This window comes from Anabrus simplex, chromosome 8, assembly GCF_040414725.1.
Source record: "Anabrus simplex isolate iqAnaSimp1 chromosome 8, ASM4041472v1, whole genome shotgun sequence".
In the NCBI taxonomy this organism is placed as follows: domain Eukaryota; kingdom Metazoa; phylum Arthropoda; class Insecta; order Orthoptera; family Tettigoniidae; genus Anabrus; species Anabrus simplex.
Window position 1 is genome coordinate 106,988,131 of NC_090272.1, and position 72,089 is coordinate 107,060,219.

Consider the following 72,089-nt stretch of genomic DNA (forward strand, 5'->3'; position numbering starts at 1 on the left):
ACAGACAGACAGACAGACATTACGGAAAAGTAAAGAGTGCATTTCCTTGTTACTGTGGACATGACCGATACAGAAATACCATTCTTTTCAAATTCTGAGCAATGTACAGACAAAACTCTTATTTTATATATATAGATGAGAGACCCTGTAGGCCTGTGTGACCTGTTGCGCGGAGAGGTCACAATGTCGGCAATGGAAACGTTACAGCAGAACTGAACAAAAGTATCTGTTTTTTTTTAACAAACTAAACTACACAGCAGTTTGAACCTTCGCTACTCGATGTCGTGACAACTTTGTACAATTGGTAAGACAATTAATGAAAGCTTGAACTGAGTTGTTCTCAAAATAGTTTTCTTAATAGGAACAGTCAATAACTAATATCTTCTGAAGTACTGCACCTAGAAACAAGACCTATTTTTTGAATAAGTATCTTATGCCAATTTTAGAACCACAGATATCTCAAAAATGGAAAAATCCGACTTTAGATGCCTTTCCGCGCAATGGGTCACATATTATATTGATAATACAAAAGATCTTTGGCATATTTCTCTGGTAGTTGAATACCAACCTATGTCCCTTTAACCCTACTGTTTCCTGTTCACGTATTTGTCACCAACGCATTAGAATAGAAATGCATGACTTTCTAATTAAAAATATAAACACATTATCACTCAAAAATTGGCCATCGCAGAAAATGACTTTGTTTCAAAATCCTGTTTTTTGAAATAGGATAAACATATTCTGTACAGATGGTAGGATTCGAAGCATCACCTCTTTGGCCACCGGCTGTACACTTTTACGAATATCCTCGTGTTTCGAGGTTGTACATAACTAAATATGTATTTGCTAGCCGAGTTTTGTACGGTTGAATGCACATTCACCACATTAACTTCAAGGTGTCCGCCTCCGTAGCATAACGGTTAGTGTTATTAGCTGCCGTCCTCGTGGGCCCAGGTTCGATTCCCGGTACAGGCCGGAGGGCTGGTATGTGGTTAAAATGGTATATGCAGCTCACCTCCATTGGGGGTGTGCCTGAAAAGAGCTGCACTACCTCCGCATAAAGACACGAGTTTCCTTTACTTCAAAGTGTGTCTTTATGTAAGAAACATTTAAACCAAATTATCGATTTAACAAACTATTGATGATGATAAACTGAATCACGTACTTCAGAAATTCAGTCTTACTGGTTGATGTTAAATAAGTTATCACTAAAGACCAAAAAGACGGTATTTGTGATATTTCATAAACCTAGAGCGACCATGTCGATTTCTAACCAGGTGCTAATTGGAAACAATATTATACAGAAAGTAAACAAATTACGTTTTTTGGACTTGACGGTAGATAATGTTAAATTGGAAACAGCATATTTCTGGTTTATGTGATTGGCTTGCTCCAGTTATTGGTGTGTTCAGGCGACTCAAAGGAGTCCTATCATTTTCTGGACAGACATCCTTGTATTATTATTTCATACATTCTCACATAACTTATACAGTATGATTATTATTTGAGGTCACAGGTGTAAAACAAATTTGAAACCACTGAAAGTTCTACAGAATAGGGCCATTAGAAATTTGTTAGGAACACCATATTTAGCACCAACTAAAGTTCTTTATTTAACACTAGGATACTATCTTTGGAATTAGAGATTAACTTCAATGACGATGTTTATATTTATAAAATGTTAACAATAAAATTCATAATAATCTTATCATACAATTTAATAGAGATATACATCAAGAAGACACACGAAAAAATTGGAATATTTATACCTGTCAATCAGGTATAATAACTGTCCGACTCGTTGGCTGAATGGTCAGGGTCCTGGCCTTCGGTTCAGAGGGTCCCGGGTTCGATTCCCGGCCGGGTCGGGGATTTTAACCTTAATTGGTTAATTCCAATGGCCCGGGGGCTGGGTATTTGTGCTGTCCCCAACATCCCTGCAACTCACACACCACACATAACACTATCCTCCACCATAATAACACGCAGTTACCTACACATGGCAGATGCCGCCCACCCTCATCGGAGGGGCTGCCTTACAAGGGCTGCACTCGGCTAGAAATAGCCACACGAAATTAAAAGGCATAATAACTTATGGAACAAAATATACAACATGTATTAAAATATATTTCAACAATTAATGAATATAAACTTAATTTATGGAAATTATTGTTTCAGTCCTACCTGGTCAAAAAAATTATGTAAAAAATATATCTGTAAATTACTACATTAAAACATGTTAGTTGGGCTATAATTGAGTGTGTTTCAATGTTATTCTAGTTTTTGTTCATATTATTATTTGTATGATTGTAGTAGTTTCAATAATTTAAATTCCATTGTAACTAACTGATATCAACACATATTGAATATGTTCGAATTTTTACAGTTTGAACTCAATGCATATATCCAATGTACACAGCCCCTTAAAGTAAGCTTTGATTGTTGGGGCCTTTCATGAATAAATAAATAAATAAATAAATAAATAAATAAATAAATAAATAAATAAATAAATAAATAAATAAATAAATAAAGAGATAAGCAGAAAAGTCATCTTCATACAGGTCATGCAGATCCTTCGAGGGGAGGAAAGGAAAGGCTTCCACTATCGGTAACCTCGGCACTTAATGGGGTAGAGTGGTTAGCTCTACGCTCGGACGCCTCGCCCCCAGAAATTGACCTGCTACTCATTTCTGGTGTAGGCTGAGTGAACCTCAGGGCGATATGCACCTCCGGAAGTGGAAATCCCGTTTCTTAAATTTCTCGACTTCCTGATGGGGAATCGAACCCACGTCCTTCTGAGTGAACCGAGTACGCCTTTACCGCCTCCGCCAGGCAGCCCCTATCTGCGCTGGCCTCTTATCTTAATCATTTCAGTTTTGTTATAGAATGGAAATGGCTCACAGTTTTCACTGCGAATGTCGGTGACAAGAAGAAAGTGACGGGAAATACCTAAGAGAGGAATGAAAACATTTCCGTTTTTTCTTTACCTTTGGCTTCGTGTCGTCCGACTCCTTGACGGAAGCGTTGAGGGCTTCAGTTGAGAGAGAGTCCTGGGTTCGATTCCCGGCCGTGTCGGGGATTTTAATCGCGTCTGATTAATTCTTCTGGCTCGGGGACTGGGTGTTTGTGATTGTCTCAGCACTCTCCTTCTCAAATTCAGACAACACACCACATTACCAACCACCACAGAAGCGCTCAATAGTATTTAGATCCCCACACAGGTTTGGCGTCAGGATGGGCATACGGCTGTAAACCAGGGCCAAATCCACATGTGTGGCATAGTTCGCATCCGTGAGCGCACAGGTGTGCGAAAAGCTATAAAAGAAGAAGAAGAAGAAGAATCGGCTTTACGTCACACCGATTCAGATTGTTCTTATGGCAACGATGGGATAGCAAAGGGCTAGGAGTGATAGAAGTGGAAAGGAAGCGGCCGTGGCCTTAATTAAGGTGTGAAAATATTTCCTACCAGATGCTGCTTACTATACTGTGTCAAATTTACCTCATTGGACAGTACAGCTGAAGATCATTCTTGTTATTAATTATGATGCCTTTATTACCCATAGTCACAAATATATTATACTTCATATAAAAATTAATGCAATAGCCTACAACAACTGGCAGAGTACCAGCTGAACACAAAATTGAAGTCCAGCTCCATGACTAACTGGTTAGCGTGCTGGCCTTCGGTCACAGGGGTCCTGGGTTCGATTAGCGACAGGGTCGGGAATTTTAACCATTATTGGTTAATTCCGCTGGTACGGGGGCTAGGGGTATATGTCGTCTTCGACGTGTTTTCATCCTCATCACGAAGCCCAGGTCGCCTGCGGGCGTCAAGTCGAAAAACCTGCACCTAGTGAACCGAACATACTAAAAGCCATACGCCATTTATTTCACAATATTGTAAGTTAAGGTTGTACGACGTAGTTGTAATGAAAATAATTTTTAATAACTCTGGGTCAGTCTACAATGTGAAAGACAATTCTGGTGACCAATGTGGGAAATACGGAAACTTCCCCACGCTCGCTGATGTTCAATAGACCACACTTCCGTTTGCCTCATACTGACACTTATCAGTTGTTAAGACACACGGTGCAGTCTTTTGACGTAACCTATGCAGGAAACACGCCCATTCCGTTAAATCCTTGTTGTTGTCGTCGTCGTACGTAAAGGACAACTTTTGCCACTTTCTCCGTCGTGACGTACACACAGTACTATTATCTGGAGGAGGTGCGTAAAACTTGTTGCAGAGTGTTCGGATAACGTTTTCCACTTATTTCCAACGTTGAACGGCTAGTGACGTAGTATCCGTTATCAAGAAAAGATGAAAGAAACCAAAATACGCAATTCATTTGAGTAAATTCTCACCAGTTGCAGAGCAGATTCCTGGAGATATTTTGAGCATGCCATGTTTTCATCCTCATCACGACGCGCAGGTCGCTTGCGGGAGTCGTCGGACACTCCCGGCACTTATTCTATTTCTTCTATTTCTCTTCATGATCCTATCTCCTATGTTTATCACTTGTTTATTCCTCTCCATTTGGTAATATCCCTTGCAGATCCTGGCCACGCATCATACTGGGTCAGAAACAATTTCTTTCTGACTTCATATATCCCCCTGAAAACCCCTGTGGGTGGGGCTGTAGAATAACACCCACGGTATCTCCTGCCTACTGTAAGAGGCGACTAAAAAGGCCTCAGGGGCATTTAACTTTGGAGCGTGGGTTGGCGACCACGGGGCCCTTATCTGAATCATGGCATTTGTTCCACTTATGACAGGCTCCTCACTTTATCTATCTATCTATCCAACCCCACTTGATCAACTCTTGTTCTTTTCCGACCCCGACGCTATTAGAACATTCCAGGGCTAGGGAGCCTTTCATTTTCACGCCATTCGAGGCCCTTGTCTTCCTTTAGACGATGTCGTTAATTTTCAAAGTGTCGGATTCCTTCCATTTTTCTCTCTGATTAGCCTTATATAGAGGATGGTTGCCTAGTTGTACCTCATCTTAAAACAATAATCACCGCCACCACCACTTTTCCCTAAACCGATCAAACCTGTACTGCACTTTTATCCAAGCTTAGGTCTTTTTGTTCGAACTGGTTTATGTCCGGCTCCATGGCTAAATGGTTAGCGTGCTGATCCTTGGTCCAGTGGGTCCCAGGCTCGATTCCCAGCCGGGTCGGGGATTTTAACCTTCATTGGTTAATTCCAACGGCTCAGGGGCTGGGTTTGTCTGCCGTTTTCATAATTATAATTCATCATAGACCCGCAGGTCACTTTTAAGGCGTCAGCTCGAAAGATCTGCACCGGGCCTCTTCGGAGGACACACGCCATTATTATTATTATTATTATTATTATTATTATTATTATTATTATTATTATTATTATTATTATTATTATTATTATTTGCTTTACGACACACATAGGTCTTTTGGCGACCTATAGGGAAAGGGAAGGCGTAGGAGTGGGAAGGAAGTGGCCGTGGCCTTAACTAATGTAGTGCCCCGGCATTTGCCAGGGTTGTCGACAGTGAGGTTCGAACCCACTATCTCGCGGATGCAAGCTCACAGCTGTGCGCCCCTAAAAGCACGATCAACTCGATTATTATTATTATTATTATTATTATTATTATTATTATTATTATTATTATTATTATTATTATTATTATTATTATTATTACAACTGATTAATGTTTCTGTTCTCGCCGAGGAGCTGCATCACTTCGTTGTAAAATACAGATGTGTATCTGAAGCTATCAAGAGATGCGAACGATTTCAGAAATTTTCATGAAGTAGAATTCGTTGCTGCTTGAGCACAACCCCGTATTTCACAATGCTTAAGATTTGCCACGCCTCCCAGCCACATATGGATATGCAGTCCATCAGAGCAATTTTCGTTGTGTGCATTTTCCTATGCTTGTGTGTGAAGGAAAATGAACCTTAATGCATAAATACGTCTTGAAAACGAACATTCCTTCATTGCTGCACGATATGGTTAATTTTTCCTTTACACACCATCATACGAAAATGAACACAACAAAAATTTGTCTGATGGACTGCATATGCAAATATGGCTTGGAGGCCTAGCAAGTCTTAAGGAAAGTAATGGATAGGAAAAGCGTCGTGAGATAGGAGGCTCTACTCGCGCATCGCCGATTATGCAATAAGTAAACTGTCAAAATCTGCATAACTGGATTTGAAATCTGCAAACTGGAAGACAGCCAGACAGATTATTGATGACTGATTGATTTACTGAGTGTGTTTAAGTGTTTAATATAATGAAAATGATTTAGAAAATCTCATGAAATGAGGTAAAATTGTGTATCCCCCTTAAAACTGAAGTACTTAACCAATCTGTGCCATTTCATTCTTAAAATATTGTGTAATCACAATTAAAATTAACCTATGGCAAAGGCGAAGAAATTGAGAAAATTTAACAGTTATGATCCAGATTAGGCAAATGTGTAGGTCGTCAATTTGTGTAAAAAGTTTATGTTAATTTTCTTACACTTTTCCTGTAATTTCTCGCTTTTCTCCAACATGAAAATGTATAGAACTCTTTCTTTTTTCTTTCTTTCTTTGTTGTTGGTAAACATAGTATCCTCGGGTCTGAACGAGACATTGACCCGTTGGGACCCATTCCCCCTATCGCGTCTATTTTACGTTCCAAGACTTTTACTGCCCGTATCCACCTTTATCTTTTTTGTCTTTTCTCTTTGCCTGTGTTAACGAGTGTTACAATGAAACTGTTATAAAGTAAGGTAGTCAATATTTGACATAAACATAAATACTATGAAACCTAACTACCAAAAATGTGCTCGTAATTTCGTCCCCCACCATATTTTTGAAAAGTACAATTAATTATAATATATTTTTTTCCTTTCTAACCTTACCAAACACTTTACCTATAATGAATTACTTGGAGGGCATTTATGAAAAATGTTTTCTTGGTATTCTTTTTAGTATAATCTTTCTGCGTTGCTTATGGGATATTCATCATCATCATCATCATCATCTGTTTACCCTCCAGGTTCGGTTTTTCCCTCGGACTTAGCGAGGGATCCCACCTCTACCGCCTCAAGGGCAGTGTCCTGGAGCTTCAGACTTTTAGTCGGGGGATACAACTGGGTAGTATGACCAGTACCTCGCCCAGGCGGTCTCACCCGCTATGCTGAACAGGGGCCTTGTGGAGGGATGGGAGATTGGAAGGGATAGGCAAGGAAGAGGGAAGGAAGCGGCCGTGGCCTTAAGTTAGGTACCATCCCGGCATTCGCCTGGAGGAGAAGTGGGAAACCACGGAAAACCACTTCCAGGATGGCTGAGGTGGGAATCGAACCCACCTCTACTCAGTTGACCTCCCGAGGCTGAGTGGACCCCGTTCCAGCCCTCGTACCACTTTTCAAATTTCGTGGCAGAGCCAGGAATCGAACCCGGGCCTCCGGGGGTGGCAGCTAATCACGCTAATTATGGGATATTAAACATTTTATTTGCACTCTTAAAACCCATTATCTTGTTCCTCACTGCCTTAATAACCTTTTCCATAGTCTCCTCATCGCACTGCGTTTTTTATCTGAAAATAATAATCAGCTTCATAAATAAGTAAATAAATAAATAAATAAATAAATAAATGAAGGGGGACGAAATTACGAACATTTCCTAATTTATTATAATGGCCGCTAAACTGTAACCGTACAACAGGGTTACAGACTCCATTCTGTATTTATTATTATTATTATTATTATTATTATTATTATTAACCCGATTCATTAGATTTTATATATTCTGTTTCTCATCAATTAGACTGTAATAATTAGGTATCACGTATATTATTGTATTTCATCATAGGTTAAGTGAATATGTTTGTAATTATTCTATATTGTAGTAAGTGAGATTTGTTGGTTTCATATTGTCATGCTGTGGCTTGTAACTTTGGCTAGATGAGCTGGCATAGTATTTTGCAATCGAGGCTATGTTTAACTGGGAATGTTGTGTACAAGGAGATTTCCCGGTGACGCATTCGGTATAGTCATTCTTGGTCCGCTTGGGTACGCTTAGACAGCGCGTGACTGATGACATCAGTGCGTGGACACGTGATTGCGACCAAGTGTCGGTATTCGCTAGCTACTGTATGTTGAAGTGGAAGGGATGAACAGTGAGTGGGGAGATGAGTCGTCATCGCGAGGTGATATAAAGTCAAGGCGACGGTGGGGAGAGGTATTCTGTTCTTACTCAGTTCATAAGCAGTTGATATCGTGCAGATCATATGTTACAGTCAGAGGTATCAAATGGAAGAAGTGGTCTTAGTGTGATGGTAAGAGCTAAGAGTTGTGTTTTCAAGAGGTCCAGTAATAATCGAGGAGGTCTACAAGTGGTGGTTGTATCCGAGCAGAGACGGGTACTATGCTGATAAAGAAACATCATCTTCTTGTGAGGATGGACTTCACAAGGTGCTTCAAGAATATTTTACAATTTCTTATAATATATTGAGTGGACGTAATTACATTGGAGCTCCCTACACGCGTACATGGTATGTAGGCCAACTCCTTGTTATATAAGATAACAGCAGACGGCTCCCGACTTCAGCTCACAGGTTTTCCCAAGAATTTCAAGTTCAACAGCGGTGTATGCAGACAACAGGTAATTAAAGCATCAGACATGTTATGCATTCATAACATGAAGAAGAGTGTAATCAGCGGCGATATCACATCTCACTTCAAGTTCATGCCAATAGTTTTTTTTTTTGTTTAGATTAAATTTTCCTTTTATTAGTACCGCAAATCTCACGAGATATTTCTTTTGTTAAATTAAAAGACGTCAATGATTGTTCATTGTGACGTAAATTATAGTCATAAACTCAGTTTTATTTTAATTATAATAAGTGATTCCAGTTCCATGTACAATCCTCAATTGTGGAAATGTAACAGTAATTTAATATTTTCCTGATCCATATCCCTGTATATTGCCAGATATGTGAGTTTATCACCTCACGCCTTGAGATAATTGATATAAGAGGTATGCTCTACCGAATTTTGTTGTTTTTCTTAAAAAAGCAACTGGCGCTCAAACAAATGTTATGTATATTGTGTGAAGGAGATGTAAGTATAAGAGTAGTGGTCAGAGTAGCAACAACGTGTCGCCAGCAACGTGGGACTCGAAAGGTTCAGAAAAAGTGTTTCTGAATGGCAATATACATGGATCAGTTCTTTTAATAAATACGCACATGTTAAATTCACCGAGTAATGTTAGGAAGGTCATTTTGTTGAAGTTTGTATTTAAGGGGTAATGTCAGAGGAAGTGCAAGGGGAAATAGCTTTGAGATCGCGAAAAATTAGTAGGAAACCGAAGATGGACAAGGATAGCAATATGCAGTCAGGTGATGAGGCTGAGGTTATTGTGTCCAAGGAAATCCAAGGTGGTAACATAAATAGGAAGTTGGTGACTAAGGTGGGACCTACTGAAAGTCAGAAAATAGTACAAACTGAGGAAAACGCTGTCACGCAAGATCAAAGTAAAGGGGTGATTGACCTGGGTTTATTTAATTTGCTGATGTCCAAAATGACTGAGCAGAATAATATCATTAGTGAGAAAATTGAATCTCAGAATAATATTATGAGTGAGAAAATTGAATCTCAGAATAATATTATGAGTGAGAAAATTGAAACGGTCATTAGTGAGAAAATTGAATCTCAGAATAATATTATGAGTGAGAAAATTGAAGCGGTCATTAGTGAAAAAATTGAAGCTCAGAGTAATGCCATAAATAGTATTAATAAGAAGATTGATGATGTTAGTAATAAGATAGATCATAAGGTGTTAGAAATAAGTAAGCAAATTAATAATTTAGAAAGTAAGGTAAATAGGGAGTGTAGTGACATCAGAGCTGAGATGGAATTGGGTCGGAGCAATCTCCATGCGGAAATAGAGCAAATTAGTGAGACATGCATCAAACAGATTGATGAATTAGGCGCCAAGATCGAGTCTAATAAAGGAGAAATCAATGAGTTAGTAGAAGAAAGGTTTGAAAAGATAACCAATACAGTGGGGCAAGAAACTAGGAAATGTATTAGTAGGGTAGAACAGGTGGAAAGAAAACTTGGAGAAGTAGGTGATCTAGAGAGTGAACAAAAATCATTATCACAGAAGGTGAGAGAATCGGAAGAAAAGTTGCAGGAGGAATTAAGAAAAATTCAAGAAAGGGCTGAGGAAACAGTGGAAGAAAAATTTCTGAGTTGCCAGAGAGTACTCCAGAAAGAAGTGCGTAATAGTAAGAATGTACGTGAGATAATTGTAAATAATGGTTTAATCACTAGAGATCATGATTTACCTAAGTTTTCTGGGAAAGAGTTCAACCCGATGGAATTTATGAGAGTAGTGGAGAAGAAATTTGCTGTTCAATTAAGAGACAATATTATTAGCTGGGAAACTGTATTGGAGATCTTATCTAATGCTTTCGTAGGAGAGACTAAGTCTTGGTTTCAAGTATATAAAAGCTCGATGTCTAGTCTAACTGAATTTAAGGAGAAATTCATGGCTAAATTTTGGAGTGAAGGTGTTCAGAGTAGAGAGAGAGAGAGAGTAATGTTTGGCAGGTATAATTCTAACGAGGGTGTTAGAATGACTGAATACTTTTTGGCTCATATTTTGGTGTGGAGAAATTTAGAATGTATTGGACCTGAGGCTGATATAGTTAGACTTATGGCTAAGCACTATCCCGATAGAATAAGAGAAGCTGTTTGTATGCAAAGAGTGGAGACTATTAAGGAAATGGAGATTTTGTTGGAAAGTTTTGATGCTTTAGGTAGTAGCTTGAATAATAGTAGAACACTAAATAGGAATGTAGAAGGAAGGAGTAACCAATCTAATAATCAGGACAGGACTATGAATAATCGTAACTACAGAAGAGAATATCAGGAGAGACCTAATAATAATTTCCACAGGGAGAGAAATTATCAAAATAGTTCGGAAAATTTCAGGACTGGGAGGCGTGATTATGGTAATCAACCAGAAGCTGGGAGGCGGGAGAATACAGGCCATAATAATAATAATAATGACGCTAGAGGAAATAGGCAACAGGGGAGGCCGACTGAGGTGTGTAACCAACAAGTCGTAACCGAACCAACTACTTTAAACGCGCAACGGACTGTATAAACAGGTCACTGAGACAGTCCGTAAATGGTGAGTTCACGTATAAGGTAGATAAGTATGTTAATGTCGATCAGCCTATAGTTGTAAGTGAACATGATTGTGACCTAAGTAGCAATAATTCAAATGTTTTAAGTGACGACTTAATCGTAGATAATAAATTTTATAAGTGTAATTTAAATTTAGATATAAGGCAAGATTTGTTAAGTGATCTTATATTATGTAATGAGGATAATTTAAGTAGTGTTACTGTTACACCGACGATTGAACTGCTGATATGGGGCAGAAAAGTTAAGATTTTGTTGGACTCTGGTAGTGAGAAGTCATGTGTAAATTCCAAGCTGTATGAGGAAGTTTTAAGAGAGAAGTATGAGGTAGCGGAAATTCCGGTGAGGAATACGTTCATCGTAACAGCTGTTGGAAACAAGTCTCAAAGAGTGAATAAACAAATAGCTGTCCCCATTAGCATAAGTGGAGAATGTATTTTCCAACCATGCTTAGTAGTGCCTAATTTAGTTTATGCCGTTATTTTAGGTACCGACAGGTTAACGTGTCATAAGGCTAAATTAAATTTTGATCTGTGTAATGTCAATCTTATTTGGGGAAAGAGTAGCAGGGAAGTCAGTTTACCATATGATGTTTTGTCAGAAATTAGTGCGAATAAAGTGTGTTCTAGTACGGAAGGATCTTGTGATATTCCTAATATGAGGAAAAATATTGATGTCTGCCATGTGTCTATACAGAGAGATTCTAGAGATGAATTGTATGAGACAGTGGAGAAATGTAATTTAGCGGAAAGTCAGAAGGACGAATTGTGTGAATTATTGATATCACATAGTGATGTTTTTAGCGATCGGCCTGGTAGAACACATCTTTACGAACACAAATTTAATGTTATTGATAACTCAACTTTTGTAGGACCGAAATATCCCATTCCGTTAAAATACGCTAGCGCTGTTGAAGAGCAGATTGACATTATGCTAGATTATAATATAATTGAACCATCATGTAGTCCTAATTTAAATCCACTTGTTATTATACCTAAGAAGGATAACACGGTAAGATGGTGCATGATAATTTTTGTAGGATTAAATTGGATGAATTTGAACTTGGTGACAAGGTTTTACTCAGAGTGCCACTCCCGTCATCAGCTGAAGCTGGTCAATATTCTAAGTTTTTCTTGTTATATCAGGGATACTTCACCGTAGTGAAACGGATTGGGAAATGTGCTTATTCATTAGAAGACAAGGAAGGAAATATCGTAGGCACATACAATATAAGAAATCTTAAGAAATATATCATGTGAGTTTGTTGATTAATTCCCATTATTATGTTAATTCACCATATTTTATGAAGCTGGCATTGCGAACAGGACTTCAGTGAAATTAGCGTGTGTTGTGATAATAAGTGAGGCACGGCAGTGCAATAAACTCCAGTGCTTGGAGACAGTGTATATAATGAAATGTCTTCGAGAACTACTTTTGAACACTCAATGAACGTTTGAAACGACAGAAGTGAGAAAGAAATGTAATCTCTGTATGTAAATAATACTGTATAATCAAAGTGAAAATGATAATTGATCAATGTTTTATATGTGTAACAACGAACATCCAGATGGATGATACTATGTACCCAAATTTGTAAAGGGCATTTTTATACATGTATCTATGGTGTACTCGATTTCAGACATGTTATGTAGATATTTCATGAATCAATCGATTCATTTAATCGATTATTTCATGAGGGAGGCGTTCTGTAACCGTACAACAGGGTTACAGACTCCATTCTGTATTTATTATTATTATTATTATTATTATTATTAACCCGATTCATTAGATTTTATATATTCTGTTTCTCATCAATTAGACTGTAATAATTAGGTATCACGTATATTATTGTATTTCATCATAGGTTAAGTGAATATGTTTGTAATTATTCTATATTGTAGTAAGTGAGATTTGTTGGTTTCATATTGTCATGCTGTGGCTTGTAACTTTGGCTAGATGAGCTGGCATAGTATTTTGCAATCGAGGCTATGTTTAACTGGGAATGTTGTGTACAAGGAGATTTCCCGGTGATGCATTCGGTATAGTCATTCTTGGTCCGCTTGGGTACGCTTAGACAGCGCGTGACTGATGACATCAGTGCGTGGACACGTGATTGCGACCAAGTGTCGGTATTCGCTAGCTACTGTATGTTGAAGTGGAAGGGATGAACAGTGAGTGGGGAGATGAGTCGTCATCGCGAGGTGATATAAAGTCAAGGCGACGGTGGGGAGAGGTATTCTGTTCTTACTCAGTTCATAAGCAGTTGATATCGTGCAGATCATATGTTACAGTCAGAGGTATCAAATGGAAGAAGTGGTCTTAGTGTGATGGTAAGAGCTAAGAGTTGTGTTTTCAAGAGGTCCAGTAATAATCGAGGAGGTCTACAAGTGGTGGTTGTATCCGAGCAGAGACGGGTACTATGCTGATAAAGAAACATCATCTTCTTGTGAGGATGGACTTCACAAGGTGCTTCAAGAATATTTTACAATTTCTTATAATATATTGAGTGGACGTAATTACATTGGAGCTCCCTACACGCGTACATGGTATGTAGGCCAACTCCTTGTTATATAAGATAACAGCAGACGGCTCCCGACTTCAGCTCACAGGTTTTCCCAAGAATTTCAAGTTCAACAGCGGTGTATGCAGACAACAGGTAATTAAAGCATCAGACATGTTATGCATTCATAACATGAAGAAGAGTGTAATCAGCGGCGATATCACATCTCACTTCAAGTTCATGCCAATAGTTTTTTTTTTGTTTAGATTAAATTTTCCTTTTATTAGTACCGCAAATCTCACGAGATATTTCTTTTGTTAAATTAAAAGACGTCAATGATTGTTCATTGTGACGTAAATTATAGTCATAAACTCAGTTTTATTTTAATTATAATAAGTGATTCCAGTTCCATGTACAATCCTCAATTGTGGAAATGTAACAGTAATTTAATATTTTCCTGATCCATATCCCTGTATATTGCCAGATATGTGAGTTTATCACCTCACGCCTTGAGATAATTGATATAAGAGGTATGCTCTACCGAATTTTGTTGTTTTTCTTAAAAAAGCAACTGGCGCTCAAACAAATGTTATGTATATTGTGTGAAGGAGATGTAAGTATAAGAGTAGTGGTCAGAGTAGCAACAAAACTAACTCACGCCAACCACCGCACTGTAGCGATTACACGCCAGGAACTACACCACGCAGCTGAAGTGCAGTCCAGTATTTCATACTATATCAGTGCTCATTCTTGGAATAACAGGCTCCTAATTTGAATGCTGCACTAAGTCAGCAGAAACGAAACGTGGTTGACACAACCAACTCTCACAATAAGTCAACGGTAAGAGGCTATGCGTGTGCGCGCGGTTAAACATTAGGTAAGTACCAACCGTGCAAATCGGAAATCCCTAGGGGGTTGACATGGGGTGCGGAGACGGAATTTTGACCTCCTAACTTTACATGCAGATGTCGAGACTGTTCTTGTCTTTTTATGTTTTCGAGCTTATCAAGCTTATCATTGTCTCCTCTTTCTGTTGCTCCCTCTTTCTACACTAACCTGTCATCGTATTTATGCTATTCCGTCATGTTTCTATCTTTCTATGTATTACGTTATCTTTTTGGTCAGTTCCTTAGCTGAATGGTCAGCATAGTGGGCCCCGAGTTCGGTTTCCAGGCGGGCTCGAGATGTTATCTGCTTCTGTTTAAATCATCTAGCTCGGGGTTAGGGAATTTTTGTCGGTCTTAATACACATATTCATTTACATACAACGATCCACAGTACAAGTGAGGAGCTTTAAGAGATCCATGATATAAACCCATATTGACTTGAAAATCAAGTAGCGAAATATTTCAGATTAAGTACTTAAATATTGTATTTAGCAGTCCACCTATTCAACACGTGTTATATACATTTATCTAGTCCATGTTTCTTCCCTTAGCGGACATTATCAGCCAGAGTGCTTAAACAAATGAAGACCACTTTGAAACAAAGGGTCAAGTCCAATTTTAGAGAAAATGAGTTATTGGCAGCACTGGGCATACTTTCGAAGGACTAAAGTTAACTGTCAGAAGTGGGTTTACTAACAGAGATACTTCAATAGAGAGATATGGAGTACACGGGAAGAACGCGTCTAGTCCAGCCAGAACAAGGAAAGAACGAGCCAAGGCCTGTTCACACTGCTAGTGTTTAAAAAAATGTGTTTTGTGATGTATATGAATAACATATTGTGCAATTACTTTTTCTACGAAGCTCCCTTCACTATCCTTTCCACGGTCCCCTTCCCTTTTTGTTTATAGCGCCACATTCCCAAATATCTGAAGACTCCATAATAAAATATGACCTAAATTCGGTTTACTAGTTCAGAAATTACAACAGTCCAGCTCCTAGCTGAATGGTCAACGTCGTAGCCTTCAGTTCAGAGGGTCCCGGGTTCGATTCCTGGTCGGGTCGAGGACTTTAATCCCGTCTGGTTAATTCCCATAGCTCGGGGACCAGGTGTTTATGTTTGCACCGATACTCTCTAATACACACACAACACCTCACGCTACTAACTACCACAGAAACATGCAATAGTGAATATATTCCTCTACGTAGGGTTAGCGTCAGGAAGGCCTTCTGACCGCAAAACAAGGCCAAATCCACAGGTGTGAAACAGTTCACTCAGTAGAAGGTGAAAAGAAGGAGGAATTCCAGAATTACAACAATCTTAATGAAGATTGAACAGAAAGACATACGATAGACAAGCACGAATAATGACTGATAAACATATAGACACAGAGAGTCTAATTTCAATATTAATTATGTATTCAGTACATAGATTGGATAGCAACACTAGCAGAGTGCTGTGTACAATTTTGGACACGATCTGGGAGGTTCTGTAAAAGTTGCGTGGAAGCTATTACGTTTCAAAGTAAAAAGTTGCTCTCCTGAAAATGTAATAAAATGGACTTAGTTCGTTCTTTCCATGTGGTCTTCAAATATACAGTACATCTATCTATCTATCTATCTATCTATCTATCTATATATATATATATATAATAAGAATTTTGTCTGTACATCGCTCAGAATTTGAAAAGAATGGTATTTCTGTATCGATCATGTCCACAGTAACAAGAAAATGCAGTTTTTACTTTTCCGTAATTTCTGCTGTCTGTCTGTCTGTCTGTCTGTCTGTCTGTCTGTCTGTCTGTATGTTTGTATGTATGTATGTATGTATGTATGTATGTATGTATGTATGTATGTATGTATGTATGTATGTATGTATGTATGTATGTATGTAAGTAAGTAAGTAAGTAAGTAAGTAAGTAAGTAAGTAAGTAAGTAAGTAAGTATGTATGCATGTATGTATGTATGTATGTATGTATGTATGTATGTATGTATGTATGTATGTATGTATGTATGTATGTACACGCATCACGAGAAAACGGGTGAAGAGAATTTAATAAAAATCGGCATGTAGAGTCGGGGGGTGAGCCGCTACAATCTAGGCTATAAATTATTTTATTCACGAGGAGTGAAATGGTAGTTTAGGGGAAGGCCTAAAATTGAATTCTCAAATATTTATATTATTAGTGGTCATATCGATAAATACTACATACTACATAACTAGTAGAATTAAATTTCTGATCATTTACGTCTTATGAATTTTTACCGTACTGGCAATGATAACAGAGATATTCATGAATTTGGATTTTTGTTGCTAAGTCCATATCAACGCCGAGCCCCGACAAAATGGGTAAACAGAATTTAAGGAAAATCAGTATATAGAGTCGGGGAATAAAAACTACAGTTTAAGCTATAAACAATGTTATTCACCCTGGGCGAAATGGTAGTTTAGGGGAAGGCACCTAAAATGTAATTTTTAAATATCTATGTTATTGGTCCTATGGAAAAGTAATACACAACAAAAGTTATAGAGAATATAATTTCCGACCATTTATGTTTTATTCAGTTTTACCGTACCGACTATGATAAGAGTGATATTTCAGAACCAGAAGACAATTGATAATGTGACGGCCTACAATATCGAAAGCGCGTAACATAGATCAACAATAACATTACACTGACCGTTGTTTGTTGTAATGTTCTTTGTCTCTTATGCTTACATTCAACTCCGATAGATGGGATTACTGCTGTGTACCGAGTATAACAGCCTAACTGAATATTGGCGGGAAATAGCTGAGGAGTTAGATAACTTTCTTCTTTAGCATGCCAATCCTCTGATACTGCGGGTACGTAACACACTGGTTCATCATAGTATGCCAGCTATTCGATACCTACTCTGACGCGCTGTTTTGAATGAGCAGTGTGCGCACTTAAGTCAGAGGCTCAGTTAGTAGCAGTAGGAGTAGTAGTATGAACTGGTCTGGACTTACAATTTAGCCCTATTGCAAATTACAGTATCAGAATTCACTAAATAACTCAAAATTCAACCTTGAAAAGAGCCGTTTCTTAGGAAAAGCTTCTTCCTCCTCACTTTCATTAAATCTACATTAAATTTATTCCAAATTAGCAGCGAAGATGTGGTTTCTTCTCTGGCTTGGAGGAAAAATTGCCTCCACGTCAGATAGTTCTTTCCCCGTCACTGAAGTGAATTGAGATTTTCCGACTCATCGGGTACTCCCAGGAAGCCGATAAGTAAACGGGCATAGTTTTTGCCCTGGGACTATCCACTATTTGAACACCCCCCCCCCCCCGCCGAAAAAAAGGACGACGATTGTTCACGGATCACGGATGTCTGCGTCTTGGTCATTCCAGCTCTGTAGCTTTGGACTGTTATTTCGGCAGCATAGTACTGTTCGTTAAAAGTGAAAAATGTGTGTTTTTTTATTTGATCGAGTATTTCATAGGAGGCATTGCTCTTAATCGCGCCATTCCTACCGATGTCATTGTAATGACCCATGTTCATTTCAGTTGGTAAAATCACTAAGAGAGTCTTTCTGAGAGTCTATAAAGGCAGGCGGAGAGTGAGTGTCTGCCATTATAATGAAAACTCCCCAACCTGATTGTGACTGACGGTAGGCAAGCTGGCCTACCATTATAATGAAAATTCCCTAACCCAGTCTTGATATGAGAAAAGACGTTGGTGACTTGCCCGTCGTGCTTCTAAGGCAACGTTAAGAGCTATGCAACTTAATACAATCTTGCTCACAAGGTTTACACTACCTAACCTAGAATTCTGTATAAAATTTAGAATTCCGTAGCGAAGCACGGGTACATCAGCTAGTCAGATATAAAATCACATGTTAAAATGGTAAGACACAAGCTAAAATTTACTATGTTACAACAAAAATGTATTAATTTTAATGTATTCTCAACATAATTTGACCACAAGAGGACTTCGAACACCCTGCAGTGTGGGATTGTAAATAAAGGGTACAGATCTCTGCACATGGTTATGAGGGTGTTTAGGGGTTGTAGTAAGGATGTAAAGGAGAGGCCATATAAGTCTTTGGTAAGACCCCAACTAGAGTATGGTTCCAGTGTATGGGACCCTCACCGGGATTACCTGATTCAAGAACTGGAAAAAATTCAAAGAAAAGCAGCTCGATTTGTTCTGGGTGATTTCCGACAAAAGCGTAGCGGTACAAAAATGTTGCAAAGTTTGGGCTGGGAAGAACTGGGAGAAAGGAGACGAGCTGCTCGATTAAGTGGTATGTTCCGAGCTGTCAATGGAGAGATGGCGTGGGAGGACATCAGTAGACGAATAAGTTTGAGTGGTGTCTTTAAAAGTAGGAAAGATCGCAATATGAAGCTAAAGTTGGAATTCAAGAAGACACACTGGGGCAAATATTCGTATATAGGAAGGGGAGTTAGGGATTGGAATAACTTACCAAGGGAAATGTTCAATAATTTTCCAATTTCTTTGCAATAATTTAAGAAAAGGCTAGGAAAACAACAGATAGGGAATCTGCCACCTGGGCGACTGCCCTAAATGCAGATCAGTAGTGATTGATCGATTCTTTACTACCTTCTTCAATGCCCCATACAACGACCTGGATTTTACAAGCGCATTTGAAATATGTTTCTGCAGCTTATATTCAGTATTTGGCATCTTCCTCTCCGAACATCTCATGCTAGATAGAGCGGGCAGCCCTTTTACTTCTGCTTGTCTTATTTGTTCATTGCACTTTCCATTATGTGTTAGTGAAAATGAAAATGAAAATCCACAGTCTCTTTCCAGTCAGTCGACCGGGTCAGGAATGGGTGAATGAAGCCCCATCTAGCGGTGAGGATAGGAATTGTGCCGGCTGCCGAAGCCTGTCGCACTCCTCTGGGGGCAATGATTAATGAATGACAGATGAAATGAAATTGAATTGGAGAGTGTTGCTAGAATGAAATACGACAGTGATAACTGGAGTACCCGAAAAAAAACCTTCCCCGCCTCCGCTTTGTCCAGCACAAATCTCACATGGAGTGACCGTGATTTGAAGCACGGAACCCAGCATTGAGAGCCCGGCGCGCTGCCACCTGAGGCACGGAGGCTCTATTATGTGTTAGTATGATTTCGAAGTATTTTATTGCCTCCTTATAATTCTGCCCCTTCTAACCACCGCTTTTCTATTGTATGTAATTTATTTCCCTTTTTACTCACCATTACTTCTCTTTCCTTCATGTTAATCTACAACTTACATTTTCAGCACTTTTTGTAGTGCTTGATTGCATACCGACTGAAGGCAGAGACAGCAGAATGATGTAGGTTGCAAAAACCAAGCCAGTAATGTCTTTATTGTTAACATATGGGCTTGTCTTATTCTCTTCCCCTTCAGTATTCAAAATATCATTAGTATTGGCGATAGTTTGTACCCCTGGTTCGGTCCAATATTTTAATGTACTGTACCTCTCCTACCATTAAATCTTATTTTACTTTAATCGTGCGTATCGCCTCTGCATACGGTTGTTACATATCATTAATAATTTTACTGTCCGGCTCCATGGCTAAATGGTTAGCGTGCTGGCCTTTGGTCACAGGGGTCCCGGGTTCGATTCCCGGCAGGGTCGGGAATATTAACCTTAATTGGTTAATTTCGCTGGCACGGGGGCTGGGTGTATGTGTCGTCTTCATCATCATTTCATCCTCATCACGACGCGCAGGTCGCCTACGGGGGTCAAATAGAGAGACCTGCATCTGGCGAGCCGAACTTGTCCTCGGACACTCCCGGCACTAAAAGCCATACGCCATTTCATTTCATTTCAATAATTTTACTTGACATGCCTATTCCAACCAGCATCGCAGCGACCACCCATCTGCTAACCAAATCAAATTCTGACTGTAAATATATAGCTGTAATAGGCTATATTCATTTGCATCCTTTTCTCTTTAAAGGTAAATTGTACGTTGTATACTGACAATGTTAAATTTGTCTCATTAGGTACATTTATTTGAAGAACTATGCATGATAATAAAATTCTAGTGGCTGGCAGATCATGATTTATGGCTCTGAAGTTCACTCAGCCTACACCAAAAATGAGTACCAGGTTAATTCCTTGGGGCAAAGGTGGCCGGGCGTAGAGCTAACCACTCTACCTCATCACGTGCTGAGGTTAACAATGGTGGAAGCCTTTACATTCCACTCCTCCAAGGGCCTTCACGGCCTGTACGGAGGTGACTTTGCCTTTCTTTGGTAGATCATGATTTTGTCTTTCAACTGCTATATTTGTAGCTAGATAGTTTGCATAATTAGATTTTTGGAAATATCTTCGTAAGTAAGATATTTTTCAATTTAATTAACTGATAATTACCAATTTTTCAGAAACTAATTATCTTAGGACAATGAAAATTATACGTATTACAACGAAAAAGCATAGCATCATTTATGCATGTTTTTAAAGAACTTAAATAGTTTGATAATTATGAATTCAGTTGAAAAATGTGAATTTAAAAAAATATCTTACGGAATGATTTCTGGAAAACACGTTATGCAAACTATCTTTCCACAAAAATGGCGTTTGGAAGAGACAATCATGCTCTATGAGTCTTAAACTTTTACTTTCTTATCATTCATAGTTCTTCAGATAAATGAACCTAAATGAGAGAAAATTAACATAATCAGTATACAAAGTACAATCTCCCCTTAAAGAGTGCTGTAAGTAGGGCTCAGAAATTGAGGAAAAATCCTTTTTTTTTTTTTTACCTCTCGAGTGTCCGAAGACGAGGTCCGGCATAATAAATGTTCATTTTGGGCCATTGTAGGTCAGAAAATTGTGGGTTTTATTTGATGTTTTTGCCTCTTTTGGCATTTATTTACTTATAGGTCTTTCTTTAGCCATTTTCTAAGTCTTAATGGCCTTTCATGCAACTTCATTTTCTTTGTATTGCCCATTCTCAATTCGAATAATCATTAGATCCATCGCCTCTTAAAACATCTTTTCTCTAGTAATAGAGTCCGGCTCCATGGCTAAATGGTTAGCGTGCTGGCCTTTGGTCACAGGGGTCTCGGGTTCGATTCCCGGCAGGGTCGGGAATTTTAACCATCATTGGTTAATTTCACTGGCACTGGGGCTGGGTGTATGTGTCGTCTTCATCATCATTTCATCCTCATCACGACGCGCAGGTCACCTACGGGTGTCAAATCGAAAGACCTGCACCTGGCGAGCAGAACATGTCCTCGGACACTCCCGGCACTAAAAGCCATACGCCATTTCATTTCTAGTAATAGAGAAAGTGAAATGAAACTAATGCTTGAAAAAATCCAGGCGTATCAAATTAGGTGCAAGATAGGTGAAATACTGAAAGGAGAAAATTTTTATGTGAGAATTTTAGAAGAGGAAGATCTCACTTGCTTCCAGTATGAACCCTTAACATCCGTTGATATGGTGAGAAGTTTCTCGATGTTTTGAAACGTGCTGTCTGAAAACCGACGATGCTTTTCACCTAAGAACCTGGAGATGACTAGAGTGATATACTGCAAATTCAACTGAGGCAGGGTTTCCGGATTCCAATTTCTGTAACCCTAGTGTGGTTAAGCCAAATATGATTACAGTTATACTAATTTCAATTTACTTTGCCAGGACGTCCATTGCAGGTTCGCTGAATTCACAAATTCCTTTTTTTAAAATAGGTTAATCTAAAAATATATGATGTCTGAAAGAAGACGTATTTCACTCATAGACTGTATTTTTTCACTGTATGTTGCATACCACATAATTTTGTATTTTAGAACATTACGTTCCTTCATTAAATACGTAATAAAAACTAAAAAATGAATGAATTTGGATCGCATTTTTGCCGGCATTTAGGTCCTTTTCTGTTGATATTTTTAGATCTTTTTACAGATCTATTTTATGATATACTAACAATTTGTTGGTTATTTTGATCCACCTTTTCAATACAAATTACAGTTTGTGTTGCTAAGTTGTAATGTTACAACACTAATTTACCGGGACATGTTTCGCTTTTATTCACAAGCATCATCAGCCTATACAATTGCCTCAAGGTTTGTCATATTTGGGTCGTTGTTACAAATTTCATTACATTGAATGTAAATCTAATTTCAGTGTTAACAATATTTATAACAAGAATAATATACATATTAAAAATTATGACAATATGATTTGCAATGTTAAAATGGATTAACTCTTAATTCTAAAACACATTGACGTCCAAAACAGTTTCTACAATTTAAAAATTTGGCTAAAAATTGTTTGCAATGTTAAAATAAAATTGATTCAACTATTATTTGGCATTAAAATTTGAATCTTAAATATAAATATTGGATGTTAATATATAGGAGCCATAGTTTCTGAAGTGCGTTGTTTTCTAGAATACAGTAACATTTCAGTATTGAGAATTTTAGTTAAAAATTGTGTTCTCTAAATAATGTTATTTAAAAAGACTGTAATTTTGCATTATGCGTGATTAGTCATGATGATAATCTAGAATTGAAGTCTTGAGTTCGTTGGAAAATGGCTTCTAGATTTGATTAGGCTTGCTGCTGCAGTTTGGCAATTTGATCAGAGGAAATACTGACATATTTAATTCTTGTTTGTAGCGACCAGACTCTCCGTTGGAAGTTGATTGTTTTGATGTAAGTTATGGTTAAAAGGGGCTTCAATCCAAATTTTGAGTATCTGATTATGTTTCTTTCGATTTATGGAATGGAAGAAGCATCCCTTTGTCTGCTGCTACAGAAAGAAACATAATCAGATACTCAAAATTTGGATTGAAGCCCCTTTTAACCATAACTTACATCAAAACAATCAACTTCCAACGGAGAGTCTGGTCGCTACAAACAAGAATTAAATATGTCAGTATTTCCTCTGATCAAATTGCCAAACTGCAGCAGCAAGCCTAATCAAATCTAGAAGCCATTTTCCAACGAACTCAAGACTTCAATTCTAGATTATCATCATGACTAATCACGCATAATGCAAAATTACAGTCTTTTTAAATAACATTATTTAGAGAACACAATTTTTAACTAAAATTCTCAATACTGAAATGTTACTGTATTCTAGAAACCAACGCACTTCAGAAACTATATATTAACATCCAATATTTATATTTATGACTCAAATTTTAATGCCAAATTATAGTTGAATCAATTTTATTTTAACATTGCAAACAATTTTTAGCCAAATTTTTAAATTGTAAGAACTGTTTTGGACGTCAATGTGTTTTAGAATTAAGAGTTAATCCATTTTAACATTGCAAATCATATTGTCATAATTTTTAATGTGTATATTATTCTTGTTTTAAATATTGTTATCACTGAAATTAGATTTACATTCAATGTAATGAAATTTGTAACAACAACCCAAATATGACAAACCTTGAGGCAATTGTATAGGCTGATGATGCTTGTGAATAAAAGCGAAACATGTCCCGGTAAATTAGTGTTGTAACATTACAACTTAGCAACACAAACTGTAATTTGTATTGAAAAGGTGGATCAAAATAACCAACAAATTGTTAGTATATCATAGCATAGTTCAAATCGGGTCTAATAATGAGATTAGTTACATGTAGTAAGGATCTATTTTAGACAATTTATACTTCAGCTTCTGAGCCCTAGTTATAAGCAACTACAGTATTGTAAAATTCAACTATGCTCATAATTATCAAGAATGTAAATAAATGAAATTCAACAGAGTAGGAAGTGAACACTATTTTCGACCTTTTACGACAAAGAAATGACTTCGTTAGTGATGGGCGAGACGCACTGAGAAAGGAGGAGTACAGATGTGGCTTCCTGACATTTGAGGTCTTGCCTCAATCATTCCGGTCTTCGAGTTCTTCGCGTACCATCGCATCCAGCTGAGTAAGTCTTACATTTTCTGCTGTCTAATTGGAAGTCGGCGAAAGGCGTTTCTCTCACGGCCAGCTCTGTTTGCTGCTCCACGGTCAGATCGGACTCCTCACTCTGCATTCACGATTCCCTCGCCCGCCCCCCCCCCCCAACTCCGCCTTCCCCTTAGAGTAAAATATCCAGCGTTGTGATATCAAAGCAGCTCAGGGATAACAGGGATAACAAACTGAGCATGGAATTGCCATAGTAATCATACTCGGAATTACAACACTAAAACTTCGAGATAGCAGGCAGAAACATGGGTGCATATTTCAGTTTTCGAGTTTCCACATTACCAAAATGTATGATACAGCAGCCGTATCCATATTTTGATTTCGGATTTGGAGACGGGAGCTCTATCAGAGATACTGAGCATTAGCAAAGAAACTTCGAAAACTGAAGGAATTAAACCAATATTCAAAGACCCCATAGTTCTAATTCTATGTAAAATGCTCAGCGAATGGTCGAAGAAGGTGTTATAATATACATGAAAAGTGATTTTTCCCATCAATGACAGGTAATACAAGTAGTAAATAAATAAATAAATAAATAAATAAATAAATAAATATTTCATATAAACACAGGTTTAATTTTCTTTAAATAAATAAATTAATAAATATGCTGTACAAACAATGCATATTGCATAATCAGACTTATTTACAATATTTGGATCCGCAATAAAAGCATAGTTTTCTCAATATTCGTATATAAGATACACTTTGGATTGTAATTGATTAGAACATAGACACATTTACAAATAAGTAAATTCAACCAAACGACTAATACTTGCAGTATTATTGCTCTCTATGAAACACTTGTTTTAGGAATGTTCGCCTGAAAAAAAGCGGAACATTAGCAAACAACACATGTTCGTATAATATTCTTGAATCAATACTGCCATAATGTTGTCTACATAATATGAGGAAGCTCATTTCCTCAGCTATTACAGAGACTTTGGTTGAACTTCCTACTCATCCTTCTGAGGTTCTCCATTATTCACCTTGTGAATTATTAACATTATGCAAACAATTCTTTGATAATCCTAAATTAAAGAAGAAATAATCATGTGTTAAACTTGCACAGTTTCAAGTTTCTTAATAATATTTTGACGTATTATCGTTACTAAACTGTAATATTTTGAAAATGCAACTTTCTCTCTATAAATGTCTTTAAAAAGTACTATAAGATGAAAATTATCCTATCCTTTCTTACAAAAAATCTTAAATCTTTTGGAACAACATAGTTTGAATTTGACCACTGATAAAATGTTTGTGCTACAGAATTTATTTTAGTTAGTACAAATATTAGCATTTTAATACCCTTGTGTGTATTGCTCTTAATCTGGTATTTAGAAGCAAGACATGGGTTAAATTCGTTTTGAATATATGTGGATTTCATAAAATCTTATTTCCTTTCCATCTAAAGACAAAATCATTTTGTGGCAACAAAAATTTGGTACCTACATATATTGAACTAATAATTTAATATCTGTGACAGTTATACATAAATATGTCACCGGAATAAGATAAAGCATGAAGCCGATACGAAGGCAAATCATCTTTTCTTTGCTGTCTTAGCGTTATTGCCACTGAGAAATACTTAGCAGGACGATTATTCCACAGTAGATTTCAGAGTAATAACTCAAGTTGCCTTTCCAAATCTCATACGATAGGCTTTCCAGAGAAAGCTCAGAACGATTAATTATAAACTGTCTATAATAGAGTGATAAATAAATATTAATAAATAAAGACTCTTAAGTACATAAATACGAAGAAATGAGCAATATATCTTTGGTGTCGAAGAATATCTTTGGGATTCGTAACTCCGGTCTCTCATCTTAAAACGGTCCAGTTTCACGTCAGCTTCGTTCCAATGTCACTTTCTGTAACAAAGAAGAAAAGAAGCATATTAAGAACGGTGCCCTGCACTTTTAACTTATTTAGTCATGTAGGTGAGGTAACACAAGCAACAATGGAAGTTCAGGGGATCTCCCTCAATAAAAATTAAAAAAAACAACAGAAAATCACTTTATACGTCTTAAAATTCACTTTCTAGTGCATTAATCTTATGAACACCTTTCCACCAGTTCGATTAGAAACGACTTTACCAATGATGTAACTTAAATACACCCAGCAGAAATACTCCTATTTTCAAATTTATAGGTATAGAAACATGCTCACCGAGCTCGATAGCTGCAGTCGCTTAAGTGCGGCCAGTATCCAGTATTCGGGAGATAGTAGGTTCGAACCCCACTGTCGGCAGCCCTGAAAATGGTTTTCCGTGGTTTCCCATTTTCACACCAGGCAAATGCTGGGGCTGTACCTTAATTAAGGCCACGGCCGCTTCCTTCCCATTCCTAGCCCTTTCCTATCCCATCGTCGCCATAAGACCTATCTGTGTCGGGGCGACGTAAAGCAACTAGAAAAAAAAAAACATGCTCAGTCAAATGGCCTGCAATTATTGGAGTACCACGTGAACAAGGTAACGAGCTCGTCAACCGTATTGCTCGGGTTTCATGACCAGACTGATGAATGAATACTGTCAAAACAGATTATTCACTTTCCTTTCAAAATTATGTATTAAAATTTGTCTCCCAAAGTATAATAATGTCATTGGCTTTACGTCCTACTAACTACTTTTACGATTTTCGGAGACGCTGAGGTGCCAGAATTTAGTACCACTGGAGTTCTTTTACGAGCCAGTAAATCTACCGACACAAGACTGACGTATTTGAACACCCGCAAATACCACCGGACTGAGCCAGGATCGAACCTGTCAAGTTGGGGTCAGAAGGCCAGCACCTCAACCGTCTGAGCCACTCAGCCCGGCCCCAAAGAATTCATTATAAAGTAATATACTTTTCCAGCAACGTAAATACTGGCATTTTCTTTCCCTGTACCAAAACAGGCCCAAAATGATTCAGTTGACAATATTTTAAAGGTAATAAAATGTAAATTATTGACGGTTCCAAATAGATAAAACTGGTTGAGTCAAATTGTATGCATATGATAGCGTAAATTGTAAACTTTATTACTGCTTCATAATATAGGCCTACCTTATGAAAAGAAATTGTGTGCAATTTTTTTTTACATAATCTGAAATTTTAGAAAAGTGCATTAACATGTCTTGGTCTTTATTTCTTAATCAATAGGATCAAAAAAATTAAAAGCGATGTTTTTTGTGTGTCTAATTTCGTAAATCACCCTCAAAATAATTAATGTTTGAGTAGGTTTTAATGTCCATTCAACAGCGGCATGAATTAAGAATTAAGAAAATGGAGAGAGAATATCCGATAAGAAACGAGAATTCAGTCTTGAAAGATATATTTACCTTCTCAAGCCGTAAACCGAAAGGTTTAAATGGTCACAAGAGTGAAAAAGATAACTATGTTCGTTGAAAGAGTCGATAGGAAAAGTAATATACAAAAATTTAATAAGTGTAAGGTAGTCGCACGTAGTATGGGAAGGTGTATGAATGAAAATCTGGAGGATATTCTGAATATTTTAACCCACTAAGGCCCAGTATGCCATTTTGAAGACAACGCGTTAATAATAATATTAATAATAAAAAAATAATATAAAAACAAGAAATATTGTGGTCTCAATAAGAGTATTATTTTACCGAATTGCTCGAGTGTGTTCAATTAGTGATAAATACGGTGTTCGTAATTTATTCGTCGACTCATCAGCTGGCTGGTGTCTTCACAATACCCTGATCCATCTTCCATACTTCCAGCACAACAGATCTAGTTCTTGTTCTCATGTTAACGTTCTTTTAAATGACTCTTATTTTCTCACATGAATAATATGTTCCCAAGAGGGCCATTCTGACAAAAATAATGTTGATTTTGATTAGGTAAAATGAATATTACTTCTCTTAGTGTCATTTTTGAGGACGGTTCATATCAGACGAAATTGTATATTATTTCATATTCCTTCATAAAAAATTAAATATATAGTAAAATAATAACCATAAATAATATCAATAATAATAAAATAATAATAAAATAATTGAAGATCCGAGAATTGTAGGTGGATTTTATGGAATGGAGATTTCAGTACACAATGCGACTATAACCCTATTGGTGCTAAATCGTACTAAAGTGTATAAATGGGAAATGTTTATTTAATTTGTGAACTGGCTGCTGGTATTATTTCTCGCAAGTAGTACCTTGGTTTTATTTAAATTGTGTAAAGTTCTTTGTTTGATTACTGGATATGCTTTATTGCATGTGCTTCTTTAAAAAGTAATGTTAAGTAATTAAATTAGTTAGCTTTCAACATAAAGGCGCAAAGTGATTCTTTGTTACATGTGCAAACATATTTTAAGGCAAATTATTCAGGTATATAGGATTTAAGTTTCTATATGTCCGCCTCTGTGATGTAGTGGTTAGTGTGATTAGCTTCCCCCCCCCCCCCCGGAGGCACGGGTTCCCTTCCCGGCTCTGCCACGAAATTTGAAAAGTAATTTGAAAAGTGATACGAGGGCTGGAACGCGGTCCACTCAGCCTCGGGAGGCCAACTGAATATAGGGGTTTTGATTCCCACCTCAGCCATCCTCGAAGTGGTTTTCCGTGATTTCCCACTTCTCCTCCAGGCAAAGGCCAGGATGGTTCCTTAATAAGTTAAGGCCACCGAATAGCAGGTGAGGCCGCCTGGGCGAGTTACTTGTCCTTCTCCCCTGACCCAAAGTCTCACGTTCCAGGACACTGCCCTTGAGATGGTAGAGGTGGGATCCCTCGCTGAGTCTGAGGGAAAAACCAACCCTGGAGGATAAACGGATTAAGAAAGAAAGAAAGAAAGAAAGAAAGAAAGAAAGAAAGAAAGAAAGAAAGAAAGTTCATATATTTGGAATTTTGTACTGAAACAAATTCACAGTTTTGACTGAGTATGAGAAATGGAAAATGTTATTGCCATTTTTGCCTCACTGGATGTTACATCAATAGTTAAGTCAATTGTACGAAATGTTTAAGGATATCTGTAACTTTTCCGTGACTATTAAAAATGTTTCTAAATTATGAAACTTTTTTTTAAACTCGGTCATCTCAAAAGTTCTGTGTTGGTATTTATCAACGTGAGGTCTTCAATTTGGGTTATTATGCAATGTCCTTTCTTGATGGATACAGTACTTTTGCATCCATCTCTTGGCACAGGCCAGAGCAAAGTGTAGCTTCCACTGAAGTCCCAGTCTCATCCATGGCTGAGACAATATGGAAGCTGCTGGGATGTGGGTGGTGCTGATTAATGACATTCAGAGAACAACCAGTGTGTCTGAGTGTCATGAAAGGTGTTGCTCATAGGGTTAGTTGTGCTACAATAGCACTGTCTGGTCCAGTGAGGAAAGCAATGGCTTTTAGTGCCGGGATATCCCAGGACGGGTTCGGCTCGCCAGGTGCAGGTCTTTCTATTTGACTCCCGTAGACGACCTGCGCGTCGTGATGAGGATGAAATGATGATGAAGACAATACATACACCCAGCCCCCGTGCCATTGGAATTAACCAATTAAGGTTAAAATCCCCGACTCGGCCGGGAATCGAACCCGGGACCCTCTGAACCGAAGGCCAGTACGCTGACCGTTCAGCCAACGAGTCGGACTTAATTTATATTCTTAAGAAGGAGAAATGATTATAGAAAAAATGTCCTAGCAATGCTTATTTTAGTTCGAAGTTTCAGTTCAACTTAAAATGGAAGAAAGACCTTGAAACATGAACTGCATTCTTTGTAATTCAGGCCATTGCCACGCAAATGTGACCTAGAGGAAGAGTGTACATACACACACAGAATTGTTATAACCTAAATTCGTCTAAGCTTTACTGCGGAGGACAGTGAGTCTTACGTAAGGCATGGCAATGTGAAGGCTGAGGTCAAAAGCAAATAATTGGACCTTGCAAATTTCCGCAGGATTTTTCTTCCTCATTCAAAGGATACCTTTAAAATTACACTGTCACGTGTGTAGGAAAATAATTTTTTAAAGGATTGAACTATGTGCTTTACCCGATTTAATAAAAATACATTGTTAAAACCTTCGTTGAAATGAAATGAAATGGCGTATGGCTTTTAGTGCCGGGAGTGCCCAAGGACAAGTTCGGCTCGCCAGATGCAGGTCTTTTGATTTGACGTCCGTAGGCGACCCGCGCGTCGTGATGAGGATGAAATGTTGATGAAGACGACACATACACCCAGCCCCAGTGCCAGCGGAATTAACCAATTATGGTTAAAATTCCCGACTCTGCCGGGAATCGAACCCGGGACTCCTGTGGCCAAAGGCCAGCACGCTAACCATTTAGCCATGGAGCCGGACAAAACCTTCGTTTATAACTGGTATTTCAGTTACTCTGCCATTCTCTACAGTTTAATAGGTATTTTAAGGACAGTACATATTATTTAAAAGTCCAGAAAAAATTTCTTCCGATTTCTTATATTTTCGACATTTTCCTGTATATACTGTAGGCCTACTTCTTGTGAAGTAATTCTTATGACAAATTAATTGAAACCTTGTGAGAGCGCTCTCAGAACTAAAATTACTTCATTTTGCTCTAGTTTTTGAAATGCATTACAGATAGCATGCATTTTGATTTGGTGTAATTAAACTGACAAATTATGCGATTGTGTACGGAAATATTTAGAATTTATTAAAATACTACTGAAAACGCAATTAATAGTTCTCATTGACAACATTCCCACTGTCGTCACATGCATATGGAATTCCGTAAGTAAGTGAGTCTAAAACGTCGCTGCAATTCCAACGTGGAATGAATCCAAGTTGGACTTTCCCAAGTTAAACACCTGGTCCTCAAATAGTCAGGGTTGATTAAGAAAATAATACTTTTTATGCATTGGATGGCTAAGTGATAAACACCTTAGAACACCAGGAAAGGTCCAGCATGTTCTCTAAAGAAACTTTCTAAATCTTCGAAGGATGTTAGCAGAAGAAATTGTGTGAATATCATATTCTCAGACGAGATATGGAATACAGTTCGTTGGATTCCGAGAACGTTTGGATCTAATGTTAAAGTGTAGAATGTTGTAATACATGAAAATCAACTCACCTCATTAACAGCGATTTCTTTTAGCCTCAAAGCCACCGGTAATCACCTTGAACCACGTGAACGTTCCTGAAACAAGGAAAAATAAACATGTTAATGTTACTGAATTTGATAACATGAAGAGACCTATTATTATTATTATTATTATTATTATTATTATTATTATTATTATTATTATTATTATTATTATTATTATTATTATTATTATTATTATTATTATCTGCCGCAGAAGAAATATAAACCCAAGTGACATATTTTTGACAAAACAGGGGAACATTAAAATTGCCTAGTTCCTTTGTTTAAATTAACATTTTGAAAATTTATTACAGGTCATTAAATTTTGATTTATATTGTGTAAAACTGGCAATGATTTGCTACAAATCGCGGTAAATAGTGATATGTTGTGTAATAATAATAATAATAATAATAATAATAATAATAATAATAATAATAATAATAATAATAATAATAATAATAATAATAATAATAATGAAAATCCACAGCCTGTTTCCAGTCAATGACCGAGTCAGGGGCGGAATGAATGAAGCCCCCATCTACTGGCGAGGATAGGAATTGCGCCGGCTGCCGAAGCCTGTCGCACTCCTCTGGGGCAAACATTAATGAATGACCGATGAAATGAAATGTTATTGGAGAGTGTTGCTGGAATGAAAGATGACAGGGAAAACCGGTGTACCCGGAGAAAAACCTGTCCCGCCTCCGCTTTGTTCAGCACAAATCTCACATGGAATGACCGGGATTTGAACAACGGAACCCAGCGATGAGAGGCCGGCGCGCTGCCGCCTGAGCCACGGAGGCTATAATAATAATAATAATAATAATAATAATAATAATAATAATAATAATAATAATAATAATAATAATATAATAATAATTTCTGAAATCACTGTAAATACACTGTCGAGCTTCGGAATAGCATGTGCAGCACGTACAGAATGCAAGCGGTAGTATGTGCGTCATAGTCTCTTGTATTTTTGTATAAAAAACGCCTTTGGTATGCTAAATATACCTCACGCTATCCTGAGGCACTATAATTTGCATAAATTAGAATCGACTCAACATTTAAAAAACACAGCCCATAATCCTGACCTTGGTTTCTACTGCTATGAATTCTGGAACGTCCAGCCTTGCAAGTAAAGAATATTTATACTTTAGTTACGAATAAGTAAATGAAAACGATAGGTATTTAAAGGCCACATGCATGTAATGTAATCGTTATCGGAAAATATAATTTGTCTGTCTTTCTTAGTTTCTCGCACATTTGTCTCACTGACACACACATTTGTTTACAAAATCTGCAAAGCAAATTAATTACAGATAAACACATTTGTTTACAAACTTCGCAATTTCTTGCAACTAAATCGTGATCGTAAGAAATTAAATTTCTTTATATTTATTTTCGTTCTCTATTTACCTATACTGGTGAATTATGGAATTCGATAAGGTCATTAAAATGTCAGAGTAAATCAGGGGTTAAAATTTATAATTGATATAAGTGACTTGGCAGAAAATCGTAACAAGGTTTTGATATTTAATTCCAAATCTTTTATAATTCTCAATTGTTCGAAGCATGAAGGAAAACAACACATTTGTCAAATTCAAAGAAAACAAATATGTCCTTAACTGAAATGGATATTATTATAATTATAATAATAATTAAAGCCCGTATTTTTATGCAGTAACAGGTTAGAGTGCAAACTAATTTGGTTAGTAGGATGTGTCGGCCACCCGCTCTTCCACAATGTAGCAAGGGTAACATAAATTATAGCGGTTCTGATGGACGTACCCCTAATGTTTATGCAAATCCCATAGCATAATCGTTGTGTAGGTGGGCTATACTTGCTTCTCGCTTCAGTAAGTTTTCATTCTAACCTATTAATGCATAAAAATCCGGATAATAATAATAATAATAATAATAATAATAATAATAATAATAATAATAATAATAATAAGTTTAGAAGTTGTTGACTTACCGGTCATTGGTTTCAGTGCCTCCTCCAGGTCTCAGCGTGCTGATGGACAGTGATGGAAGTATTGTTGCTACTTTGCTGCTTTCAAATTTGTAGCTGTGGAACCGGCCTCCTTTCTCCACCCCCTCTTCTTCTTCCTCTTCTTCGTTACAGCCATCTTACTAATATATGTATATATTTCTCATTCGTTCCCTTTTTTCGTCTTTCTCTAATCATGTTGACTACACTATACAAAATCTATTGTACAAAAAAATATTGTGCGATTATTGTGTAGTAGCAGGAATGCGAGGAGAACTAGCAGTAGGATATCAAGAACTTCCAATAAAAAAGACTTGAGGCAAGGAACATAGGACAAAATGAAGCTGCAGATGTCGCACATAATTGAAATTAAGACGCTCATTGCCTTTCATTTTCCTCCCCCTGGTCCAGTTTTTCGTCGATCACCTCCACTGTTGTTGCAGTTGCTACTCTTCCACGAAGAAAATGATGAGGAACAAGAATTCGATGAACTTCCGCCGTATTTATTGACTTTCCTGCTCGAATCAGGGCACAGAAATTTGTCAATCACTTGACGGATTGTTGAATGTTTACGTTCCAATGGATTTGGATACATTTTGCTGCTTGTTTAATTTGAAAGCATGCAACTGAATAACTTCTTCTGTTCTCAGTGATGATACTCGTGCACGATGTAAATAGAATAATTAGGTTATGTTTTGACGTCGCGTTGAAAACAAAACACACACTCGAACCGAACACTTAACTGCTCGGTAGACTGCTGTCTGGAGAATGGAGAACAACCACTTGTTCTGTCTTTATATACCAGTTTACTTCCCAATTTAACGAACGCATGCGAAAGATGGGCAGGAGTGGAGAGGACAGAGGAGTGCTTGACGTCATCGACCTTGTGCATGCCGGTTATCCAATGGGCAAGTCGCCTGGCCTTGACGTCATGAAGGATCACATACAACGTGTCTCCGTATCAACCACACGAACGGGAGGTAAAGGGGAGGATTATAATTATGATTGTCTTCTTATTCTCAGCATTTCCGAGCACATGGAATCCCCCAACAAAGCAAGCGTGTTCATGGACAACCGGTAATTTCAAACTAAGCCAGCTTCAAGAAACCAGAAATTGTTAGCCGTGTTTTCATAGCCTGCCGCCCAGAATTCCTGTGATCTGAAGGTATAAATTATTATTATTATTATTATTATTATTATTATTATTATTATTATTATTATTACTATGTCCGGCTCAATGGTTAAATGGTTGGCGTGCTGGCCTCTGGTCACAGGGGCCCCGGGTTCCATTCCCGGCAGGGTCGGGAATTTTAACCATAATTGGTTAATTTCGCTGACACGGGGGCTGGGTGTATGTGTCGTCTTCATAATTTCATCCTCATCACGACACGCAGGTCGCCTACGGGGTCAATTCAAAAGACCTGCACTTGGCGAGCCGAACATGTCCTCGGACACTCCCGGCACTAAAAGCCATACGCCATTTCATTTCATTTAATTTCATTATTATTATTATTATTATTATTATTATTATTATTAGTAGTAGTAGTAGTATTATTATACCGTGCGGTTAGGGGTGCGCAGCTGTGAGCTTGCATCCGGGAGATAGTGGGTTCGAACCCCACTGTCGGCAGCCCTGAAAATGGTTTCCGTGGTTTCACACTTTCACACCATGCAAATGCTGGGACTGTATCTTAATTAAGGCCATTGCTGCTTCCTTCCCACTCCTAGGCCTTTACTTTCCCATCGTCGCCGTAAGACCTATCTGTGTCGGTGCGACGTAAAGGAAATTCTAAAATATTATTATTATTATTATTATTATTATTATTATTATTATTATTATTATTATTATTATTATTATTATTATAATAGCTTCCGTGGCTCAGGTAGCAGCGCACCGGCCTCTCACCGGTGGGTTCCGTGATTCACATCCCGGTCACTCCATGTGAGATTTGTGCTGGACAAAGCGGAGACGGACAGGTTTTTCTCCGGGTACACCGCTTTTCCCTGTCATCATTCACTCCAGCAACACTCTCCAATATCATTTCATTTCATCTGTCATTCATTAATCATTGCCACAGAGGAGTGAAATAGGCTTCGGCAGGCGGCACAATTCCTATCCTCGCCGCTAGATTCCATTCCTGGCCCTGTCGGATGACTGGAAACAGGCTGTGGATTTTCATTTTTCATTATTATTATTATTATTATTATTATTATTATTATTATTATTATTATTATTATTATTATTATTATTATTATTATTATTATTATTATTATATTTATCGATACGGCCACCTGTGGGCCACGTTTACACAATCTTCCTTCTGTTACGCAGACTGATACCCTTCTCTTTGCACTCTCGCCAAAGATTCTTGAGTCTTTGATTTCTTGCTCATTCTTCCACCGAGATGTTCCGTGGCTTCGCATGTTGCTCTTCAGACGCATCCCTCATTCCCGCAACCTTCTTCCTAAATGATGTCCTTTCTTTTATATCCTCCTCCTTGATACCTATCTCTGCCAAGTCGTTGTGCACCTGTGTAAGCCATCCCGGTTGATTTTTCCACTTTTCCTGCAGACGAAGTATCCTGTTGGCCAATCTCTCAGGGTTCATTCTCTTGATATGCCCATAAAACGCCAGTCTCCTTTTCCTCATTATTATTATTATTATTATTATTATTATTATTATTATTATTATTATTATTATTATTATTATTATTATAGGCCCTATACATTGCAATTGGGAGTCATAACAATGGCAACACCTGCTTATATTGTTGTTCGGGTCATCAGTCCGTAGACTGGATTGATGTAGCTATCCAGGCCACACTATTCTGTGCTAACTTTTTTCCTTTCCAAATAACTACTACATTCTGCATCTGTTAGTCGTATTTATACCTTGGCCTCCGTCTACCATTCTCACTTCCCTCAAAGTCCGGCTCCATGGCTAAATTATTAGCGTGCTGGCCTTTGGTCACAGGGGTCTCTGGTTCGATTCCCGGCATGGTCGGGAATTTTAACCATCATTGGTTAATTTCGCTGGCACTGGGGCTGGGTGTATGTGTCGTCTTCATCATCATTTCATCCTTATCACGACGCGCAGGTCGCCTACGGGAGTCTAATCAAAATACCTGCACCTGGCGAGCCGAACATGTCCTCGGACACTCCCGGCACTAAAAGCCATACGCCATTTTTACTTCCCTCAAAAATAACTGAACAGCTTCTGATTGTCACAATATGTGTTCTATTAGAAGAAATTCTGGTCAAATTTCACCAAATTGTTCTCTTCTCATCAACGCGATTCATTATCTCTACATTCGTCATCCGATTTACCCTTTCTACTCTAATATCGCATTGCAAAATATTCTCCTTCTTTCTGAGCTAGTTTTTGCCCATGTCCTCCTCTGTGGTGTATTGGTTAGTGTGATTAGCTGCCACCCCCGGCTCTGCCACGAAATTTGAAAAGTGGTTCGAGGGCTGGAACGGGGTCCACTCAGCATCGGGAGGTCAACTGAGTAGAGGAGGTTCGATTCCCACCTCAGACATCCTCGAAGTGGTTTCACATGGTTTTCCACTTCTCCTCCAGGCGAATGCCGGGATGGTACCTAACTTACGGCCACGGCCGCTTCCTTTTCTCTCCCTTGTGTATCCTTTCCGATCTTCCCCCCCCCCCCCGCCGCCGCATAAGGTCCCTGTTCAGCATCGCAGGTGAGGTCACTGAGGCACTAGTCCTCCAGCCAAGTTGTATCCCCCGACCCAAAATCTCACGCTCCAGGACACTGCCCTTGGGGTGGTAGAGGTGGGACACCTTGCTAAGTCCGAAGGAAAAAACAACCCTGCGGGGTAAACGGATTAATATCAATTTTCGAAGTGAGCAAATTTATTTTTCTGAGAAAGGCCTCCGTTGCTTATGCTAGTCTGTTTTTTATGTCCTCTTTACTTCTGCCATCGTTAGTTACTTTACTACTTCCTAATCTAATATTTCCCACATCACCTAACTGCTATCATCAAGAACAAAAAAAGGAAGTTACATTACAACCGAAGAAGAATACATATTCGGGTCATTGTCCAGATGGACGGTGTCGTGATCTTAGGTTCAGACGGTCACGGGTTTGGTTCCCGACTAGGTTAGAGATCAATCAATCAATCAATCAATCAATCAATCAATCAATCAATCAATCAATCAATCAATCAATCAATCAATCAATCAATCAATCAATCAATCAATCAATCAATCAATCAATCAATCAATCAATCAATCAATCAATCAATCAATCAATCAATCAATCAATCAGTACTGATCTGCATTTAGGGCAGTCGCCCAAGGGGCAGATTCCCTATCTATTGTTTTCTAGCCTTTTCTTAAATTATTGCAAAGAAATTGGAAATTTATTGAACATCTCCATAGGTAAGGTATTCCAATCCCTAACTCCCCTTCCTATAAACGAATATTTGCCCCAATTTGTCCTCTTGAATTCCAACTTTATCTTCATCTTGTGATCTTTCCTACTTTTAAAGACACCACTCAAACTTATTCGTCTACTGATGCCATTCCACGCCATCTCTCCACTGACAGCTCGGAACATACCGCTTAGTCGAGCAGCTCGTCTCCTTTCTCCCAATTCTTCCCAGCCCAAACTTTGCAACATTTTTGTAACGCTACTCTTTTGTCGGAAATCACCCAGAACAAATCGAGCTGCTTTTCTTTGGATTTTTTCCAGTTCTTGAATCAAGTAATCCTGGTGAGGGTCCCATACACTGGAACCATACTCTAGTTGGGGTCTTACCAGAGACTTATATGCCCTCTCCTTTACATCCTTACTACAACCCCTAAATACCCTCATAACCTTGTGTAGAGATCTGTACCCTTTATTTACAATCCCATTTATGTGATTACCCCAATGAAGATCTTTCCTTATATTAACACCTAGATACTTACTATGATCCCCAAGAGGAATGTTCACCCTATCAACGCAGTAATTAAAACTGAGAGGACTTTTCCTATTTGTGAAACTCACATCCTGACTTTTGACCCCATTTATCAACATACCATTGCCAGCTGTCTATCTCACAACATTATGGAGGTCACGTTGCAGTTGCTCACAATCTTGTAACTTATTTATTACTCTATACAGAATAAAATAATCTGCAAAAAGCCTTACCTCTGATTCCACTTCTTTACTCATATCATTTATATACAGGGTGAAGCGTAATTCGCGCACTCGGGCGTCGCAGCGCGACTCCTCACATGCCAGCAATAAAAAAATGTCTCTCACAAAACTTCGTCCTGCGAGTATATCCGGCAGGAAAAGGACGTTGAAGTGTGGCAATCTGGCAACACTGTAACCACATGTAGAGTAACTACCTCTGTCAGCACATATTAGTCGTGATGTACAGTTAGTGCAGTGGGTAGAATTTTTGGTTGGCATGCAGGAGGTCGATGGTTCGATCCTGGGTTGAGGCGCATTTTTTATTTGCTAATTTCCATCTGACATTACCTACTGTAATACAGTAAGACACCGTTTCTGAGGTCATATGTATCCTACATTTACAACAACAACAACAACAACATAATAATAATAATAATAATAATAATAATAATAATAATAATAATAATAATAATAATAATAATAATAATAATAATAATAATAATAATAATAATGCATTGAGATACGTACTAAACAGCATGCGGTTACCAGACGCAATGTTGAAAGGCAGAATTATTGGGACCATGGTGATAACACATACAAATTGTAACCGAGTTTGGACATTATTCGCAGAGCACGTTGCTAGGCCTACTGGTAACGTAAGGCCCTAACGAAATGTAATGGACCTGAACGAGGCAAGAATAATAATAATAATAGTTGGATCGTAGTATGTAAGTGCAAATGGTTTCTAGAGGACCCACTGCAATCGCTGTTGACGATTAAGATGCCAGGTACCATACCACCTGGACTACATTTACGAAATAAAAACATACGCCTCAAACCAGGATCGAACACTCGACCTCCTGCATGCTAACCCTAAACTCTATTCACTGCACCAATTGTACAGTACGACTAACTTCTGCTGACAGAGGTAGTTACCCTACATGTGGTTACAGTGTTGCCAGATTGTTACTTTTCAACGTCGTTTTTCTGCCGGATATACTCGCAAGACGAAATTTTGTAAGAGACATTTTTTTATTGCTGGCATGTGAGGAGTCGCGCTGCGACGCCCGAGTGCGCGAATTACGCTTCACCCTGTATATAAGGAAACGTAAAGGTCCAATAATACTGCCTTGAGGAATTTCCCTCTTAATTATTACAGGGTCAGATAAAGCTTTGCCTACTCTAATTCTCTGAGATCTATTTTATAGAAATATAGCAACCCGTTCAGTCACTCTTTTGTCTAGGCCAATTGCACTCATTTTTGCCAGTAGTCTCCCATGATCCACCCTATCAAATGATTTAGACAGGTCAATCGCGATACAATCCATTTGACCTCCTGAATCCAAGATATCTGCTATATCTTGCTGGAATCCTATAAGCTGAGCTTCAGTGGAATAACCTTTCCTAAAACCGAATTGCCTTCTATCGATCCAGTTATTAATTTCGCAAACATGCCCAATATAATCAGAAAGAATGCCCTCCAAAAGCTTATATGCAACGCATGTCAAACTTACTGGCCTGTAATTTTCAGCTGTATGTCTATCACCCTTTCCTTTATACACAGGGGATATTATAGCAACTCTCCATTCATTTGGTATAGCTCCTTCAACCAAACAATAATCAAATAAGTACTTCAGATATGGTACTATATCCCAACCCCTTATCAATCCCAGTGTCCGGCTCCATGGCTAAATGGTTAGCGTGCTGACCTTTGGTCACAGGGATCCCGGGTTCGATTCCCGGCAGGGTCGAGAATTTTAATCATCATTGGTTAATTTCGCTGGCAAGAGGCCTAGGTGTATGTGTTGTCTTCATCATCATTTCATCCTCATCACGACGCGCAGGTTGCCTACGGGAGTCAATTCGAAAGACCTGCACCTGGCGAGCCGAACATGTCCTCGGACACTCCCGGCACTAAAAGCCATACGCCATTTCATTTTCATTTCATCAATTCCAGCCGCTTTTCTAGTTTTCAACTTTTGTATATTATTGTAAATGACATTGTCATCATATGTAAATTTTAATACTTCTTTAGCATTAATCACCTCCTCTAACTGGACATTATCCTTGTAACCAACAATCTTTACATACTGCTGACTGAATACTTCTGCCTTTTGAAGGAAACAATGTATGAATACAAGGAACAAAATTATACATGATTTATATAAACCTTGTAACATAATTACAGTAGAACCATGTTTGTTCAGCCCCCTTTAGTCCAGATTCCTCGTTAGTCCGGATAAAATTTAGCAAAAATATTAATAAATTGTATTTTATATAATAATGTTACTATTAATTCGCTATGCAGAACAAGTAAATCGTCGCTGTTACAACAATACCTCGTATGTCGCAGTGTTCTTCCTATCCGTTATTCTCCTTAAGACTGGTCCCGACTCCCAACCACATTTGCATATGCAGTCCATCCGAACAATTCTTGTAACTAACGGATATAACACTTAGAACACTAAGATTCTTGTAAGAATGAATAGTTTTATAGTGTTCTGTGTTATATAACGAATATCATACTATACGATCCCTGTAAGAAGAAATACTTTTATTATGTTCTAAGTGTTATATAACGGATATAGCACTTAGAACACTGTAATATACCTGTAGGAACGAATATATTTTTAGTGTTATAAATGTTGTATTTGTGCCCGACAGACTAAAAGGCTTATAGGTTGTATTGTGTGTGTATGAAATATAAAAGTAAATAACGTGTTTATATATCGTATTTAAGTGATTCAAATGCATTATTATATACATTATTGTGCATTGTGTTATCCGCTTATTAATTATGTGCAGTACGATCACCTTAAACTGTGTGTAGGGGGCCGTTCTGAGTAGCTCAGATGGTTAAGGCACTGGCTCTCTGAGCCATCCTGGCTCAGTCCGGAGGTATTTAAAGGTGCTCAAAATACGTTAGCCCCGTGTCGGTAAATTTACCGGGCAAAATCCCGGCACCTTCGAAAGCCTTAAAAGTTGTTAGATGAACAATTGATAGGGACAACCCTAAATTCAGATCAGTGGTGGTTGATTTTGGTATTAATAATTACCTCTAAAGTATTAACATTAAATAAATCTGTCTTCTAAACACAGTAAACAGTACGTTTCTTGATACTACCACAAAAGGGACCCACTACGCAATTTACAATCTTTACCCTCGGAGTACAATATGTTTCACGGACGTAATAAGTCGATAAGATCTCCCCACGCTAGAGTAAAGCCACAATAAAGTTATATTTCAGTTGGTGTGGAGTTAGGTTCGTTGGTTGAATGGCCATCACCGCGGTCTTCGGTTCAGAGGGTCCCGAGTTCAATTCCCGGCCGGACCTACGCTTTTAATAATAAAATGGTTCACTCACTTGGCTCTGGGACTGAGTATTTTTGTTATCCATAACACCCCACGCTAGAGTAAAGCCACAATAAAGTTATATTTCAGTTGGTGTGGAGTTAGGTTCGTTGGTTGAATGGCCATCACCGCGGTCTTCGGTTCAGAGGGTCCCGAGTTCAATTCCCGGCCGGACCTACGCTTTTAATAATAAAATGGTTCACTCACTTGGCTCTGGGACTGAGTATTTTTGTTATCCATAACATCCCTGCAACTCACACACCACACACATCCTCCACTACAATAACACACAGTCTCCCCTACACGCCCACCCTCGCTGGAAGTCCGCCTGTCGGTGGGGGCTGTAGAATAACACCCACGGTATTCTCTGCCTTTCGTAAGAGGCGATTAAAAGGGGCTCAAGGAGCTCTAAACTTTGGAGCGTGAGTTAACGACCACGCGGTCCTTAGCTGAGTGCTGACATTGCTTCCACTTACTTGTGCACCAGGCTCCTCACGTTCTTCTAACCTATCGGACCTCCCTTTGTCAACTCTTGTTCTTCTTCAACCCCGAGAGTGTCAGGTAGCGAGACCTAGGGAGTTTTTCATTTTCACACCCTTCATTGCCCTTGCCTTTCTTTGGCCGATACCTTAATTTTTCGAAGTGTCAAACCTCTTTTTTTCTTCCCTCTGATTAATGTTAATAGAGGATGATTGCCTAGTTGTATTTCATCTTAAAACAATAATCACCACCACCACCACTACCACCACCTTCATGGAGGTCTACCCTGCAAGGGCTGCTTGAGGCTATAGTCGTAATATTGAAATATGCGTTCTGACAGTTCTTTGAGGGAGGTCTGTTTACTGCCTACCTTGGTGGGGAGAAGGGCTATGGTTGCCATGGAAACGTGGGCGGACCTACTGCGGTTGCCATGGAGATAAGCCTAATGGCCGTTTCGTATTGCTTGAAGTTGGTAAACCTCACACTTCCGAGTTACGTACAACAGAACACAGCGGTCTGAACGAACGGGAAAGTGAGCCGGAAGCGAGAGGAAAGACAAAGGAATGCAGGAATTTGGCAACACCATGCAATGGAACGTGCAATGCTCCTTCCTCCAGCCCTATCTGTCAAAACGCTTCTTTTAATATTGCGGGTATAGTAAAAGCCACACTAAATTATTTTCTGACTGCGAATTTAGCCGAGCCCCCACTATATGCGACCGTATTTTATTTCACTCGCTAGGAATATGAACTAGAAATGTTTAAAATGACGAGGAAAGCTATGGTAATGTTTACTCGCTGATTATGCCACAGGGAAGACCATTAGCTGCATACCGATATAGACATTGCCTTTGAAGGAAGTTTTGCAAGTCATGTACATAGTGTTCCTTAACATCTCTTCTAAGAATTTGTGAGTAAACAAATAGCTTCCGGAAGATACGTCACTACACACAGATTGTATATGTAAATACTTTTCGATGTATTTCGTCATATTTTCAGATAAACAATGTCAGGTCTGCTCTTCTGAGTTGTTCAATGTTTAGAAAATCTAATGCTGTTTCTTTACCCATTGAGATACGATTATGTTATTTGAAAGAAGTGCTTGGTAAGAAGCTTCTCTCTTTACATTCTGTCTGTTAGCTCTTCAGGCGGGAGGCTGGTTGGATCCTCAAACACTATCAAGGGTAATGTAACGAGTGAGTTTCATCCTGGATGAAATCATGAGTTGTATTTGGTAAGATTTATTTATTTATTTATTTATTTATTTATTTATTTATTTATTTATTTATTTATTTATTTATTTATTTATTTATTTATTTATTTATTTATTTATTTGTTTATTTAATCAGTTTTTCCGTCCAGAGTTGGTTTATCCCCCGGACTCAGCGAGGGATCCCGCCTGTACCGCCTCATAGGCAGTGTCCTGGAGCGTCAGGCGTTTGGTCGGGGATACAACTTGGGTTGAGGACCAGTACTTCGCCTAGGTGGCCTGCTTTGCTGAACAGGGGCCTTAGGGAAGGAAGTGGCCGTGGCCTTAAATTAGGTACCATCCCGGCATTTACCTGGAGAAGAAGTGGGAAACCACGGAAAACCACTTCGAGCATGGCTGAGATGGGAATCGAACGGCCTCTACTCAGTTGATCTCCCGAGGCTGAGTGGACCCCGTTTATTTCCTCTTACCACGTTTCAAATTTCGTGGCAGAGGCTGGAATCGAACCTGGGCTCCCCGTAGGGATGACATGTAACCACACTAACCACTACACCACAGAGACGGACGGTAAGACTATTTACTGAATGAACAATATGATTAAAATGGCTCCACTTCCGTGGACTTCGGTGGAAGCTACATTTTGCTCTGGCCTATGCCAGCAATCAGGTGCAAAAATACTATACCCATCAAGAAACAGTAATAGGCTTACTATTTACTTTACGGGTTATAAGTGTTTTAAAAAATGTTGTAACTCGAATTACATTGTAGATTCCTTCCTCACATGTAGTGCCATACGGGAGGAAACTTTCCATTCTAATCCTGAGAACAATGTCTCATCTTCAACCCTTTCTCCTTAAATAGAATTAGAATCTCCAACGTTTCTCAGTGTGCTATCCAATGTTTCTAGGACTTCATGAACGCCAGAAAATTAGTAAATACTTTCATCTTACTCAAAATGATAAAACATCTCTGTTGGAAAGAAAGGCGTCTAACTTCAATATACACCAGAAAATAACACTTTAATACGGAGCACGAACCGACAACCGACCTCAGCCAACCATGACGTCACGTCAAACTGTCATTACTAACTTGGTGGGTTTTACTCAAAAGATTTACAATGCATTAGACACAAATAGAAGAACCGATGCAGTATACATGGATCTAGAAAAGGCTTTTGATAAGGTGCTATTTTTTTTGCTAGGGGCTTTACGTCGCACCGACACAGATATTTCTTATGGCGACGGTGGGATAGGAAAGGCCTAGGAGTTGGAAGGAAGCGGCCGTGGCCTTAATTAAGGCACAGCCCCAGCATTTGCCTGGTGTGAAAATGGGAAACCACGGAAAACCATTTTCAGGGCTGCCGATAGTGGGATTCGAACCTACTATCTCCCGGATGCAAGCTCACAGCCGCGCGCCTCTACGCGCACGGCCAACTCGCCCGGTTTGATAAGGTGGACCATAAAAATTCTTTTGACAAAGCTGCATTAGTTTAGAGTTTCTAAACCATTAATTAAACTATTAAGTCCCTATTTAAAATTTAGGCATCAATCTGTTTGTTTCAAAAGTGAAATTTCACATACTTTTGTTAGTACTTCTGGTGTGCCACAAGGGTATAATCTTGGGCCTCTCCTATTTCTCATTACGGTTAATGATTTGCCTGGAATGATTCGTTCCTCTAATTGTTTGTTGTTTGCTGACGACATAAGGTTACACAAGATCATGTATAAAAGCACTGACGTGAATGATTTGCAACAGGATATTAATAAGATTATATTATGGTGTGATAGCAATACATTGTTCCTAAATGTTAAGAAATGTAAAGTCCTAGTATTTACCAGGAAAAAAGGAATATATAAATCCGACATATTATATTGGTGAAACAACACTTGAAATTGTAATGTCTATTAATGATTTAGGAATTATTTTCGACAGCAGATTAACTTTTAATAGTCATATTGCAAAAATAATGAGTCTACCTAACAAGATGCTTGGTTTTATTATTAGAAGTTCTAAATTATTTACTCAACCAGAAGTAATTTTTAATTTGTATAGAAGTTTAGTACGAAGCAAGTTAGAATATTCATCGGTAATCTGGGAGCCCCTTTATAAGGACCAAACACGTCACATTGACACTACAAAATAAATATCTAAGATATATTTATCATAAAACTTTCAATGTATTTTGTCTATTTGACATTTCAACCCAGTATTTTAAAATTTGTTCAATTTCGCGTCTTTGGAAAACAGGAGAACATGAAATTCCTTACAGATATTGAGGAAAAATTTGAATGGAAAAATTGACTGTCAAGAATTACCTTTATCATGTACTACAAGTAACATCATGACAGCAAGTACTATTTCACATCCCAAGATCTAGAAGAGTTCATCATTGTCATTCGCCACTAGTTAAAATATTATCGGTTTATAATCCAATTTGTGCACAAGTTGATTTATTTGCAACGTTAGATTGTTCAATAAGCAAGTAAAGGCTATTTTGTACTAAATCATAATCATCATTAAACTCCTTTTTGCTGGAATGCTAGGTACGCATAAGTTTTTGTTTTTTTGTTTGTGTTCGTTTTCTAACGTGTTTAATAATGTTCTATGGCTGATGTATAGCCTTTATTATTATGTTTTTCATTTGTAGTCTAGTAATAATTTTAAATTGTGTTCTGCTTATTAGTTTTCTTCTTTTCCTTCTTGCCTTTATTGTCACTATTGTTATTATTTTTTGTTTGATATATTTAAAGTTTAAATCCCATATGTCACGAAGGAACGTAATTGGGCTCAGCCTGTGTACCTTCGTACCATCAAATAAATAAATAAATAAATAAATAAATAAATAAATAAATAAATAAATAAATAAATAAATAAATAAATAAATAAATAAATAAATAAATAAATAAATAAATAATTATTATTATTAATAAAAATTATTCTTTAAAGAAGAATTAGAGGCAACATAAAGTCTAGTGTATGGAAACTTTCCGACATAAGAAACAGTGGTTTATGATGGTAAATAGAATGTTGGACAGCTCTACCGCGCCCAGTGCCCACCCCTTATCTGATTCTACCAATTCCCTTGTGTTGATGGGCAGCCTACCCTTACCCCTTGTTCGTGCTCGGCGGATGAGTTACAAAGTCTAACTAGGTCAAGATAGCTAAAAGATCAAGTTATAACAATCTGACAGGCTGCAAACCTTTACTAACATTCGGAATTAATCATATGTCTTCTTTTAATTATATGTCCTGTTGTTTGTAAGGAAATTAATTGAAAGCGATTATTTCAATCCTTTGCATGCAGTGCATATTACTGCGTCTGCTTTTCATTGAGATGAAATTGTTTAAACATTAAGGTTTAAAAATAAACGTATCATTTGAAACAGTTCTACTTCTTCTACTTCCTGGCCTTTTTCCCAGTTTATTTTGGTCGGTACTGGGTATGGATTTGTCCCAGTTTTATGTCCGGGTGCCATTCGTGACACCAACCTTACGTGGAGGGATGTATTCACTTCTGTGATTGTAGCTATATGTGTTGTATATAAGTGAAGAGATGTGTATTAAGACAAATACCCAGTTCCCAAGCCAGAGTAGTCAACCATCTTTCTCTATGTGCCATCAAGACGACGTCGACTCCAGGCATTAATGGAATGCCTCAAGGTGTTAAACTTTCAGATCCACACGCAATTAAAATCAAAGGCCCGGCCGGGAATAGAACCCTAAACCCTATAAACTGAAGGCCAGGACGCTGACCATTTAGCCAAAGAGCCGACGAACAGTTTCATTCCTTTATAATGCTGTAAATACAAGTAAATATATTTTTATTAAGTTTTATTGCCATACTAGCAGAAACTTGAGGCAAATGGAACCTCAACATTAATGCAAGGAAAACAAAAGCCATGACAATGTGTAAATCCAAGAAAACGCCTAAAACACATATCAAAATTGGCCCTGATAAAACTGAGCAAGATAAACAGTTTTGCTAGCTAGGAACCCTAATCACGAGTGACAGTCGGAGCATATCAGAAGTCAAAAAGGATAGTAATGGCAAAGAAGGCCTACTAAGATAAAAAGCATCTGCTGGCCAACAAATATATACAGTAGATACTTAAACTCGGAAGGCCATTGCAAAAACCTTTGTATGGAGCGTGCTTCTGTACGGTTGCGAAAGCTGGACATTAGGAGAGCAGGAAAAGAAAAGACTAGAGGTAAATTAAATGTGGATCAGGAGGAGAATGCAGAGGATAAGTTGGTCTGAAATGAAGAGCAATACTGAAGTCCTGAGGGTGATAGGAGGAAAACGGAGTCAGCTCACTTAAATTGAAAAACGGAAAATGAAATTGATTGGTCACATTCTGTGGCATGAAGAGTTCCTTTGTAAAGCCATTGAAGGACGAATTGCAGGGAATAGAGGAGGAAGACGACCTAGAGTGTAATATTTCAAGAACCTGTTTCAGAGAATGAACTGCAAGACCTACGCCGAGCTGAAAAGACTGGCTCAAGATAGACATCTATGGCTTTAGAACAGGATTTCCCAAACTCTTTGTCTCTGAGGCCTCCTGAGCATGTCCAAGGGCATTTTAGCCACTGAACATAATACTGCATTCAGTAAACAAAAACAGAATTTTGTAATGATACTATGTTTGATTTTATTCCTATAATTTAGGACTAACATTTACTTTCTTTGAAAGTTTAATTTATTTTCATTTACATAAAGATACTTTATACATGCACAGAAGTTATAAAAACAATGTGACACTTGGATAATAATTACTACAGTCTGAATCTAGAAACTTGGTAGAAAAAAAAATAACTTGTTGCGGTTGTTGGATCAATGGGACGGAAGGTGTTTTCCAAAGACCAAGCGTTTTAAAAGCGCAATCATTCGAATCGAATATTAGCCTCTAAATTACCTCTGTTTCCGTACTTCGATTTCATTTGTGTGAGAGAAGAAAAGACACACACACACACACACACACGCGCGCGCGCGTATGCACTTATGAAAGGCATTAAAGTCAGTATATCCGGGAAGGGATTTCTTCTTCTTCTTCTAATCTGTTTACCCTTCAGGGTTGACTTTTCCCTCGGACTCCGCGAGGGATCCCACCACTACCACATCAAGGGCAGAGTGCTGGAGCATGAGACTTTGGTTCGGGGGATACAAGTGGGGAGAACGACCAGTTACTCGCCCAGGCGGCCTCACCTGTTACGCTAAACAGGGGCCTTGTCAGGCGATGGGAAGATGGGTAGGGATAGTCAAGGAAGAGGGAAGGAAGCGCCCGTGGCTTTAAGTTAGGTAACATCCCGGCATTTGCCTGGAAGAGAAGTGGGAAACTATGGAAAACCACTTCGAGCATGGCTGAGGAGGGAATTAAACCCCCCCTCCACTCAGTTGACCTCGCGAGGCTGAGTGGACCCCGTTCCAGCCCTCGTACCACTTTTCAAATTTCGTGGCAGAGCCGGGAATCGAACCCTGGCCTCCGGGAATGGCAGCTAATCACACTAACCACTACACCACAGAGGTGGACTTATATCGGGGGGGGGGGATTTTATGGACACAAAAGTCGATCAGAGACGTGGAGTTGTGATACGTTCATGGAATTTCCTGGAGCTGAACATGCCACTCCATCGAATTCTCCACCCATCCGATACTTCAATTTATTATTCACTTCCTCTCTGCCAAGATGCTTCAGCTAGTTGTTCTTCCTCAAGGGAGGGCAGTTCATGTTCAGTTTCAAAGAAGGGATTTCTGATTCAAGAGATTTTCTCACGCAGAGGCGGAAAATATGGTCTGAGTGTGGATACTAGCAGTTCCAAGTGTCTCACAATTACATCACTTACAATGCGTTGTAATACTTCTTTATCTGCTGATAACTTGTACTATCCATTGGCCAAGTTAAGAGTTACCATACTGTATGTAAGTTATACAAGAGTCAAGATATAATTACTGAATTTAGTATAATGGGCTTTGAAATGTGTGTGAACAATAAAATTTCGCTCTTTAAGTACTTACAACTTACATTGTTATTGCGGACCACTTGGATTATCGTCGCGGACCACAGTTTGGGAATGAAAATGACTGCTTTAGAAGATGAGGATGATGCAATTAATTATAACTTTATTTTAGAAATTGCTGACAAATTTTTCCATTACTGGAAATGAAGGAGACGAGCATGTAGATAAGTAGCGGAGCGGGAAAGACACATATCACTCAAATTGGCCTGGTCTAGCGATTGCGAGCAATGCACCTGACTTGGGTTGAGTGAGTAATTTGGGTCACAGGAAGTGCTGCACCCTAACGTTAGCCAGTGGTGGTGAAAATTCTTCGGACTGTGTGCACGTTTCCTACACCACCCATCGCATACCGCAACCTATCGCAATTCATAGCCTTGTCTCCAAATGCCCTTTACGAGACTGCCTTACACCCTGCTCACCCCTATCAGTTTTGGTTCCACAAACTCATAGGACAGCTCGTAAGTTTATGATCCCGATATTGCGATTTTGCCAGGGAACAACATACTCGTGATAGGTAACAACAGTAGATTGAAAAAAAATAGTTTACATGATCGGAAATTCGTATTTTCTTGAATGTTCTCTATTCTAAAATGCATGTTAAGCAATTCGGGTGTGCACTTGCGAGTATGCGAAGAGCCAGGAGCCGCCACTGATTGCAACACTATCTGCTATCGATGATAGGCTACTAATCACCTATAACAGAGGGCAGATGTCTCTCCCATTAGGCTACTTCTGTTAATTACGGGCGACTTGAATTACTGCTTGTCATCATCATCATCATCATCATCATCATCTGTTTACCCTCCAGGTTCGGTTCTTCACTCGGACTTAGCGAGGGATCCCACCTCTACCGCCTCAAGGGCAGTGTCCTGGAGCTTCAGACATCCGATCGGGGGATACAACTGGGGAGTATGACCAGTACCTCGCCCAGGCGGCCTCACCTGCTATGCTGAAAAGGGGCCTTGTGGAGGGATGGGAAGATTGGAAGGGATAGGCAAGGAAGAGGGAAGGAAGCGGCCGTGGCCTTAAGTTAGGTACCATCCCGGCATTCGCCTGGAGGAGAAGTGGGAAACCACGGAAAACCACTTCCAGGATGGCTGAGGTGGGAATCGAACCCACCTCTACTCAGTTGACCTCCCGAGGCTGAGTGGACCCCGTTCCAGCCCTCGTACCACTTTTCAAATTTCGTGGCAGAGCCGGGAATCGAACCCGGGCCTCCGGGGGTGGCAGCTAATCACGCTGAGGCGGACAATTACTGCTTATAAGAACCTATAATAAAATATTTTGTATCATTACAAACCTCTGCGCTGAGAATACCTTTGAAAGCACGGATGATCAAGCCAGAAGTCCAGCGCAAAGTAGAATCCAAGTGACAGAGCTGCTTAATCGCGTTAAAATAAGATTTAAAAAAAACATTTTTGCTAGTTTTTTAACGTCGCTTGAACACATTGAAGGTTCTCGGCGACGCAGGGATGGGAAAGGGCTAGGATTGGGAAGGAAGGAGCCATGGCCTTACTTAAGGTACAGTTCCAGCATTTGTCTGGTGCGAAGATGGGGAAAGAAACATCTTATCTTGCAGCCGATGCTGAGTAGGCTTCGGCCTACAAGTGACCACGGCTGGACCGTAGTCCGACAGCTCTAATGGCCATTACTCTGCTGTAGGTCTACCCTTCTGCATTCGGGAGTCGGCGAAGGCTAGTCTCCACCGTCGACTGTCTTGAGCAGTCGCGCTGACTTCGGGTGTAATTATTGGTGGGAGGGAGGGAGGGAGGGAGGGAGGGAGGGAGGTGGGGGGGGGCTGGTTGCACATGATTGACATGAACAATTATTAATGCAAACTTTCCTATATGTTAACAATATTCACAATCAAACAGTAAAAGAGAACAACAATAGAACTTGTTTCTCAAGTACATTTTCTGAATGAATCTTACTGTATGTACGGAGTTTTCAATAATAATCACAAATTAAAAAACAGAACTTGATTGATAACTCTTCATATATTTTGATGGAATGTCTTATGTACGGAGTTATAAAAAAAAAATCACAAGTAAACAGGAAAGGTAGAACTTTCTTCACAAATACATTTTCTGAAAAAAATATGTCCTATTACTGCGTATTGTTCATTTCATGATAAGAAATGTAAAAAGCTCTACCTTCAGATGTACCGCTTTAACAGTCTCCATTACGAAGGAAGGAATGTCCGCTTTCTGATCTTATTTCTTGATATAAAATCAAGATCCCCAGATCTAACGCATTAGCAGCCTCCTTGTGTATATGCCGAAGTGCACGTTTCAGTGTAAAGAGACTTAACATCCAGGAGGATGTTAAGATCATGTGTGTGTGTCTGGGGAGGGGGGGGGGATGGGGCAGAAAGCGCCTTGGCCCCACAAAGTCAGCGCCACTGTTCCTGAGAGTCGTTTTCCGTAGTTTTCCATTCTGCACAAAGGTGAACGCCGGGCCACTTCCTACTACAGGCCACGGCCGCCAACCCCCTCACCTTCACCGTACATCTCCTTCACCAACTCACATCTCCTTGGCCTGAGAGAAGGTGTTACATTCTAAGAGGCACGCCGTATCCCTTCAGAGTGGGGAATGAAAACAATTTTAGTTAATTAATTAATTTCGTGTGGCTATTTCTAGCCGAGTGCAGCCCTTGTAAGGCAGACCCTCCAATGAGGGTGGGCAGCATCTGCCATGTGTAGGTAACTGCGTGTTATTGTGGTGGAGGATAGTGTTATGTGTGGTGTGTGAGTTGCAGGGATGTTGGGGACAGCACAAACACCCAGCCCCCGAGCCAATGGAATTAACCAACGAAGGTTAAAATCCCCGACCCGGCCGGGAATCGAAGCCGGGACCCTCTGAACCGAAGGCCAGTACGCTGACCATTCAGCCAACGAGTCGGACAACAATTTTAGTAGTAGTAGTAGTAGTCTTATTTTGCGAGGCATGAATGATATGAATTGTCTCAGGTTATAATCGAAGGTAAGTAAGTAAACTCCTGCCCTCATCCCGAGGTGCTGCAGCTCTTTCCAGGCACACCCCCGAGGGAGGTGAGCTGCATCCACCATTTTAACCACATACTACCCCTCCTGCCATTCTTGAATTTCTGGCCGTACCGAGAATCGAACTCGGGCCTCTGCGGACGGCAGCTAATAACACTAACCGTTACGCCACGGAGGCGGATGTCGAAGGTAAGATGAAGGGAAGGAGAGGAAGAGGCAGGGAAATGACTTCATCGCCCTCTTGTATATATTACAGTGGACAGATCTGAATCTACAGCAGGTAATTATAACAGCTCAGGACATAAATACATGTGTCATAATGTTACCCACCTTCCTTAAGTAAACTGCACTAGAAGTAGTAGTAGTTCAAACTCTCACTGTGGCCACATCTACTATGCCTAAATTAATTGAAAACTAAATATCGTTCCTCTGTTTCTCTTACATCACAGCTGCCTCTGTGGATTAGTGGTAGAGTATCGGCCTCCGGATAACAAGATAGCGGGTTCAAACCCGGCAGAGCCAGTCGGATTTTTGAAGGGCGGAAAAAAGTCCATTCGACACTCCATGTCGTACGATGTCGGCATGTAAAAGATCTCTGGTGGCACATTTCGTGTTTCTTCTTCTTCTTCTTCTTAATCTGCTTACCCTCCAGGGTTGGTTTTTCCCTCGGATTCAGCGAGGAATCCAACCTCTACCGCCTCAAGGGCAGTGTCCTGCAGCTTCAGACTTTGGGTCGGGGATACAGCTGGGGAGCAGGACCAGTACCTCGCCCAGGCGGCCTCACCTGCTATACTGAACAGGGGCCTTGCGGGGGATGGGAAGATTGGAAAGGGTTGACAAGGAAGAGGGAAAGAAGCGGCCGTGGCCTTAAGTTAGGTACCATCCCGGCATTTGCCTGGAGGAGAAGTGGGAAACCACGGAAAACCACTTCCAGGATGGATGAGGTGGGAATCGAACCCACCTCTACTCAGTTGACCTCCCGAGGCTGAGTGGACCCCGTTCCAGCCCTCGTACCACTTTTCAAATTTCGTGGCAGAGCCAGGAATCGAACCCGGGCTTCCGGGGGTGGCAGCTGATAACACTAACCACTACACCACAGAGGAGGACACATTTCGTGTTTACCCGAGAAAATTCTTTAAATCTCAGCCATAGACGTCCAAGAGGGTTTCGGTTTACTCGGTCTCCCATCTAGTGGGCCTAGAGTAAAATAGAACGTCGAAATTGACGAGCAGACAGCCAGGAGGCGTCAAATTGAAATGTCTGCACACGGTAGCTGAGGCCATACGATTATTATTATTATTATTATTATTATTATTATTATCATCATCATCATCATCATCTGTTTACCCTCCGGGTTCGGTTTTTCCCTCGGACTTAGCGAGGGATCCCACCTCTACCGCCTCAAGGGCAGTGTCCTGGAACTTTAAACTCTTGGTCGGGGGATACAACTGGGGAGTATGACCAGTACCTCGCCCAGGCAGCCTCACCTGCTATGCTGAACAGGGGCCTTGTGGAGGGATGGGAAGATTGGAAGGGATAGGCAAGGAAGAGGGAAGGAAGCGGCCGTGGCCTTAAGTTAGGTACCATCTCGGCATTCGCCTTGAGGAGAAGTGGGAAACCACGGAAAACCACTTCCAGGATGGCTGAGGTGGGAATCGAACCCACCTCTACTCAGTTGACCTCCCGAGGCTGAGTGGACCCCGTTCCAGCCCTCGTACCACTTTTCAAATTTTCGTGGCAGAGCCGGGAATCGAAACCCGGACCTCCGGGGGTGGCAGCTAATCACGCTAACCACTACACCACAGAGGCGGACTACCGTCTTACTACTTGATCAAAATAAACTTCTTACTAAACAATGTAATAGCTTCAAACTGGATTACTGATTGCAAAATATATTTTATCGTCTATATTTAGCTTCACAATGTTTAGCGTGATCTGAAGATTCCCTGCGGAACAGGTCAAGGCAGGCTCACAGTAACTCACAGCTGTAGGAATTAACTTGGTGCTGACTAGCTCAGATCTGCTCGATTCTCCATCAGAAAGTCGAAAAATTTAGAAACTAGATTTCCACTTCTACTCAACCTCCATCAAAAATGGGCCGTACCCCAGTTGGCTCCTGGTGGGAAGTTCCTCCTAAGTAATCATACCAGTGGGTTCTCGGGTCGCAAACAATTTGACCTCTATTGCTTATCTCCCGGGGTGTCCACATATAGTTCAAATGTTGTAAGTTCGGCCACCAAAACAAATAAATAAGTGGAAATTATATTGAATGAAGGACAATGGAGTTCATAAGCTCAGGAAACAAAACTGTTCCGACTGGTCACTCCACACGTTCCACTGACTGATTGATTCATTAATTGATTGATTGATTGATTGAATGATTGATTGATTGATTGATTGATTGATTGATTGATTGATTGATTGATTGATTGATTGATTGATTGATTGATTGATTGATAAAGCCTTTATTGTCCGTAGCGAAGTTAGGACTCCTCGCCCTCCCGTACACTTTACCACAAACATATTGTTAACATCATTAAAGTCATTAAAACTTAAAATACAAAGAACTATAAAATAGCAGTAATGTTTAAGACTAAGGAAAGAATTCATGATACTACTCTCGAATAAGTTTTAATTGGATAATTATAATTTGGCAATAATGCAGTTTCAATCATCAATTAGTGTAGACGGTTATTACTTACTTACTTAATCTGTTTATTGTCCAGGGTTGGCTCTTCCCTCGGACTTAGCGAGGGATCCCACCTCTACCGCCTCAAGGGCAGTGTCCTGGAGCTTCAGACATCCGATCGGGGGATACAACTGGGGAGAATGATCAGTACCTCGCCCAGGCGGCCTCACCTGCTATACTGAACAGGGGCCTTGGTGGGGGATGGGAAGATTGGAAGGGATAGACAAGGAAGAGGGAAGGAAGCGGCCGTGGCCTTAAGTTAGGTACCATCCCGGCATTTGCCTGGAGGAGAAGTGGGAAACCACGGAAAACCACTTCCAGGATGGCTGAGGTGGGAATCGAACCCACCTCTACTCAGTTGACCTCCCGAGGCTGAGTGGACCCCGTTCCAGCCCTCGTACCACTTTTCAAATTTCGTGGCAGAGCCGGGAATCGAACCCGGGCCTCCGGGGGTGGCAGCTAATCACACTAACCACTACACCACAGAGGCGGACGTAGACGGTTATTACTTTTTGTAATTTGCTTTAAGTCGCACCAACGCAGATATGACGACGACGGGATAAGAAAAGGCTAGGAATGGGAAGGAAGCGACAATGGCCTTGGTACAGCCCCAGCATGTGCGTGGTGTGAAAATGGGAAACCACGGAAAACTATATTCAGGGCTGCTGACAGTGGGGTTCGAACCCACTACAAGCTGATAGCTACGTGATTCAAACCACGCAGTCACTTGTTCCGTGCGTTTAAATACACTGACTGACAGAGCAAATGCAACACCAAAAAGGAGTGGTTCGAAAGGGATGAAAGTTGGGGAAAAAACACAGACGGCACGGACGAATAATTGATGTTTATTTCAAACCGATATGCAGGTTACACAATGCGCACGGCATCGACTCACTAGGATGTAGGACCACCGCGAGCGGTGATGCACGCAGAAACATGTCGAGGTACAGAGTCAATAAGAGTGCGGATGGTGTCCTGAGGGATGGTTCTCCATTCTCTGTCAACCATTTGCCACAGTTGGTCGTCCGTACGAGGCTGGGGCAGAGTTTGCAAACGGCGTCCAATGAGATCCCACACGTGTTCGATTGGTGAGAGATCCGGAAAGTACGCTGGCCACGGAAGCATCTGTACACCTCGTAGAGCCTGTTGGGAGATGCGAGCAGTGTGTGGGAGGGCATTATCCTGCTGAAACAGAGCATTGGGCAGCCCCTGAAGGTACGGGAGTGCCACCGGCCGCAGCACATGCTGCACGTAGCGGTGGGCATTTAACGTGCCTTGAATACGCACTAGAGGTGACGTGGAATCATACGCAATAGCGCCCCAAACCATGATGCCGCGTTGTCTAGCGGTAGGGCGCTCCACAGTTACTGCCGGATTTGACCTTTCTCCACGCCGGCGCCACACTCGTCTGCGGTGACTATCACTGACAGAACAGAAGCGTGACTCATCGGAGAATACGACGTTCCGCCATTCCCTCATCCAAGTCGCTCTAGCCCGGCACCATGCCAGGCGTGCACGTCTATGCTGTGGAGTCAATGGTAGTCTTCTGAGCGGACGCCGGGAGTGCAGGCCTCCTTCAACCAATCGACGGGAAATTGTTCTGGTCGATATTGGAACAGCCAGGGTGTCTTGCACATGCTGAAGAATGGCGGTTGACGTGGCGTGCGGGGCTGCCACCGCTTGGCGGCGGATGCGCCGATCCTCGCGTGCTGACGTCACTCGGGCTGCGCCTGGACCCCTCGCACGTGCCACATGTCCCTGCGCCAACCATCTTCGCCACAGGCGCTGCACCGTGGACACATCCCTATGGGTATCGGCTACGATTTGACGAAGCGACCAACCTGCCCTTCTCAGCCCGATCACCATACCCCTCGTAAAGTCGTCTGTCTGCTGGAAATGCCTCCGTTGACGGCGGCCTGGCATTCTTAGCTATACACGTGTCCTTTGGCACACGACAACACGTTCTACAATGACTGTCGGCTGAGAAATCACGGTACGAAGTGGGCCATTCGCCAACGCCGTGTCCCATTTATCGTTCGCTACGTGCGCAGCACAGCGGCGCATTTCACATCATGAGCATACCTCAGTGACGTCAGTCTACCCTGCAATTGGCAAAAAGTTCTGACCACTCCTTCTTGGTGTTGCATTTGCTCTGTCAGTCAGTGTATATCAGGGCGGGCCCTGTTAGTTCTGAAGTGACTTAAATAAAACTTTACTGAGGCTTTAACCCAGCATGAGGAGAAGATCTGATCGGCTCGTTATATCCCCTAAACAACTTGTTCTCTTACGGTGTAGGTTGTAAATTGTGCAGTGAATTCCTTTAGTGACAGCCTCAAGAAGCTTCAATACTTCTCCTGGTTGCTGTGTTTGGAGGACAGGTATCTTAAAGGTGAGCCCTTTCCCAGTATTTATTACCACTTCTAAGTAGCGTTATTGACAATGAATTCACGAACTACTGTGGAATCATCCACACCATGCTGCGGAATTACCTGGACCGCTGTGGATTTAACTGACGTATTACAATCACAATTAAGTGTAGTGATTAGGAGGGGGCGGGCGGCTGCCCCCTACTTTGTGGAGAAAAGAATACATTTTTACTCCATTTTAGCCTCCTGAAACTAGGAATTATTTTAAAAAATGAGCAAACCCTGTTGTCTTTTAGGCTAATTTTTTCCTTTAATTTCTTTAATTATTAAGAAAAATACTTAGCCGAAATACGCACGAAATGTTGTTCTACGCGGCTAATCAAATTGTATAGCACCACAGCAAGAAGTGGGACCCGCGGAACAATATGTAGCTATGAAGGGTAGTAGGGGTATATTTTGGCCAAGGTCCCCCGCTTGCCCCCCTCCCTTACTATATCCCCAGACCCGGGTACTTTTTGTTGTCTATAAACTGTTCTGCTCCCCTCCCCCCCCCCTACTTCTTATTCCCAATCGCTGCTACTGACTAATTCACTGAAAAAGTAAATTGTAATACTGTTTTAAATTAATAAATATCGCTTAAATAGCAATTGTTCCAGTATATATTGTTTTCATAATCATTACCTATATTCGTCATACTTCCAATTTTGTCTTCGTATATAGATTTTACTATAGTGGAGTCTTCTGGAAATCATTTTGTATTTATGTTTATAAGCTATAACAGTATCTTTTATTTTATAGGTCAGAATATGACGATGTATTTTAGATCATCAGTTCATTTCCAGTTCTCTACATTATATTTTCGTGGTTTCCTTAAAAAATATACAATTTGATGTGTGTTATCTTATTTTAAAATCAGCAACTGGAAAACTGGACAAGAGGAAATGAATTGTATATTAACGAGGGAAAGACCGTTTCACTGACGTTTAAAAGACGAAGAAAACAAGCTGTATTCCATTATGAGACTGGACCAATATTTACAGTGACACACTTCAAATATCTTGACGTGAGGTTTCAAATAATAATAATAATAATAATAATAATAATAATAATAATAATAATAATAATAATGTTATTTGCTTTACGTCCCACTAAGTACTTTTACGGTTTTCGGAGACGCCGAGGTGCTGGAATTTAGTCCCGCAGGAGTTCTTTAACGTGCCGGTAAATCTACTGACACGAGGCTGACATATTTGAGCACCTTCAAATACCACCGGAGTGAGCCAGGATCGAACCTGCCAGGTTGGGGTCAGAAGGCCAGCGCCTCAACCGTCTGAGCCACTCAGGCGTGAGGATTCAAACGCCTGGCAATATATACACCTTGCACATTAAAGACAGGGTCAATGCAGCGATAAATGTGATGCATGACATAAAGCACCTCAGCAGATTATCAGGAACAGCCATAAAACTATTCCACGTAAAGATATCACCTCTCACGACATATGGCCTACAAAACATCTGGCTCCGAAAACCGTAAAGGTAAGTTAGTGGGACGTAAAGCAAATAACATTATCATCATCTGTTTACCCTCCAGGTTCGGCTTTTCCCTCGGACTCAGCGAGGAATCCCACCCCTACCGCCTCAAGGGCAGTGTCCTGGAGCTTCAGACTCTTGGTCGGGGGATACAACTGGGGAGTATGACCAGTACCTCGCCCAGGCGGCCTCACCTGCTATGGTGAACAGGGGCCTTGGAGGGGGATGGGAAGATTGGAAGGGATAGACAAGGAAGAGGGAAGGAAGCGGCCGTGGCCTTAAGTTAGGTACCATCCCGGCATTCGCCTGGAGGTGAAGTGGGAAACCACGGAAAACCACTTCGAGGATGGCTGAGGTGGGAATCGAACCCACCTCTACTCAGTTGACCTCCCGAGGCTGAGTGGACCCCGTTCCAGCCCTCGTACCACTTTTCAAATTTCGTGGCAGAGCCGGGAATCGAACCCGGACCTCCGGGGGTGGCAGCTAATCACGCTAACCACTACACCACAGAGGCGGACAGCAAATAACATTATTATTTAAAACATCTGGGAATGTCTCACTGAAAGGCACTTAAGAAAACTCGAGAAAGTTAAAACAATATTCCTCAAGAAGGCCATGCGCCTGTTCACACCATCCCGCCTGGTATCCCTATTGGCCAGAGAATAGTATTATGTAGAAGAACTGCGGTTTACAATGCTTCTACCAGCATGTATCGAATACAAGACTCTCCTACATGTGCTAATGACAAAAAGAGAAGAAATCTGGGTGGACTGACTTCTTTGCCACCGAGGCTATGATTTCTTTAGAATAGCAAATTTTAACTATGTCATGTGATTGTCAGATTTGCGGTGCACGTATTACTTTTTTAAAAGTTGCTTTACATCGCACCGACAGAGACAGGTCTTATGGCAACGATGGGCTAGGAGTGGAAGCGGCCGTGGCTTTAATTAAGGTATAGTCACAGCATTTGCCTGGTGTGAAAATGGGAAACCACGGAAAACCATCTTCAGGGCTGCCGACAGTGGGGTTCAAACCTACTATCTTCCGAATACCGGATAATGGCTGCACTTTAGAGACTGCTGCTATCGAACTCGGTGCACACGTATTTCACCATTTGATACGTGGGAATCCAAGATTTCACCAACCAGGATCAGTATGTGTATGCAAATGTTGTGGGACGATGTGCGAAAAATACCACTAATCTATTGTAAAGATATCAAGGTTACGAAGCATACAGTGGTGGTGATAAAGAGTTCTCTATCTTATGTTATTTACGGCATTAAATATTTCATTCAAAAGCAGTCTGTAAATACAGGAGGTTGGTTGCTGAACAGGGGCCTTGTGGGGGGATGGAAATTTCGGAAGGGATAGACAAGGAAGAGAGAACGACGTGGCCATGGCCTGAACTTAGATACCCTCCCGGCATTTGCTTGGAAGAGAAGTGGGAAACCACGGAAAACCATTTCGAGGATGGCTGAGGTGGGAATCGAGCAACCCTGTACTCGATTGACCTCCCGAGGCCGAGCGGACCAATTCCAGCCCTCGTACCACTTTTAAAATTTCGCGACAGAGCCGGGAATCGAACCCGGGCCTCCGGGGGTGAAAGATAATCACACTAACCACCACACCACAGAGGCGGACTATAATTATATTGTAATATGATAATAATTGCGTTTAGGCACATAAGTTGTTTTACCGAGCGAGTTGGCCGTGCGGTTAGGGGCGCGCAGCTGTGAGCTTGTATCCGGGAGATAGTAAGTTCGAACCCCACTGTCGGCAGCTCTGAAGATGGTTTTCCGTGGTTTCCCATTTTCACACCAGGCAAATGTTTGGGCTTAATTAAGGCCACGGTAACTCTCTTCGCGCTCCTAGCCCTTTCCTATCCCATCGTCCCATGTCGGCGCGACGTAAAGCAAATAAATAAAGAAATAAAACGTATAAATTTGCTTTTTTTCCACCTTGGCCCCTCTGTACACCACTGGCCGTTTAGACAAGGAGCTAGACACTAAACAATACAGCATTAATAATAATAATAATAATAATAATAATAATAATAATAATAATAATAATAATAATAATAATAATAATAATAATAATAATAATAATAAAGATGTTCGCCACACTAGGGGATTATGGAATTGACGGTAGATTATTAACATCAATCAAAGGCATTTATGTTGACAATTGGGTTGCAGTGAGAATTGATGGTAAAATGAGTTCTTGGTCCAGGGTACCTACAGGGGGTTAGACATGGCTGTATCTTTCACCTTTGCTGTTCGTAGTTTACATTGATCATCTGCTACATGACTAAATGGTTAGCGTGCTGGCCTTTGGTCACAGGGGTCCCGGGTTCGATTCCCGGCAAGGTCGGGAATTTTAACCATCATTGGTTAATTTCACTGGCACGGGGGCTGGGTGTATGTGTCGTCTTCATCATCATTTCATCTTCATCACACGCAGATCGCCTACGGGTGTCAAATCAAAAGACCTGTACCTGGCAAGCCGAACATGTCCTCGGACACTCCCGGCACTAAAATCCATACTCCATTTCATTTCTTGCTGAAAGGTACAAAGTGGCAGGGAGAGATTCAGTTAGGTGGAAATGTAGTAAGCAGTCTGGCCTATGCTTATGATTTGGTCTTAAGGGCAGATTATGCCGAAATCCTGCAATCTAATGTCTTGGAACTTGAAAATAGGTGTAAAGAGTATGGTATGAAAATTAGCCTCTCGAAGATTAAATTGATGTCAGTAGGTAAGAAATTCAACAGTATTGAATGTCATATTAATGATACAAAGTCGGAACAGGTAGATAATTTTAAGTATTTAGGTTGTGTGTTCTCCCAGGATGGTAATATAGTAAGTGAGATTGAATCAAGGTGTAGTAAAGCTAATGCAGTGATCTCGCAGTTGCGATCAGCAGTATTCTGTAAGAAGGAAGTCAGCTCCCAGACGAAACTATCTTTACATCGGTCTATTTTCAGACCAACTTTGCTTTACGGGAGCGAAAGCTGGGTGGACTCAGGATATCTTATTCATAAGTTAGAAGTAACAGACATGAAATTAGCAAGAATGATTGCTGGTACAAACAGGTGGGAACAATGTCAGGAGTGTACTCGGAACGAGGAGATAAAGGCTAAGTTAGGAATGAACTCGATGGATGAAGCTGTACGCATAAACCGGCTTCGGTGGTGTGGTCATGTGAGGTGAATGGAGGAGGATAGGTTACCTAGGAGAATAATGGACTCTGTTATGGAAGGTAAGAGAAGTAGAAGACGATGCTTAGACTCAGTTTCTAACGATTTAAAGATAAGAGGTATATCTAGAACTAAATGAGGCCAAAGCACTAGTTGCAATTAGAGGATTGTGGCGACTTTTAGTAAATTCACAAAGGTTTGCAGACTGAACACTGAAAGGCATAACGGTATATAATGATAATGTACCGTATGTATAATAATAATAATAATAATAATAATAATAATAATAATAATAATAATAATAATAATAATAATAATAATAATAATAATAGTGTTGTTGTTGTTGTTGTTGTTGTTTGAGTCATCAGTCCATAGATGGGTTTGATGCAGCAGCCCTTGCCCCCCCTATCCTTTGCTAACCTTTTCATTTCTACATAACTGCTGCATCTTACATATGCAGTTGCTTGTCACATTCATACCTTGGTGCACCCGTACTGTTCTTACCGCTTACACTTCCCTCAAGGACCAACAGAATAAGTCCTGGGTGTCTTAAGATGTGCCCTACCATTCTATCCCTTTTTCTCGTCAATTTCAGCCAAATCTAACTCCTTTCACCAATTCAATTCAGTATCTCTTCATTCGTGATTCGATCTATCCATCTCACCTTCAGCAATCTTCTGTAATACCACATTTCAAATAACAATAATATTAATAACAACAAAAATAATAATATGAGCAAATTTTCAACGAGTTTAACAATTCCATTAGAAATGGCAACTCAAATGAAAGAATGGTTTATTAAGACCAAGAAGAACCTGCAAGAAATGGGTATCATGGAAAGAAAGACATCCACGACAGAACCACATTCAGACACGAGATACAGACATTTGAGTGGTTCCAGGAACCAGAAACAGCGACCAAGAAGAAACATCATTGGACGGATGAAAAGAAAGAAGCTGCAAGCCAAATCATGAAGGAATATTGGCGCCAAAGAAACCAGAAATCATAAAGAGTTATTTACGGCGTCCACAGTTGGCCAAAATTGACTAAAATAGAGTAATATGTGCTAGGAAGAAGACCGCTGTAGTTCTACAAGTTCATCGCATGGAGATATTTTGAGCACTCTCATGACTGTAGTATTCAGAAAATTGCTAACTGTATCTAACTCAGTGATACTTAATGGTAGTAATTTGGGTATATACGTACTTAGAGTAAGAAAGACTGAGCTACAGTTAACATGACATAAGATAGCAATTCAAATAACAAGCCAGAACTGAACTATTACCTAATGTCGGTGGCAACGTTGCCTGTTTCTAGCAGGCGAGGTTCCTTTGACAGAGGTAGGCTGGGAGTTGAGCATGAGCAGGATATACGGTGGGGGCATAAGACATAAACCCCCATTCGTTGGAGTGTTAACCAACCAAGTTCTTTGTACAGAACAGACTACATGCGATGCAGATGAAAATGCTGAGGTGGTTTCTAGGAGTTACACGGTTGGAAAAGCTCAAGAAATGTAGTCAGAACAACTGTAAGATGATGGAGGTAAGACTGAGTGGTATGGTCATGTTAACCCTGGACAGGTGGCAATTGTTGATGCAAGGTGAGAGGTGGCGTGGGGCACATTCTGACAACTATGAATGAATTTGCTCTAACAACAAAAATGACCAATTTTTATGTATCATATTATATTGATCTATTCGATTTATTAATTCAACAGCGTGATATTTTATCGAAAATAAAGGTATATATCCAATACTAATTAACTTCATACCATATGAATGTTATAAAAGTAAAAACTTGTCTTGCACAGGAATGTCAAAGTCATCTCCGTACAGGCTATGAATGTCCTTGGGGGGTGAGAGGCAAATGCTTTCACTATCCGCAACCTCGGCACTTGATGGGGTAGAGTGGTTAGCTCTACGCCCGACTGCCTTTGCCCCCAGGAATTAACCTGGTACTCAGTTTTGGTGTAGGCTTAGTAAACCTCACGGCCATTTGCACCTTCAGAAATGGAAATCTTGTTTTTTAAATTTTACGACTTCCTGACGGGGATTCGAACCGAGCACGCCTTTACCGCCTCTGCCAGGCAGCCCCATTGCCCAGGAATAATCATTATTAAACACCTTAACGTCCGCCTCTGTGGTGTAGTGGTTAGTGTGATAGCTGGTACCCCCGGAGGCCCGGGTTCGATTTCCGGCTCTGCCATGGCATATTTAGAAAAGTGTTACGAGGGCTGGAACGGGGGTCCACTCACCCTCGGGAGGTCAAGTGAGTAGAGGTGGGTTTGATTCCCACCTCAGCCATCCTGGAAGTGGTTTTCCGTGGTTTCCAACTTCTCCTCCAGGCAAATATCGGGATGGTACCTAACTTAAGGCCACGGCCGCTTCCTTGTCTATCGCTTCCAATCTTTCCATCCCCCAGCAAGGCCCCTGTTCAGCATAGCAGGTGAGGCCGCCTGGGCGAGGTACTGGTCATCCTCCCCAGTTGTATCCCCGACCCAAAATCTGAAGCTCCAGGACACTGCCTTTGAGGTAGTAGAGGTGGGATCCCTCGCTGAGTCCGAGGAAAAAAAACGAGCCTGGAGGGTAAACCGATAAGAAGAAGAAGAAGAAGAAGAAGAGGAAGAAGAAACAAAACACTTTAATTTGCTGAATTCAGTTGACAGGCTCAGATTCTGCTAACTACGTAATGTTATTACTGCAGTATATCCCTAGGTGGTGGGACGGGGTTCCTCCAAAATAATTATGCTGCTGTAAATAATTATCCTCTTAATGACAATCCATATCGTGATAAGTAATTCGTCGGCGAATATAATTTTCTCTGACTCTTTCATTTTCCACATTCATACAGTTTACCATGAGTTGCAACATACAAGTAGTCTAACCTATCATTTGTGAAAAATATTTCCAAGTGATCACTAATTCATCGTCACACTCACTAAAACTTCTTCCTCTTCCACAGACTGTAAAAGAGATACCACCCTTTTCTCCTACTCTTCACAACTCATTTCATCAATAGGTGATTGACTGGATGAATTCCTAACATGATTACACAAATACGTCACTGGATACACTCAACACTGCTGCTGGTGGACTTCCGACGAACGTGGCTGATGGCCCGGGGTTCAATGAGACACTTTATTACACCGCTTGACAATAATCCTTCTTCTTAAAAATCAACACCCTTCACTACAATCCCACTGGCTTCAGGCAAAAGGCAAAGAATATGGAGAGAAGCAACCAAGGACTCTAAGTTTCAAAAGAAGCGCGATCTAACAAAATAACGAATAACAACAGCAATTAGAAAGAGAAGATTGCCGTTTATGGGCACATAATGACCGGCTCACGAAGAAAATTTGACATTTTCTAAAACCAAAGGCATAAGTAATAAGTTGAGATGGTTCCAAGAGTGTGAGAAAGATCTGAAAGAGGTGGGCTTTACGGAGGACAAAATCAATAACATGGTTAGTTTTAGAAGGACAAAATCAATAACATGGTTAGTTTCAGAAGGATGGTGAAAAACTATCAGGGTTTTATGGTGGAGACAGAACCTAGAAGATGGAGCGGAAGAAAGCGCTGATCGATGGGCTCAATAAATACTGGCAGGATGTCAAAGACGGCAGACGAACAAGACATAAACATTGAAAATGAGATTGATTGTTAACACGCAGTCCATAGAGGCTCAATTCGAAAAAAAGAAAATGCTTCAGGTCACAAAAGACCACGCCTAGTTTTGTGGCAGCAGCAGAATTTAACCTTGAAGTGGATGGAAGGACGGCTTACAGAGCAAAATAGAAAATTAAGGCTTTATAACATAAAGTGAAACACTTCTCCCTCATAAAATGCATAATTGAAAGTCCATTACTCCGAATAGTGCAATGTGTTTTACACCGGGTGTCTTACCTAAGAGTCGTCCGGTGAATTTTGTCTGGTGTTTCGGAAGATATTTTCAATTTCGTTCTTATAATTTGTAGGTAGAGTGTGTCAACTGAAAATGGAGAGAATAATTTTGTGTGGAATAATGAACTACGAAGAAGTGGTATGGAGGATTCATACATCTAAGCAAGGTCTCTTAAATGGACTTGGGCTGTACACGTGGGCAGGATGTATCATGATAGGTGGGCTTACACCGCAACAATATGGTAACGAAGGATAGGAAAATGAAGCAGAGGACGTCCACTGCAGAGATGTTCTCAAGAATTGAGGGAAGTGGCTGGTGTGTTTAGTGATCAAGGACAGCAAGAGATAGAGTGAACTGGAAAGAATCATTCTTAGTTTTAAAGTAATTAGAATGGGAACGATTGATAATTTGGGAACAAAACGAACAGACAGAACTTTATTAGGGTTGAGATTATTAAGGATAATTAGTGATTATTAATATGTGTTATCTACTTGGAACCTGCCACAAAAGGAGAAACATACTCACAGGGACTAGCTCACCCAGTGAGTCCAGGTGAACTACCCCTACAGGATGGCAGAAGGTCCTTGTCCTACAATACAAAAACAATCTTCTATTATCACCGGACTGAGGCAGGATCGAACCCACCATCTTGCGCTCAGAAGGTCAACGCTCTTCCAACGGAGCGTCAGGTACGAGTTAGCTCATAGATTTCATAACTCATGTATGGAGATGAAGCTTCGCCGACTTAATGATGTTTTATACTGGAACTTGTTACGGTCGAAAGCATAGAGGAACTGTAATTGTGTACTAATTGTTTTCAACGATATGAAACACGAAGAGGCAAGGCGAAAGATAGAGAGAAGATAACGAAAAGAGATTGAGAAGGGGATATGACGTCAAACGTCTTGATTCTTGTGTCTTTCCGTGCGTTTTTCTTGTGGGAGGGACATAATATGGTATGTAACCATTTCGCATTGTTCCATGTGTTTAGGAAATTCCCTTCCTCTCATGACACCGACCTAACAATGTTCAGCTTGTTTGGTAGAGGGATTCCCCGACTTAGACCTTGACACCTTCATTCCTTCCGCTTTCTCCTTGAACTTGTAGAACACGGCTCACGTCACTGTTAAGTGGTATGTCCTGTTTGTTGTTTGTCCTGGGCCACTTCCCAAGAACACCTTCGGCCGGGCGCTAACACAACCACTAGCCAGTACCACCGGTTTACTTAACCTCAGTTAACATTTAACTACGTGTTAAAATAATTTAACACTGAACTTAATCAAATTAGCATTGGACTAACAATCTGTTAAACTCTCAGTTAACTTAACTGTCCAGGTTCAAGGAGTTAAGTTCTCTGTTAGCTCGAAATATAGCAGGTGCATTAGGTGCAGAATATCTGTATCTTGAATATTTTGCCTTTTCCAGATATATTTAGAAACAGAAAAGATGATTTTCAAACAGTTGTTTCATTTGCTTTATCATAAGTTGGCTAACGTCAGAATGCACATTGAATTCACCACAAATTTCCAAAAGAAGAGAAATGTGTACCACGCATTCTCTTCTCGACCTTTTTCTTAAATATTTGTCTATAGAGAAACAGGAAATTCACGGTCAAGATGAAATGAAATGAAATGGCGTATGGCTTTTAGTTCCGGGAGTGTCCGAGGACAAGTTCGGCTTGCCAGATGCAGGTCTTTTGATTTGACACACGTAGGCGACCTGCACGTTGTGGTGGTGATGATGATGATGACACAAACACCCAGCCCCCGTGCCAGCGAAATTAACCAATTAAGGCTAAAATTCCCGACCCTGCCGGGAGTAGAACCCGGCACCCCTGTGACCTAAGGCCAGTACGCTAACCATTTAGCTATGGAGTGGGACACGGTCAGGATGAAAAATTCTAATAAATGTCGACTTCACGCGCGTTAATTTAAAGCTATAATTCAGACAAAAGCACATAAGTGCGCGCTCAAAAACTGCATGGCGCTGACACTGCCTTCTAGATTCTCACTGACCGAGACTATTGTGAGAGTTAACACCGTGTTAGGTAACAGTTCCCAGGAAATATTTGGATAAACGCAAGAATCTTAACATTCTATTAAATTTTTGTATTACTGTGTTAAAAAAACAGTGCGTTAGTGTTCTTTTAACTGACGCTGAATAAACCGGGCCTTAGCTCAGATAAGGCGTTCAAAAGATTGCCTCCGAAATGGCTTCCAGAATCTAAAAAGAAGTAATATATGGATTGGCTAATAGTATTTTATCAAATTGGCCCTCAAGAAAAATTATTTGTATCATATATTAGCTCCTAGATTACGTACAAATTGGTTCGGAAACATTGCTTCGAACCCCAGTTACGTTTCCCTTTCCTCAAGATTCGAGCATGAAATACGGGGACATTTTGGAAATTTCGTTCCGTACAACTAACTGCTGTGAGTTTTATTTTCCAGAAAGTATAATAATTAAACTCCGTAGTCATAATGCTGCAGGAATAGATTAAATTAGACCTAAAATGGCGAAATGTAGTGGTGTGAAATGGCTTCATAGAATGTTAGTAAGGTACCTTCTGATTGGACGAAATGAGTAATTGCACAAGCAAGGGAACAGGAAGGATTGCCCGTCGCCGTAAAACCTATCTATCTCAGTGAGAACTGAAGAAAGTTGTAAAGAGAAAAAAATAAAGAATTGCAACAACCATCGAGGTATTTTATTGACCAGTAAGGTTCGGATGTTAAGGAAAAGTCATATTTCTTGCCTGAGATAATCGTACCCAAAATATGAAAACTAAGTGCCAATGATGGATCCTATACCTCCATTAAAGCAATTTTATGTTGCATATAAATGCATATTCTGGCTATTTTTATTGTTTGGCCATATTTTTTCATTTTAGAGATATAAGTTCATATTTGTTTATATTTTGAACATTGCTGTTTAAATTGAGGCGTCGTTTTTAACAATGTTCCCTACTTGCTATCTGCGTCGAGTTTCAAACACAGGATTTCAAAATACTGTAGCAGATGTATATTTCTTTCTTTTCCCGAAATGTATAGATAGCAGGTTTAGAAGACAAGATTCCGAGAAAGAGATGTACGAACGAACTCCGACAGATACCAAAAAGTATGCTATACTTCGTTTTCTTGTTTTCTTGGTTGTATCTTCTTTCTTTTAAGGAGAACAGAGCGATATATAGATATATATATATGCTAGTTGCTTTACGTCGCACCGACACAAGAACAGAGTGAGAACTGCACCCCAGGGCTATGGTACTGAATGGATGTATATAGTTTTAACGTACCTACTGTAGCTCAGTCAGTTTGCATGATAAAATGTGTCTGTTGTATAATCGCAAATCACTTTTTGGCACGTTTAATATTTAAAAAACTGTAATTCTTGCTACCTAAGCCCAAAATGTTTAGGTCATTTTTAATCATGTTTAGGTCGTATTTAGCTCGTTTTTAGGGCATATTTTGTACTTCTTTAGGTCACAAAACACCGAACCTTGTTGCTCAGTATACCAGGCAAGATGTTTACCACCTTGCCAGCTTCAGTCTTCTTTATTTCTTTTTCTGTCACTTCTCCCACACCCTAGTGGACTCGTGGGTGTGAACTTTGTCACACTTGTGGACGTGGCCCTGTTGCGGCAGAATGCCCTTCCTGACGCCAACCATATGTGGAGGAATGTATTCACTATTGCGTATTTATGTATGTGTTAGTGATGTGGTGTGTTTGAGAAGAGGAGTCTGTTGGAACAAACACAAATACCTGGTCCCTGACTCAAACGAATTGACTAGACTCGATTTAAATCCCTGACCCGACCGGGAATCGAACCCGGGGACCACTGAACCGAAGCCTTCAACATTAACCATTCAGCCAAGAAGCCGGGAGCATGCCAGCTTCAGCTTTGCTTAGAAACCTGAATTTGATATTGTGATAACATAGACATGCATCCGGGAGATAGTAGGTTCGAATCCCACTATCGGCAGCCCTGAAGATGGTTTTCCGTGGTTTCCCATTTTCACACCAGGCAAATGCTGGGGCTGTACCTTAATTAAGGCCACGGCCGCTTCCTTCCAACTCCTAGGCCTTTCCTATCCCATCGTCGCCGTAAGACCTATCTGTGTCGGTGCGACGTAAAGCCCATAGCAAAAAAAAAAAAAAAAAAAAAAGACATATTTAAGAAGACTGCACCAAAAACATCAGGTATTTACCGGTTGATGTGATGACTAGCCAAACCTAACCCCATGGCACTACATCCCTTGAAGGACCTTGGCCTACCAAGCGAGCGCTGCTCAGCCCGAAGGCCTGCAGATTATGAGGTGTCGTGTGGTCAGCACGACGAATCCTCTTGGCCGTTATTCTTGGCTTTCTAGACCGGGGCCGCTATTTCACCGCCAGATAGCGCCTCAATTGTAATCATGTAGTCTGAGTGGACCTCGACCCAGCCCTCAGATACAGGTAAAACTCCCTGACCTGGCTGGGAATCGAACCCGGGGCTTCCGAATAATAGGCAGGCACGCTACCCCCACACCACGGGGCTAGCGATGTGATGACTGATGAAAAAGTTAAGGTCTATTGAAGTTGTAACTTCATAAATCCATAACATACAATAGATGGTAACTCAATACTTTTAAAAATGTTGAGAAAATTTTATCCTTTCACATGATGTGCAAAATAAGATATTTCGTATGAATGAACTACTGTACTTTAAGAACATTTCTAGTTTAATATGGCCATTTACATTATTTCGTCAGCTGGTCCTATAATGGGTTGCTGCCTCTGTGGATCCGTGGTAGAGTGTCGGCCTCCGGATCCCAAGATAGCGGGTTCAAACCCGGCAGAGGTAGTCGGATTTTTGAAGGGCGGAAAGAAGTCCATTCGATACTCCATGTCGTACGATGTCGGCATGTGAAAGACCTTTGGTGATACATTTGGTATTTACCCGACAAAATTCATTACATCTCAGCCAAAGACGCCCAAGAGAGATCCGGTTTACTCGGTCTGCCATCTAGTGGGCCTAGAGTGAAACGGAACGTCGAAATTGACGAGCAGACAGCCAGATGGCGTCAAATCGAAATGTCTGCACACGGTAGCTGAGGCCATACGATTATTATTATTATTATGGGTTAACAGCTAACTCCACCTGATGATAAACAATGATCAAACATTAGGACGTTAAGCTTCCCAAAGAGGAGATATCGTCTTCGCAATTGATAATCGAACTTGAACTTCATTGTAACTGAACTGCGTGTGTAAACAAAGAAGTAAAAACGTACGGGTGGGGAGATAAGTAGAGGTCCCCGTACTAAGAAAAACGTAAAATTAAGCAAGGGCCAGGAATACAGTGAGTCTTAGATATCTCTACCAAACTAAAAATACAACCGAAAATCACTGCCGGCCAAATGCAGTTCCGGATAAACAGCCTAAAATTGCCTGTTTGTTACTCATTTTCTTTTTGATTCAGATTCTAGCCAAATTAACTTATTTACATAATTCTTTCTGTAATGTGTTCCTTGATTCAATACCCTTAGGCATTTTTTGATTTTTTTAAAGAAATATCCACACCGAATGTAGTTATAAGGGCTTAAGAGAAACTCTATTTTGACTTACATCATCACTCGTTAGTGGTGCTTAATACGAAGAGATACTTCTGTCGAAATGAGAAATCCTTATTCTGTTTCCC